Here is a 72089-nt window from a genome sequence, read left to right as displayed (position 1 = left end):
AATATCAAGCATCATCGTCGGCCACCAGTAATAGGGTTTCAGGTTCCTATACATTTTAGTGTTGCCAGGATGAATTGAGTACATGGTTTTGTGAGCTTCTTCCATCTGATGATCTCTTATTCCTCCTGACTTAGGCACCCAAATTCGATCTTGGAATACCTTTAGTCCATGACCGTTTGTATCAAACACCATTGTTTTGCCTAAACGTTCCTCCTTCCGGTCATTATACTCTCCACAATTGTCGAGACAACTTCAATTCTCAGCGCTCTTAGCCTTTTTCTCTCAACATTGACTTTCCGACTGAGAGCATCAGCGACAACATTAGCTTTATCGGGATGGTAAAGTATCTCACAGTCGTAGTCCTTGAGTAACTCCAGCTAGTGTCGTTGCCTCATATTCAATTCTTTCTGATTAAAGAGATATTGGAGACTCTTATGATCAGTGAAAAGTTTGCACTTCGTGCCATAGAGGTAATGCCTCCATATTTTCAGAGCGAAAACCACCGCTGCCAGCTCCAAATCCTGAGTGGGTAGTTCTTTTCATGCTCTTTCAGCTGTCGAGACGCATATGCTATCACCTTTTCTCATTGGGTCAAAACACAACCCAACCCAACACCAGACGCATCACTATAAACAGCGAAGTCTTCAACTCCATCAGGTAAAGATAAAATCGGTGCCTCACATAGCCTCTTCTTTAGCAACTTGAATGCTTATCTATGCTTATCACTCCAAGCATAAGCAGCTCCTTTGTAGGTCAAAGCTGTTAATGGAGTAGAAATCGAAGAAAAGCCTTGGATAAACCTTCAGTAATATCCAAATAATCCTAAAAAGCTTCGGATCTCCATGGGACTTTTTGGTTGTTACCACTTCATTACAACTTCAATCTTTGCTGGATCAACCATTATCCCTTCTTGGTTGACCACGTGACCCAAGAATTCGACTTGTCGAATCCAAAAATCACATTTGGAGAACTTTGCATACAATTTCTCCTTCTTCAAGACTTCCAACACTTCTCGCAAGTGTCGGTCATGCTCCTCTTGGCTTTTTGAGTAAATCAGAATTTCATCTATGAACACTATCATAGATTTATCAAGGAACATATTACAAACCCTGTTCATTAAATCCATGAATGCTGCTGGAGCATTGGTTAGTCCAAACGATATAACAAAGAACTCGTAGTGTCCATATCGTGTTCTGAATGCAGTCTTCTCTATATCCTGCTCTCTTACTTTCAGCTGATGATATCCTGACCTTAGGTCGATCTTTGAAAAATAACTTGAACCTTGTAGTTGATCGAACAGGTCATCAATCGTCGGCAATGGATATCTATTCTTTATTGTTGCCTTGTTCAACTCTCTATAATCGATGCACATTCTCATACTTCCATCTTTCTTCTTCACGAATAACACCGAAGCTCCCCAGGGTGATGAACTAGGTCTAATGAAACCTTTGTCCAATAACTCCTGAAGTTGCATCATTAACTCATTCATCTCCGTCGGTGCTAGTCGGTAAGGTGCCTTTGCTTTTGGTGTCGTTCCTGGTAACAAGTCTATTCTAAACTCCACTAGTCTATCAGGCGTTAATCCGGGAAGATCTTTAGGAAATACTTCTGGATAACCACACACGACAGGAATGCTCTGCATCTCCTTTTTCTCCTTCTTAGCATCGATCACGAATGCCAAATATGATGTACATCCTTTGGCCAAACACTTTCTGGCTTTCATTAGCGAAATGATTCCATAATTTACTCTGATTTTGTCAACATACACCATAAATGACTCTTTTCCTGGTGGGTTTACTTTTACTATCTTCTTCTTGCATAAAATCTCGGCATCGTTGGCGCTAAGCCAATCCATCCCCAACATGATGTCGAAACCGTTAAGTTCGATAGGCAATAATTCCTCGTGAAAGTTATTCCCATTCAAGTCAATTAAGATTTTTTTCATACGATGGCTAACAGGTACAAACTTGCCACTAGCAACTTCGACTAACAAAGCATTATCTAGTCTATCTACAAGCAAAGCTAGTTTTCTACCAAACTCATGCGAAATAAAGGAGTAGTTGGCTCCAGAATCAAACAAAATTTAAGCAGGTAATTCGTTTACGAGAAAGGTACCTAAAGCGACATCATCTTCATCCTTTGCAGCTTCCAGTGTCATCTGAAAGGCTCTCACCTTCGGCTTTGGTCGAATGTTAGACCTAGCTGCCTCCTTCTTCTTCGGACAGTCTTTCAAAATGTGTCCCTCTTCATTACAACCAAAACACATCCTTTTATTGGACGGACACTCATTGGCATAATGCCCAGTTTTTCCACACTTGTATCAAGTTACACCCTCACTACATTTCCCAAAGTGCTTTTTATTGCACTTCTCACATCATTTCGCTTCACCTTTTCCTCCTAACTTCTTCGAATTAGACTTCAAAAATTTACTTTTCTTATTGGAACGTGAATTTCCTTCAAACTTTCTCTTTTCACCAACTTCAACCTTGCTAGCAGTTCTCCGCTTTCTCATATCCTCAACAGACTTGGCAGCCCAAATAGCTGCCTCTAGAGTAGGTGTTTGACGTACTGGCACTACGTAATCCCATGGGAGTCCCTTTGCGTACCTATCAACTTTTGTCAGCTCGTTTGGGACAATGTGCAAAGCAAACCCCATCTTGTCTGTGAAGTTATTAGTGTATTCATCAACTGACATGATGCCTTTCGTCAACGTCAGAAACTTGTTTTCCAACTCTAACAGATTTTGAGCCGAGCAGAACTTGTGCTTGAATTGCACCAAAAATTCTACCCAAGTCAATTGCAGTGGTTCGTTCGGACTTAGCGTCTTCACCAGAGTGTTCTACCAACGAACAGCGCCTCCTCGGAACTGACGCACTGCAAAGGTAGTCTGCAACTTGCTTCTGCAACCACACGTCATGAAGGCTAGCTCCATCTTTGAGATCCAATCCATGACTCCGATCAGATCCTCCTTTCCAATGAAGGTCGATGGTTTGCAATTCAGAAAATCTTTGTACTTGCATCCAATTCCATCATTTCCTCCATCTTGGTTATTTTTCCTAACTATCGGTGGGTTGGCTTGACCAACAGTCCCACTGAAGTTTCCTCCTTCAGAGTGCCCTTCATTTAACTCGGGTTGTTCAACAGACATAAAAGATTTTTCACGATTCTGCTGAAGCAACCTCCTGGTCTCCTCCATATGACGATCCAACATTGTCTGAATCATCATTTGCACTCCGACCATCGTTATTGGCTCGGGTGCTGCTACTGCAACAACCACTTGTTCTATCAGATGTATTTGATTCCTGTTTTCATCAGCATTTCCAACTCCACTCTTCGTTCTCACCATTTTTTTATCTACACACCAAAAAGGTGAATTTAGATCCTCAATCACGATAGATAATCAAATCATTATCACTCCGAAATGATTACATGCTAGTTCTAATACCGTAATTCTACACTTAGAATCCTAAACACATAAGGTTTTCCGATCCGGTCGGCAACAGACCATAGATCAGAACAAATAATATCATATATGGCAACATATAACATTTAGCATATAAAAGCATATCAGCCAACCTTCCTAATATATATTAGTGCTCGTGTCTATAATATAACAGACACTATCTCAAAATCTTCACTTAGCATTATAAGTTTAAGTCTAGAAATCCTACAAATTCCTAGTTCGCTTAAACTAATGCTCTGATACCAACTGTGACATCCCCAAAATCACGGCCAGAAAATACCGGTTTAATCTATGCTTTTAAAACAATTTCAGAGTAATCCTTTTATTAAAAGAGTTGTGGAATTCGTTCCCAAAACGAAATATGATAAAAATAAGATTTACCAAAGCATTCATTAAAGAAATGTATTTTCATTGTATAACAAAACTCGGGATGTCATGTTCCGATAAACAGACCAAAACCATAAACATTACATTATAGACCTTACAACAGTTATATAAAACAACAGGTCCATAATCCAAGAATAACTTGACAAGTCATCCAACTTATGCTTTGGCGCCACTACCTATAATACAGAGAAAACTGAGTGGGTCAGGCTTGGGAGCCTGGTGAGCATATAGAGTTTTCAACCCACGATAAATAATTATATTTAATTCCACCAACCAACAATAACCCAATTACCCATTCCCGTTATTCTCACTTTACTTCCCTAAGACAACTAACATAAGGGACCTAGTCTAAGAATATTTCATCGCGGCGACAACACATGCATTCGGGGGTTTCCCATCAATATATGTCAAATAAGGCAACCATGAGGGGGATGGAGTACATCGAATGAACACCCGAGTTCATTAACACCTACAGGTGGCGAGCCTACTAGCGTTCCACAAGACTGTCTAGAAAAGTCTGTGGTCGTCATCTAAACTCCGCTACATGACTAAATCAAAAACATCGAGACCTCTCATCTTTTTATCACAAGACAACTATCTACCCATGTTCTACCCAACATTTTAGTAGATAAAATATACATTTTATACATAGTTTAAAACCTGTATAGTATGTTCATTCAAAACGCATTCCAGATAAAAGATGAGACACATAAACATAACATGCGTTTCATAGAGAATAAATCATATCTATGAGATTAGAAGATAACATCGATACATTTGAAAGAGATTATGTACCCCCTTCAAATCAACACCAATATATAAACACATAACATGTATTTCATAGTAAATACTTCGTATTTATGTATTAGATTAAAGTAACTACACACTCACTTGATCAGAAGATGATCGGACAGCACTACGGCTTGTAGAAGTAGTATTCTTTGGTGAAACCGGAAGATCTTCACAAAGACCGGGCTTCTCGTGGGCAGAGCTTCGGCTCGGAAATTTTACTTCTCGGGATCTTTGGGGCTTCGGGACTTGATTTGGGTCTCGGGATTGATATCGGGGCTTCGGGATATTTCTTGCACGAAAAACGAGGTAAAACAGGAGAAAGAGAAGAGAAAATGAGCAAAGAAATAAGGCAGCCTCGCACCCCTTTATATAGGGCCAGAACCCTCGCTTTACGCTGGGCGTAATGCTCAGCTATGTTGGGTGTAACCTGGATAAGTCCGGTGACTCCCCCCCCCCCCCCTTCGGATAATATCAGACATTTATATTTAAATTTAATATTTTAATTATTTAATAAACTTCAAAAATTCATATCTTCCTCATACGAACTTCGTTTTCGACGTTCTTTACATCCACGCGTAGGTGAGACTACGCTCTACAACTTTCTTTAGACTCCATCGGCTAATTTTGACTTTATTTTTATTATTTATTTTTAGTAAACCGGGACAGGAAAACTCCGTTATAAATTCATAACTTCTTCATCTGACGTCAGTTTTCGCCTATCTTTTTATTGTTGCACTACTAATGACGAGATTTTCGATTCTCATTTAGATTGCATCGGCTAGAAATCACACCATCTCATATTCGAGTTTCGAGCTGCATACTGCTAAGGTAAAACTTCAGAAAATTATAACTTCCTCATACGAAGTCAGATTTGAACGATCTTTTTATGCACGCTCTCGGTTTAACGAACTCTACAACATTCGTTTAGATCACTAAGGCTAAATATCGCTCTATCTCAAATTCACATTTTACGTCATTCAACGTCGTGCCGGTGCTGTCGCGAAACTTCGACAGGTCATAACTTCTTCGTTATAACTCGGATTTTTGGCATTCTTTATATCTCCGGAATCCTTGTTTCAACCACTACATCTTCATGCAAAGATATCGGGCTTATCTCACACTTTACTTTTGACACTTATTTTATTCTTAATTCATTAAATTATAATAATTAAGAAAACAAACACGTAAATCACATAATTCACATAATACTCAAATATTTCATCATTAATACTTCAAAAAGAGTTATAAGGTTAACCTAGACTATTACATCACTGATAATGCCTAGCCTAGAAATGCGGGCGTTACATAATCCTTTACATGGATGGAAGGAATGGACCAAGATCACATTTTTATGACTTAGAATACTCAAAAACCTCAGAAAGGTCAACACAAGTTGTCTAGAGTAGTCCATACTCATGAAGACCAAAGCTTTAGGACAAAAAGTACATAAAACCCAAAACTAGGTAGATCAAACACATGATTCATCAAGATAGAAACTTTATATCTCTAGTAGCTTGCAAAGTTCATGAAGGTTCTAGATCTAGAAGCTTTACTCCAACAATAGCTTGATCACCAAGTTCCTTCTTCCTTATGTTCCAAACATAACATGTAATAACCCAACAAGATCCATATGAGAGAGCCACCAGGATTCAAACTTTATACTTTTTGGAGCTAGATTAATATGATTAAGGCTTGGATCTACAAGCTCCAAGCCGAATGATGCTTCCTCAAGAAACTCCCTCTTCCACAATAATCACCAAAAACCCACTAAACCACAAAAAAGCTCAAGAATCACTCAAATGGAGGCTAAGGGTCGATTTCTACGGTTTAGAGGGATGGAGGCTGAAGATATTAGGGTTAGGTTATGAGATAAGGAGCTTAAATAGGGTCTACGAACCTAAAATAGGGTTTGGGTCTGATTGGAGTACACTCATCATACATATGGTACACCATCGTACTCCGAAGAGCACCTACGACCATCCTGGTCAGTAGGCCCATCATACTCCAAGGTACGCCCTACGTACTGCTCTCTTCACTAGTACACCCCGCGTACCCGGCTGAACCCTAAAACCACCAAGCTTCCAAAGGCCATAACTTCTTCATTTTAAATTCATTTCTGACGATCCTTATATCCACAAAAAGGTAGCGAGAAGCCATTCACTTCTATCAACTTTCTTTTTCTTGAAACCCACTCGAACTCAGATCTAAAATTCATGAAAGGCCCGAACCATCTCATTTATCGATACCCTAGGGCTCTAAAGCACAAACCGAACTCTTTTATCACACAACCTACCTTACCCACATCCAAAAAGGTCTAAAACTTTCTTCTTTAAATCCTCAAAGCCTTCTCATACCCAAATTACGACCCATAAGCCTTGAATCACAAAAAGATCTGAAACAGGATGTTACAATTTTCCCCACTTAAATTAGATTTCGTCCTCGAAATCGTTCCTTTCGACTTCTTCTGCCACAACAGTCGGTCGTGACTGAAACCCAAAAGAAACCAAGGGGTCATATCGCACCGAAGACTACCCACCGACACTGCTATCAAAACCCATCTAAAGAATGAACCTTAATACTCTGACCTCAGTCATCAAAAAAATAACTTGCCAATCCGCTTGGAAGCTAAAACTCTACACTATTTCTGACCTCTCGACAAACAGAACCATTCCAATACCAAACCTAAGATGATTTGGCTCTGAACCCCAAACTAAACGACCATGCTAAACCGGAACTATCCACTGATATCTGCAAACATAAGCCCCAACTACTTTCCAATGCTTAACACCAACTCCGAATACAAGATCGACTCCCGACCCAAAAGTTGAACCAATAAAGGACGCTCTATCCCATCCGTCAAAACGACTCCAACAGCCATTCAATACAATAGATCTATCTCAACCAATCACATTGAACACATAATCACTAAGTTCACTTCACTCCAAGCGAATACTACAAACCGATCAGTAGCACATCAATTCCGCCCCCACATCGGCCTATGATCTATCAAAAAACCAAGAACGTTGTGGCTCTCCCATAACCCAACACCCATTTCTACGATGGTCCAAATCATCCTAGAGAATGTTGCGAGCCAAGTCGTAGACTTCACACCCTCCCTCAACTGCTTACCAACCTAGTGGATGCTACAGCTACCCTGCAATCTTATAACACTTCCACATTGAATAGTGAATGCTACGACACCCCCACAGTCTTACAACACTCACACACTTGCTATGGGCTCGCCCCACGGTCTTTCCATGATAGTCACGATGTTGCATGCAGTCAGGGGTCAGATAGGCAGTCGAAAAGATGATCCACCCGAGAGCTAACAATCATACAAGAACATCACAAACAGGAATTAGGCCAAGAGTTCTCAGGCTATCAAACTTAGACTACATGAGATCTCAAACCATAATTCCCATGGACCTGATCAACCGGTTAAGGCCCCTTTGGCCTAACTGAAACTTGCTCCACACTCACAACCGCACTTATCTTGGATTCTTTCCGACCGCAAGGAACTGTAGCGTTCCCCCCCCCCCCCCCCCCAAATATATCGATTTAAATTCCGTCATGGGTACGAACCCTAAAATGGCTCACACTTGAAGCTATCCCCCGATTGTCCCAAGTGATTACCCTCACTTGGATTCATCCACTCTCTTACAACCTTGTAACCGCTAGATTAGCGAACCATCCCACAATCTCATTACCAAACCACCACCATACTGAGTTTACTGAACTAATACCCCATGACCAAACATTAATAGGTTCCCACACCCAAACCAGATTAATCACTTTACTACCCTCGACGATGATTGTCGCATCCAAAGCACTTTCCCTCAATACAATTCCACACCCTTGAACAACCCCATCTAACAACAAAGAACTGATACGCCCACAATTGGGATAGGTAGATAGTCGATCCATTGATCCACTTACTACCAAAACAAAACCAAGTATTACAATAATTCTACAATCCAACAATTTAGGGAAACCTACTTGGAACCCTAGATACACCATCACAGAATTTAACGATAGCTTGTCACGGCCACTAAGCTTCAACTTATACAACTCTAAACTTTCGAAGTATTCCAACTTATTAATGAAGAACATAAAATAATCAACGGTTGAGAATGCGTTGATGACAACCCAAAACCCCAATATTTACTGAACAAAACCCATGTGAAACTACACATACCAACTCTGAATTTTATTGAAAGATTAATCGTTGCTCTTCCTGGAGTATAGATAGCAATCTATATGTTGAACTGACAAATCCTTCAACAACCAAAACTTGACCCAAACGACCCAACCGCCACATAACTTGAACATTGGCGAACCTAAAAGAAACATTGACCATAACGAGCTCCCTGACCAACAGTTACCTACCGTGAAGACACTCATTCATTACGAAGCACATACAACATGCATCATCTCGTTCTGCACCTCGCCATGACCACATCTAGACCCAATTCTCATATACGCAGACCGTAGATCCCTATAACCCAATCTTTTGAAGCCGCAAATCGAACAGATCGATGATCCTTTCGACAAAATACCTAGTTCTCCTCCCACTTAGGGTTCGAACTACTGCCAATTGGCATTCCAAACAAACTGAACTTCAAACTAACTCACCAGATATACTATACCTGACTCTTGGAGCGTACCACACAACACATGATGACCTTCCAGATAAAGACCAGTCAACTCCATACATTCCGAATCTTAGATGGAGACATCAGAAACTTCCCAACGTGACTTCCTCCAATCACCAAGAATCTCATACAGCTACACAAGAAAATATTTTGACAATCCTAAAATAGCACCGAATCTTTATCTGGGAATAAATGCACTATCACACACTTCATCTCTGAATCCTCAACCAACACCCCATCGCAAGAATCAACATAGAAACAAGAGACCTCGCTCTCACAGTCGATACACAGCATAGACAACAAGGGTTGTTGTTTCCGATACACTCCTCCTGATCACCTGAAACAGTTGCTAGAATACGCCCTATTATACTCAAATAAGGCATATTCGTGTCCTTAATTGTCATAGTCCCCACTGCAATGACTCTTTTACGACATAAGAAATACCTTAAGGTAGTCATACCACAAGAACCCTTTGGTGCAAATACCACAACTCTCTGGTACCCCACGGGGTCTACCTCCCAATTCTGAAATCATAAGTTACGAAAAAAATGGAATAATATAATTCTTGTCATAGAAAATGACATCATAAACCATCGACAGATCACTCAACTTAGACTGCAAATCCTCAAACAACTCGTCACATCCACTTCCTTTTTTAAGTCATGCGACTCAAACTGGCACCTCACCGATCATATCCTTCGAGACCTAAAATCAACTTTCTCGCAAGGCCTACTCCATTCAAACCCGGCCGACATGGCCCTCAGGCCCAACAATCACCAGGTCCATACACTTAGAATAACCGCAGCCAGAAAACCGATAAAGATGGAAACACACTTTGCAATGAATCATGGCAACCAAACCATGTTGCTGTTGGATTAGATGTCTAAGCCCATAACTATTATTGGTATGTACTTGACCTGAGAGTAGCATGGTCCATTTGGGTTGCATATCATCAAGGCAATTTGTTAGGATGGACTTTTGAGAGAAGATGTTGTATATGAGCTATTAATATATTATAAGTTATAATATATTAATATGAAATCATATGTTTTAATTAGTATTGATCAAGAATTAATTTGGAATTAATTTAGTGATCAAAAGAGACTAATTAAATCTATGGGGACTAATTATGTTAATTAGTTATATTTATATGTGTTGGGCTTATGATCCATGTTGGAGCAAGTTTATGTATGGATACATAAAAAATTGGGCCACATGAACCATTGATCATTAAACCCATGGGTATGGATTTGGGTTATATCCATGACCCTAGAAATCCCACATATAAATACATACTTCATTGCCCAAAATCGCTACTAGTGCATTCTTGGAGTTCATGGTGGCTTTTGGGTACATGGAGATTCTCTCTCAAGTTCATCCTTTGTTCATGATGTGTTGTGATTCCACTTGAGGCTTCCACTCTATTGGGGCTAAGCTCTTAAGGCTAGATAGATCAAGACATCAAGCTCCACAATAAGGTATGTTATCCTAACTAGATTCTTGAGTTATATATGATAATTGTATGCTAGTTATAAGTAATACCTTGGAAAGTTCATATTTGCATGTATAATAGAGAAAACATAGATCCAAGGTATTTAGGGTTGCATGAACACCTTAGGAGTGTTAGAATGCTCAAAACCTAACAGTGGTATCAGAGCCTAGGCTTGTTTTCAATTATACTTGATGCAAAGTGCTGAAAAATGATGAAAAAAATCGATTTTCTGGCTTTCTGGGCAATGGACTCGCCGAGTCCATGAAGAAAATCATTCTACTCGTCGAGTAGGTTCATACACTCGACAAGTAGGAGCCCCAGACAGCATATTTTCGAGGTTTTGGCTGGAATTGGACTATAAACCTTTGATGTGGTAATGATCATTCTAATCCAATTCAAAAGATATTTGTCAAAAGTTTCATGTTTTGTATTAGTTTAATGACTAGGCTAATTACATTAAAATTGTTTGATTTGAATTGTCTTGATCATATGAGTTTAATCAAGATTATGAATATTGTTAGATGTGTTTGTGATAGTTGTTTTTGATCCAAATTGATCTAAAATTTATTCATAAAATTTGTTTTTGTAACTTGTCCTCAAGTTACATGAAAAGTCTCATTAATAAATTTTATTAAAAACATAGGTTTTAAACTTGAAAAGTCTTTTCTCCATAAATTGTTTTATGACCTCCATAACTTGTCCTCAAGTTATGGATTTCTAAGAGTCTCTTCATTAAAAGTTTTAAAACCTATATTAAACTCATATGTTATGAAATTGAATAGTTTTGAAAAGTTTCAAAATTTGTCCTCAAGTTTTGGAATTTGAAAAGTTATTTCCTCATGTATACTTTAATTCCAAATCAAACCCAAGAATTTTAATAGTTTAAAATTCAACACTTATACTATTATAATATTAAAAGTTAATGATTATATATATATATATATATATATATATATATATATATATATATATATATATATATATATATGTATGTATAAGAGTAAACTCAATCTTACCGTTAGTAGGCCTCATTCACGAAGCCAGTCTCTAAGGGGGGGGGGGGTATAAGGTTACTGCCTATAAAATGGCAGTTTAATGAGTGTCCACTCTCACCAACCGCTTCCTTGACTAGTGGAGGGTCGTTAGCCGAACGGGTAGGAAATGACTATAATTCTCCCTTCATTAAAAGTATAATGATAAATACTAAGTAACTAAACACTTATAAATTCCCAATCTTAGTTACTTAGGAAAATGTGAAATGGTGCTAACCCATGAAATTACACTTTGCACCTTGTTAAGTCGTTAGTGGAGCGTGTGTGGTTAACCGGCACACTAACATGGGACTGACAATGTGTGGCAAATGGTGACTTAAGTTTTATCATAGATTGGTGGAGCGTGTGTGGTTAACCGGCACATCAATTGGGTGATAAAATTAAGCGTACCAAGTCAATTTGCATGGTTATTCACACCTTGTTTGTGATCCTTGGCATCCTAGTCACAAACTTGAGAGGGCACAATCAAGATTCAAACATGCCATTGAAAGTTCAATGTATCTCAAAAGGTCTAGGAGTTTCAAATCCAATTAAAACTTAATGAATAATTTCATTTTTTATGGTGGAAATTGGTAAATCGTCATTTACCTACCTTCAAATATTCTATAGCTTGGATTACGACATCCCTCTTCCAAGTTATAAAATAGTTTGTTGGGTCCTATCCTTAATATTTCATATTGGGTGTTATGTTAAGGACTTTAAATCAACTAAACTTGAATTTCTCCCATTATAGATGTCTTATTAAGATATCTATGGACTTCCTAAATCCATAGGAACAAGCTATCCTATTGATTAATCCTTTTGTTGTGCATTAATGGGACTGGAAATCATGCTTCACTTCCTCCACCTCCTCCAATTATTCTCCCTATCCCACAAGTTCAAGGTCCCTCAATCCCTATTTGGCAAGCAAAGTCTATATGTGCTTACATCTTGGAGATTAAGTCACATATTGGCAAGCCGGGAGAGTTGGGTGTCAAAGTCTTAAGGAATTTGACTGTTGAGTTGGTTCTTCAATCACTTTGTAAGTCACATAGTGAGTTCTTTAAGGACTACTATGTAACATACTATGACATGACCCTTAATGATCTTACATATTTGCTCGATGCTACTAAATTAGCAATGATTTGGAGCAATGGTAAAGAAAATTTGAATGGAAGATCTACTTCCCAAACTTCCATGGACATTGACAATGGTAACATTAGAAGTCCAGAAAAGCTTTCTCTTCCCAATGGAAAGGGATCGGCCATGGTCAAGTCATTTAACCTAACGGTAAAAAGAAAGGATAAGTCTGAGATAGTCTCATATACCATTTCCAAAGAGTCCATATGTTTCTTTTTCCAAAAGAAGGGGCGTTGGTTACGAAGCTGCCAGATTTACCTGAAAGATCTGGTAAAGTTAGAAGTTTGACTCTACTTCAGGTAAAAGTATATTATCTAACTCTATTAAGTATCCTTTGGAGATTCTTAATACATAATGTAATCTAATTACATTTTGATGTTTTGTATAATCAAAGAAAAGTAAGGAAGCTTAAAGAAAGGGTAAGCTGATTCTGATCGCGAATAGATGAATTTTGATCGCATGGTTCGATGATCAGAACTTTGAGCTGCTACTTAAGAGTTATGATATATTGCTTATGAATAGATAAAAACATGTTTTCATATGTATTTGCATTGTAAGGATAAGATTTTTCCGCAAGTGCTTTAAAATAAAAGAATTTTTTTTTATTTATTTTAAATATCCTTATAATGGCATTTGTGAAAATTGTTATTTATATGTTTCCATTAATAAGCAATATTGGAAGATGGATTTGATTCTTTCATTTGTGGTAGTGTCATAATTTACCAAATAAGGAAAAAATTCTCATCACCCAAGTTTCATTTGGATAGAAACTTGGAATCATGCAAGTTGTATTGTAGGATGAATGAGAATTTTCATTTTTAGGAAATCAAGACTAAGTCCTTATTTACATGTATGTGTGAGTCAAGTGAAGGATTGGGTACACTTAGTTGTGTGCTAGTCAAGTCCACCACAAAGAATGATAAGACTATTCGTCATGATTTACTAAAGTTTAGTAAATATGGTTATGCTTACAAGTTTAAGTATAATTCTGGATCATTGGAAGAGTTACAATGATAGGCAGAACGAATGAGAAGAATCAAATTTGGTAGAAGGATAAAAGTTTCTCAAATCTGAAAAGATGGGAGAGTACTTTAGTATCATGTTTTATGATTATCTTAGTGATTAGAAAAACCATATCACAATTGATCCTCTAAGGACACCTTAGTGCATTTGTTTGGCTAAGGAGTGATGAGAATTGTTATCGAGAATTAAGAAAAGCAACAATAGATTTGAATGATGAAAGATGATGAACATACGGAGTAAATATTAATCAGATCTCGTTTTCATTAAGACTGATTACAAAGTAAGCTGAAGAGAGATATTGTGTTTCAATATTGTATGTCTACTTCAAGCCTAAGTCCCTATTTATAGGGAGCCTACAAAAAATATACTAAGTCTATACATTGACACTTCGCATATAAAATTGACTTAGTAAAATAACATACAAATGCGAATCATTAAAATAGACACTATTCGACTTTTACAACATACATCTACATTCTCCCCCTTTGTAAACAGTCGATACAATTCAACTTAAAAGCTTTTGAATTGCAGAGTGAATTGTTCTTCGCACTTCTCCATACCAGGAGATCACCTTCTTCAAGTCCTTCTTGTCACCTTCGTTATTTTTCTTGCAATTGTTCATACGTACAATGAAGTGCGTATATTGCGAAGAATTGTATCTTTCAATCTCTGAAGCTTTGAACAGGAATTTCTTCGGTTTTCCTTTAGTGTCTCTTCCTGAAAACACCATGCCAAACGGTTTAAGGCATATCTCACCCACAACATACTTCGACAGAGCAGATTGTGTCAAAGTATCTTCCCATGGAACTTTAACTTCTCTTCCTAGCACATTTGCTAACTCTTCATCAGTAAGTGCCAGACAATCGAAATAGTTGTCTATAAACATCTTCACATGTGCGAATCCAACTTTAAACACATCTGTTTCCGAGACTTTAAGTTTGTTTTCTTCCATGTGCTTCAGAATAAGAGCTACTTGAATGAGATCGTTGTAGTTCATCAACGGAAAATCAGCAACTGTGAAGTCGTATTGTTTGTTGTCAGCCCTGATGACAAAATATCGAAAATTTTGAAGCATGTCTTCAAACAGAACATCCTTCTTTATTGTAAGCACCTTCTTGATCTTCATCAGGGACCAAACTTCATCAGGATTCTTCCCAAGAACAGCATGAAATCTGATTTTCATATGAGTATAATCATTCGGATTATCAAATTTCACACTGATCTTGTATTGAGCCGTAATGAACAACATTTCATTAATTGGGAAGTCCAACTGACAGTGATCTGAGTTCGCAATATCGTAACTTCTTTTAGGCTTCTTCTCGAACTCATACATCTCCTTTCCTACAACTTTAGACTCTATAGTTTCGTAAGAGTAAAGTTTCGCAGGATCTCCTTTGTTCTTGGAGGGAGGATCACTTGCCCTTTGTCTCATGATGCTCTGAACTTGTCTCATCCTTTCCAATTCAGCCTCAGCATCAGCTTTTAACTCCTCCTTTGACTTTTCGTATAAGATGCCTTTTCCTTTTCCTGTTACATCTTTCTGAGGTTGAGAGCTAGAACCTCCTTCGTTTTCTCTAATAATAATTCCCTTGGAAATTGTTTTTGTGGTTATTGTTGTTGAAGAAATCGGTTTTGTAGGAATTGGAAGAGTTGCAACCAGTTGAGTCGAAATGACTTTTCCCACTGTTTTAGCCTCATCTTCTTTGCTTCGACTTTTCTCTCCCCCTTGCACCCCTGTGAAAACAGGTGGAGCACTCTTCGGAAGTAAAGAAGTGAAATTTGAAAGCGGAGCAAGAGCCTTTTGAATAGCTTGTTCTAAAGTATTGATCTTTAGAGACAAGAATTCAGGTGTAAGGATTTGCGAAGATGATGAATGCAAAACTGCTGTTTTAAGCTTAGTGACTAATTTGATCAAGTGATCAAACTTCTCCATTGTAGCAGCTTTCTGATCTTCAACAACAGGAATATTATTGAGTTTGTGGAGTTGAGAAGAAATTTCCACAATTTGCTTTTGAAGATCTTCTTGTCTCGTATGCACATCTTGAAGATCCTTCGGAATTTCAGACTTCAATTCCTGAATTTTGAAGTTGACATCCTCACAAACTTTCTTGACGTCTTGTACAAAAAGAATGTGTCGTTCTTTTGTAGCAGCTTTAAGATCTTTAACTACAAACGTAAAATTATTCCCTTGTGCTTGCACTCGGAGTTCGTTATTTTTGTCAGATTGATCTACTTTCTCCATGATTCTTTTCTCAGCTCCTTTAATCATGACATCCACCTCCATTGCTGAGATCGAAGACATTCTCCCGGAATCGGCTTGCGATTGGATAATAGCCTTCAACTTTTGATTCAGTATTTTAAATTGCTTTCCTGTCATCAGCATATGATCAGGAATGTCTTCTTCGTCTGAATCAAAAGAAATGTCATCTAGAATTCCTCCAAAAGCACCTCCTTCGACTTCAGGATCAGACATTTGTTGCAAAGGTGGAGGATTTTTAGGTGATTGGGATGGAAAAAGTGTGGTAAATGGGTTTTGAAGGGCATGATCAAAGATGGATGAAGTGGTGGATAAATTGGTAATAGGTAAGGATGTTTGGATTGTGGATGCAACACTCGGGATAGGTGCCCCTGTATCAGATACGTTGACAACCATATCCGAAATCGGTACCTCCTCAGTAACTGACTTGGTAAGAACTATTTCGAGTGGTTGGGTTTGTGAAAGAGTAGTGGAAATTTGCGAAGTTTGAGAGATTGGTAAAGAAACATTTACCATAGTTGTGACAGGTGGAGTTTCTGGGACAACTTCTTCATCTGATGATTCATTGTGAATCACCATCTTCCTCCTCTTGCCCAGCATGCGTTGCATGTTTTTCGCAACATCTTCAGCCCATTGGCGTTTCTTTCCAGGAGACACTGGGGCAGGAATACTGTGAATAGTAACTCCTTTACTACTCACTTCTGCTTTGCGAATTTGTTTTAAAACCCCAGACTTGGAAGGTAAAACTTCCTTCTTTGATACTTCATCTTGTACAGTTGGTGAAGATGAACCCTTCGCAGTTTTCTTGCTCACCTTCTTCTTCTTCGACGGAGTAGCAACGTCGGGTAATACACCGGTCTGATCAGCTGTATCGATGTTTCGCAAATATCTCACCAAAACTTTGTGAGTGGGAGAAACTTTGCGAAGCATCGCATCCGGAATACGAGCTACACGCGTAAAAATTGCTTCATCATCTTCAACCACTTTTGGAAATTGGTAAAGCGAAAATTCAGCAACTTCGACATCTGTCATGATTGGAATTGCTACTTTCTCGTATACTTTCTCCAATATCAAACTCCAGTATCTGGCACAAGATATCCCCTTCTCCGAATTTGTGTTTTCCAAGCTTTTCGCAAATTCTTTCCACAACTGAGTGGCGTAATCGACATTAATGTCATAGTATATGCCCATTACCATGGCATACACTTCGACTCTTCCTCTATCCAAGCCGACTGATCTTCCGGTAAGGCATCGTAGAAAAATACCAAAAAGAAAATTCCAGATGCATGGTAATCCCAACTTCCGGAAGTCACTGATCTTCTCCAACTCCGGTTGATGTCCCATCTCATTAAACATGTGAATGATTTGGGAGTTTACAGGTTTAACAAAGGGAGGGTTGTTTGAAATCTGCAAGAACTCTACGAACAAATTCTTTGACAGTTTAACCCTTTTGTTGTTGATGAGATTAAAGGTAATCACATCCGCCGTGTGATTGTATGAAGCCGTGGAAGCAGCACGAGATAACCATACCATCGGAACTGGGAATGATCGGAACATGGCAGTTGATAACGGTGATCGTTTCAAAGCCACGATAAGCATCTTCAGGTCTTCTGGATACGCAGAAACGTTGGGATCAACTTGATAATTGGTGCTTTGAATCTTCATAAGTGATTGAGAAAGGACCTCATCAGTGTTGGAATTTGTGGCTGCCATTGTTAGGGTTTGAAAGAAACTTGAATTTTGTATCAAGATGAAAGCTTTGAAGTTTTGTGAGAATTCTTGTTTGCGTAACCGTACACAGTGTTCTTGATCCCCCTTTTATAGGTTACTCAAAATTGATTTGAAATTAAAGCGGGATACATTTAATGTTATCCGATGTGGCACCTTGAATCTCGGATCATGACTGTAAAAGATTACTATGCAGCAAAAAGTAACTGTCACATCTCCTCGAAAACCGGATAGAATACCAACCATTTTGAGTATAAAGCCTATCAAGTATCCGTTATAGAATCCGAACCGGTAAAACCCTTCGCATGGAAGCAAGGCTCTTTCACTTTTGGGATTTAAAGTGAAGTCATATACCAGACTTGCGAAATCATCAGTCTGAGTTGGTTTTACTCAGAACCTCAAGGATTTCGTGTGTGCATTGTGCCAATGGAATAAGATAAGAATCAAGAAATTTTGGAATGTTGTGATGTCAAAAAGTTAAGTTGACATGAATGCAGAAAAACCCCAGGCAAAGGTTGGTTCGTTAATCATCAAGAGAGATAATCAACAGCTTGTGTAGTTTCCCGTGAATTACAATCGAATACTTGTAAAGAAGTATTAAAGGGCTTCTTTTAAAAGTCATTTTGGTTTAGTTTGAAATTTCATTACATATCAGCCTTAACATAAGGTGAGAAATTGTAAATGAAATTACTTGTTTGACCAGTGTAGTCAGTGACAAGTTGGCTTGTGAAAATATTTATTATGACAAGAATTTGCGAATGAAACTTACACTGAAATCATATTCAAAAGAAAATTTGTTTTGGATCTTGTTGGGTAACAAACATTCTTGGTTGGAAATATTTGATCAAGACCACGCATGCGAATTGAATATGATTTGAAGTTTCGAAATTTTTGATACTGAAACAAAGGTTTCATAAAAATCTGGAACAAATTTCCCCGTCAATTCCTTAAGGTGTATGATTTTTGGGTTTCACTTTCATCACGGACTCATGATGTTAGATCTTTAACACAGAGTTGTGATTTGTCTAGGTTTTGATTGGTTTGATCAAAGACCTCAAGGACAAATCTTTTTCAAAAAAAAATTTGAATTTTAAGAACTGTTTGATTTAAAAAGATTGTTTAAGAATCGAATTGTACCTCTGTTAGTATTTGGACAAAACAGAAAACTCTTAACTCATTTGAGAAGAGTAAGGTAGCTCTTGTTGATTTATGCGAATACAAGCCTTGTTGGGTAGAAATGTTCATGAGATACTTTCATCAAGGCTTTCATTTCTCACACATAGAATCATTCGAGGCTTGAGGTCTACATACAACAGCATGCTTCTAGGGACATTCTAACTAGTTTGTAAAAGAAATTTAATACCTTCCCATAGAAACACAAATGTATAACCTCTTCGCATTGTAGCCCTGTATTAAATTCTCAACACACAGTTTACAAATAAAATCTTTTTGTATTTTTGATTTTTCAAAATTAAAGAACAAAAATAAAATCTTTTTGGATTTTTAATTTTTCAAAAATAAAACAAAAATAAAATCTTTTTGGATTTTCGGTTTTTCAAAAATAAAACAAAAATAAAATCTTTTTGGATTTTCGGTTTTTCAAAAATAAAACAAAAATAAAATCTTTTTGGATTTTCGATTTTTCAGAAATAAAAGAGTATGCGTAAACCTTACCATAGTGATTTTGAGCCAGATGCGAAAAGATGTGGTTGCGAAGCCATGCGAAGCCTCTGAATGAACAGTAACCTCTGAATGATTTTGACTCTTAACTGCTGAACAAAACTTTTATTCTTGTGTTGACGACATAGAATTCGCATTAATCATCCCCAAACCTGCTAAAATTCGAACAAATGATTTTTCATCAAGAGGTTTTGTAAAAATATCAGCAAGTTGTTCAGTTGTTTTGACAAAATAAATTTCAATATTCCCATCTTCCACATGATCTTTAATAAAATGATATCGAAGTGCAATGTGTTTTGTCTTTGAATGTTGCACTGGATTGTGACAAATGTGAATTTCACTTTGTGAATCACAATACAAAGGAATCTTTTTCATGTTTATTGCATAATCACGAAGTTGACTCTGAATCCAAATAATTTGCGAAGTACAAGCAGCCGCAGATATGTATTCTGCCTCAACGGTTGATATAGCCACACAAGTCTGTTTCTTTGATTGCCAGCTCACTAACTTTCCATCCAATAGTTGACATCCACCAGTCGTACTTTTTCTATCCAAAGTACATCCTCCTAGATCGGAATCTGAAAAAGCTTGAATAAAAAATCCTGTTTTCGCAGGATACCAAAGTCCTAAAGAAACAGTTCCCTTTAGATAGCGAAAAATATTTTTCACTGCAGTCAAATGAGGCTCTCTTGGATTAGCTTGATATCTAGCACAACAACAAACCGAAAACATAATATCAGGTCTACTTGCAGTTAAGTACAATAAAGACCCTATCATGCTACGATATTGTGTTAGATCAACAGCAGGAGCATCTAACGAAGGAGTTAGTCTTGTTCCTACTACCATAGGTACTCTGAGCTTTGTGCTATTTAGCATTCCAAACTTTTCAAGCAAGTTCTTCGTATATTTTTCTTGATTGATTAAGATTCCTTCTCTGTTCTGTCTTATATTTAAACCAAGAAAATTATTAATTTTTCCCATCATGCTCATTTCAAACTGACTTTTCATTAAATTTTCAAATTCAATTGACAATGCTGGATCAGTTGAACCAAAGATAATATCATCAACATAAATTTAAACAAGCATTAGATGACACCCAACTTTCTTGCGAAATAATGTGGGGTCAACTGATCCTTATTTAAATTTAGATTGTTTCAAGAAATTTGTAAGTGTTGCGTACCAGGCCCTTGGTGCTTGTTTTAACCCATATACAGCTTTGTCAAGGACATACACATGATTAGGATACTCACTGTTTACAAATCCTGGTGGTTGTTCAACATACACTGTTTCTTCGAGTTTTCCATTTAAGAATGCACATTTAACATCCATTTGATAAACATCAAAGTCTTTATGAGCTGCATAGGCTAAAAATATGCGAACTGCTTCAAGTCTTGCAACAGGTGCAAATGTTTCTTCATAGTCAATGCCTTCTTGTTGCGAATAACCTTTTACCACTAGTCTTGCTTTATTTTGAATAATATTGCCATCTTTGTCGGTTTTGTTTTTAAAAATCCATTTTAATCCAACAATTGAAACATCAGAAGGTTTAGAAACTAATCTCCAAACCTTGTTTCGTTCAAATTCAGCCAATTCAGATTGCATAGCAACAACCCAATCTGAGTGTTCCATAGCATTCTTTATAGTTTTTGGCTCTATTTTCGAAATAAAAACATTAAACATACAAAGTTCTTGGTTTGCATTCAGTACCTCATTTTTCGCACGAATTTGAGCTCTAGTCAACACACCTTCTTGTAGATTTCCAATTACCTGTTCTTTTGGATGATTTCGTGTCCATTTCTCAAGTGGTGGAAAATTTGGATCAAATTCTAATGGTTCATCTTCATACATATCTTCATTTTCAGATCCTGCAATAGAAAAGTTATCATTAACTTCATGAAATTCTTCATTATTATCAAGATTAATTGTCTCTGTTTCATCATGCTCCCCCTCAACATGATCTGCATCTTGATATTCTTGTTGATTTTGCGAATTCTCCCCCTCAACTTGATGTTCTTGTTGATTTTGCGAAGGCTCCCCCTCAACTTGATGTTCTTGTTGATTTTGCGAAGGCTCCCCCTCAACTTGATGTTCTTGTTCCCTATGAACATCTGATGTGCTTTCACAAGTTATCGTTGATTCATCAGTATGTTTTGAGGATTCTGATGTTTGATTATCAGGAGCATTATTTTCTGCATCAATGGCCCTGTCAGGAATTCCAAAAATTAAGTCATAATCAAAATCATTGATTTCAGAATTATCAATTGAAGTATTTGAATCTACAAGTATTGGTTTATTATCAAATTTACTATCAATTTGTTTAAGATAGTAATCATCAAATGTTAAATTGAAAGTTTCTTCAATTTTTCTTGTTTGTTTGTTTAGCACTCTGTATGCAACTGAATTCTGTGAATATCCTAAAAAGATGCCTTCATCGGCTTTAGCTTGAAACTTGGACAAATTATCTTTTAGATTCATGATAAAGCACCTGCAACCAAAAACATGAAAGAATTTTACATTAGGTTTCCGATTATTGATTATTTCATATGGAGTAACATTAAATCTTCGATGAATGTATGATCGATTTTGAGTAAAACATGCTGTGGACACAACTTCTGCCCAAAGATATTGAGGTAGATTCGCATATGTCAACATGGTTCTAGCAGCTTCGCATAGAGATCTATTTCTTCTTTCAACTACACCATTCTGTTGTGGTGTATATGGTGATGAAAAATTATGCGAAATGCCTTTGCTTTTGAGAAAACTGTCAAGAGTTTGATTTTTAAACTCAGAACCATTATCACTTTTAATTTTTCGCACATTCTTCTTCAGACTAACTTCAATCTTTTTGATAAAATCAATCATCGTCTGAGCAACTTCAGATTTCGACCTGAGAAAAAACACCCACGTAAATCTAGAGAAATCATCTACAACAACTAAAATATACCGCTTTTTGTTTATTGTTGCAACAGTTGATGGTCCACATAGATCAATGTGAAGAAGTTCCAATGGATCTACTATTTTTGAATCTATCACAATCGGATGACCCTTTCGATGTTGTTTTCCTTGTTCGCAAGCTGCACACAAATAATCATTGTCAAATTTTAGTACTGGTAACCCTTGAACTAAATCTTCAGTTACAAGTTTATTTATATTTTGAAAGTTCAAGTGTGACAATCTTCTATGCCAAAGCCAGCTAAGATCATTTGATGCTTTTGATAGTAAACACACAGCTGGTTTTCCCACAATCGGTTTGATGTCCAGTGTAAACATATCACCATATCTTTTGGATTTGAGGAGTATTTCATTTGTCTTGAAATTTGAAATGATACTTCCTTCTTCATTGAATACAACTTGATTTCCAGTACCCACAACAAGTTGTGATACACTTATCAAATTATGTTGAAGTCCTTCAACATAGGCCACTCTGTTTACTGTGAAGTTTCCATTTGTGACTTTCCCATATCCTTTCACTTGACACTTGTGATTATTTCCAAATTTGACAACTCCAGCATTTTCCAAGCTTCTGTAATCTCGCAAATTTTCTTTTCTTCAAGTCATGTGACGAGAGCAACCACTATCAATGTACCATTTCATATCATATTGCTCGTCACATATCACCTGCATTTATTGAAAAAATTTAGGAACCCAAGATTTTTTGGGTCCATCATTAGTAGAATGAAACAAATTTTTGGAATTTAAAAACCATATTTTCACTTTGTTTGTAACAGAATCAATTATATCAACATCATCAGTTCTAGATTTTGAAATATAATCATTCAATAATTTTGGATTTCCATTAATTGTAATCTTATCCTTCACAACATTCGCATTTTTGATAATTGGTTTCCATTTTTGAACTGGAACTTGCGAATTATGAGATGATGCACTTTCAATTGGAGAATTATTTGTGAACTTATCAAATGCACTTTTGATTTGTTCCTCTGAAAATTTTCCACTTTGATATTTCTTTCCTTTCCCTTCAAACCAATGATTGATCGTATTAACATCAGATTTTCCTTTTGTATATGAAACTTTGGTTGGTTTTGAGATTGAAGGATTTGGAAAATTTGGTTGTTTTGGTGAAAATTTCATTTTGACTTGAGTTGAGTTCTTCAAACTTGATGAAGTATTCGTAAATTTGCCAACATTTTGAAACTTTTGATTATTTGCAAATTTTTGCGAATTCTCAAATTTTCGATTGTTGTCATATTTGCGAACATATGAAACCTTGTCAACAAAGTTTATTTGTTTATGAAAACTTGAATATGTTTTTGTGTTTTTATCAATTGATGATGTTTTTGACATTTGTTCTTTTTCATCTCTTGATTTTTCATTTGACACAACTTGCCAGAAAATTGCTTTTCTTGCTTTTCTTTTTGAAACATTATTTTCTGTTGAATAGTTTCCAACCATCAATTTGAATTCATGAGAATTTAGTTTCACTTCAACCTTTGGTTTTTCATCTTTTTCAAAAATTTTGTTTGATTTTTCACCTTTAACCATCCATTTTTGTGCTGATTTTTGTGTTTGAAACACATAAGGATTTTTGGTTAAATTGTTTTCTTCTGTGTTTTGATTTGCGAAAAAACCTTCAATCGTGGACTTTTGGTTATCTTTTTCAATCATTTTATTAAACTCAGGAAGAACTTTCTCAGCATTTCCAGTAGTGACAAAAACTTGATTTGGAAAAATGGTTTTATCAGTACATACAAAATTTGGATATACCACAGTGTTGGTTTTCAAATAATGTGCGCCTTTATCATTTAAAATTTTATCAAATTCTTTTGTATTTTCAAACACTTGATCAACTACAATCCTTTGAGGTGTTTCAGTTGAAACTTTCTTTTCTTCTTTATTTACATCTGTGTCATCAGATTTCCAGTTTTCAACTTCCACATTATCAAACATACAATGTTGCGAAGTTGAAGGTTTATCAATTTCATCCTCTACTATTGAATCAACTATTATTTCTTTACCTTTGATCTTAGATGTGATATTAATGATTGACAATTGAGAACAATCAACCTCTTCTTCCTCTTCTATTTCACTGATTTCACTTACATTATCAGAATTTTCATCAATATCAGCATAATTCAACTGAGAGGTAAGAGTTGAATTTTCAGTTTTCTTTATGATTTTCACTTGTTCACTCTTTGTCAAACTTTCATTGACAATGTTAACCAACTCATCAGCATTCAGAAATTCATCAATTTTGACAATACCATATGCATATCTATCATCAGGTATTTTGTCAAATTGAGCAATTGTGCTTTCGCAATCATAAGAAACAACATCAACTTTTTCACGTTCATACTCAAGAAAAGGTAAAAGTTTCCTATGTTGTTCTTTGCTAATATCAGAAGAATGATGTAAAGCTGTTAATTTTGCATACAAACGTTTTGCAGAATTACAATATATGTTTCTCTGTGCTAGTAATAACCTAACATCGTTAGTAAGATTATTCCTATCACAATCTATATTTTTAACTTGCATTTCCAATTTTTCAACTCTGCTCTTCTTTATTTCTAAATCTCTTCGTGTCTCACTAAGTTGCACATTTAATTTCTTAGCTTCATTACTAGCAAACACAATAACAGAATCAAAATAAGCCACAGTATCATCAAATGAAACAATTTCAGCATCATAAGCAGATAAAGGAATATTAAAAGATTCAAGAATTGTACGTGCCTTGGTTGTCATGGGTGACTTGTCAGTAGATTTAGACACAAAACATCTCCCTGAAATGTTCTCTTCGCAATCCTCAAAACTTGCGAACATTGCTCCATGTGTGGGATGCCTTATTTCTTCATCATCAGATCCTGAAGACCAGATCTGATAAGTTCCACTCTCTTCTTCAGCAGTTTCTCCCTTAGCAACCAATGACACTCCTTTGGTCTTAGCACGTAATTCTTCAATCTTCTCAGAGTAGTATGCTTCATCTTTGACTTTTTCATTCTTCTCTTCTTTCTTTCGCAACATGCAGTCAGCTGCGAAATGATTCGCACCATTGCAATAATGACAATAGATTCCTGAATCACCTTTCAACTTTTTCTCTTCATTCGCATTTTTCTGTTTTTCATCCATTTTCTCCATTTTCTTCCTCTCTTCCCCTCCAGTCCTTGTGACAACATTTTTTGTATCATTAATCTTTCCTTTTGGATTAAAAGGCTTTTTGAAAAACTTTTTAACTCTGTTGTTTGAATAGAATGCTACAGCTTCATCATCGGAGTTCATCAAAAATCCTTCATCATCTGATCCATCTTTTTCATCATTTTCTGATACCTTTGAAACTAGAGCCAAAGGACCACCAATAGTTAGTTTTGATTCTTCATACATTTCTGAGACCTCATATTCATGTGTTTTCAGTTGATTGTAGAGATCATTCAATTTAGTTGTATCAAAACTTTGTTGATTCTTAATCATCATGCTCACACTTCGCCATTCCTTGCGAAGACCCATAATGAAAGTTAAATTGAATTCCATGATAGATCTAGTAATACCATACCTATTGCAGCGAAACATAAGCTCATTCAGACGATCATAGTAACTTTCGAGAGTTTCTGCATCCTTTTGTCTGAATTCCTTCAGTTCAATCAGACATTGCTTCACAGAATTGATCTTAGTCTTTTCGCTACCTTGATACTTTTCTTTTAGAGTATTCCAGATGTCTTTGGCTATTTTACAACTACGAATGTAATTGTAAACCACATGAGGTAGAGCGCCTCTTAGTTCCCTCATGCACCTCTTTTCATTATCCTTCAGTCGTTTTCTTTAATCTTCAACATCAGGAGATCCAGTGGATGAACCAATTTGTTGAACATTAGCAGGAGCTTGTACTGTTCCATCGATACAATTCCAAAGGTCTTCATCAATTCCATTTAAGTAATCTTCCATTCTATCAGCCCACTGATCATAGTATTCTGGAATTAACATCGAAATTTTGGTTGAAGAACCAAGCAAGTGAGAGAAAGAAGTCATTGTATTCATGTTGAAGTTCGCCATTGATGAACTCAGAAAAATATCTGAAAACTTGAGAACTTGATGAATTTCAGAATTCAATCAAACGAATTGATCAAAAATCACTAATCGATTACTCGACTTAACAATTCAAATACAGAATCGATTCAAATCTGAAGATCAAAAGTGATTTTCAAAACCAAAATTGCGCGGAAAATTTTGAGTAAATTTTGTAACTCAAAAAGCAAATGATTCTTATACGAAAATCAGATCTAAGCAGTTTGAATCCTGCTCTGATACCAATTGATGAGAATTGTTATCGAGAATTAAGAAAAGAAACAATAGATTTGAATGATGAAAGATGATGAACATACGAAGTAAATATTAATCAGATCTCGTTTTCATTAAGACTGATTACAAAGTAAGCTGAAGAGAGATATTGTGCTTCAATATTGTATGTCTACTTCAAGCCTAAGTCCCTATTTATAGGGAGCATACAAAAAATATACTAAGTCTATACATTGACACTTCGCATGCTACACTTCGCATATAAAATTGACTTAGTAAAATAACATACAAATGCAAATCATTACAATAGACACTATTCGACTTTTACAACATACATCTACAAGGAGAGGAATCGTGAATTGTTGAAATGGTTAAATCAAAAGATAAATCATACTTCATTCCAAAATCAAGTCTTAGAGTCATACTCTAAGATTTTTACTTGAGTGATATAATTTTAAGAAAGGTTTCTAACACTTATCAAATGTAGAGTAACATGTTTCTTACTCCTGTACATTTTGGATTGGTAGGTTGTGATGTTTTGGATAAGACAAAGACCAACTAAGATCAATTGTGTGAATTGTTAATCTTGATAAGAATTCTCACCAACTCTTGAATATTTGTCTGTCAAGGAATGGTTCTTGACAAAGAGAATCTTATATGTCAAAAGGACAGTGGGAGTCATAAAAGAACTTGAGATAGTTTCAAGAACTAATCAAGAGTATTGTTAATCACTAGCCCATGACTTGGGGTTTGTAACCTATCATGCTGACACATTCTTATTTCTTTTATCATTCCAGTTAAATTTGTCCATGCATGTGAGTTCTAAGAGTTCTCAGTTGTTTGCATAACAACCTGGAAGCAATGGTAGGCCCTTGTGCTTCCAGATGACAAGAAATTAAGATTGAACAAGTTCAGTCCATATGAGTTTAGATTTGTCACTAATCTTGTCTTGTGATTAAGGTTATGACAAATTCACATGGATAGGAACACTTACACCATAAAATCTAAGTGTCATAAGGTTTCTCTTTGATTCATGAAAATGATGGTAAGGAAACTCTTTCACTAAGTAGATTTTGAGTAGATAGCAATTGTGAGAATGACAAAAGGTCTAAACAATATGATTACGGCATCCCTCTTCATAATTGCTTAGACACACATGTGAGCTATATAAGGAAAGGTGTATTTTTTTTGATAAAGTCTTATCAAAGCATCTCGTATCAGAAATCTGAACTTTGGTAAGAAAGTCAATAAAGTATTGATTTCTAGAAGTCCAGTTGATTTATAGGTACATGTCAAAGCTAGTGGGAGCATAAGTGCTATGCTTGTAAGATAATAATCATTATGCTAGTGGGAGCATGATTATTATGTTAAGAATTGCAAGTTAGCGATTTTAATTATAGAAAACAAAAGGTTCAATTCTCATTGAAAAGTTGTTTTACTATAATTAAGGGAGAGGATTTTATACTTCATTCCAATTCTACAATTTTAGATTGAGATTTTAATCAACTTTAGTCAAGGATATATATGAATGTTATGTTGGAATGGTTCAACATAAGGAAATTCTATATATGTTGTGTTCTCAGAATTCGTTTATGACTACGGCATCCCTCTTCATAGTTCGAATTTTGAGAACATGGCAAATTAAAATTTTATTGCATGAATGTTATCCCATATGCTTCGAGTATAGGATCGATTACATATGTTATAATATTTATCCATTCTAAATCTTCCAAATGCCTGGGACATTGAGAGGGGAAAAGGTCTAGTATTGGATATGACTAAAATGATTAAGCAATTGTCGAGGACAATCTAAGGTTTACCAAAGATTGATTGCCAAGAGACAATTGGAAGTATAGAGCTAGGACCATATTGACATATTCTGAAAAGCGGCCACTCTTGTTCAGAAGTGATAGTCAAAATGGGAATATGGAAATGTTTCCATAGGTGGAAGTTATTCTTTGAATCTGTGTAAGATTAGAGTACTTAATGCAAAGAAGGATGTTCAAAGGAATGTACTTCGATTTTAAGACTTCGTTTCCATGGAATTGCTCTCCATTGGAATAATTTGTAAATGTATGTTGCCAAGTCTTTGTGACTTTTGTGCATAATCATAGCAAAGGGATCATGGCATATATGTTTAGAATCTAACAGATTATAGTAAATGGCAAGAGTTTGGCATTCTTACATTTACTGTAAGGATTTGGGATTGTGAAATAGAATCATTGGAATTATGTTCAATTGATCTATTTCACAAAGTAAAGATCATAGACAAACATAGTATGTATACTTGGCGTATGGCATGACTATTGTTTGGACAAACATAGTGGGCATGCTTGGAGCATGGCATGACTATTGTTTTCAATTCAAGTATAAAGTTGATAAATCGAAACATAAATAATGAGTAATCCATATGGTGCTTAGATAAAAGGTGTTTTATTTACACTCAAAGTGTTGGGGCCATATAAGATTAGTATTATTCTTGTGTTTCACTTTGAATGTTTTGACTTCCAGAATAATTGGGTCATTCTTCCCGAATGACCGAGTTATTCAAACCATCCACAGTCAGTCATATATTGGAAGTAGGTATGAATCAAGACTATCATGAATTTGGCTTGTACGATTTGTCTAAGGTGCATTAGACATAGCAATAGTTGCTGCAACATTCATGAGTGCTCCTAGAATAAGATTCAAGTATTGGATTAAACCCACACTCATTTGAATCACTTCATGGATTTTATCACGAATGAATCATGAGACGATAATATCTTATATTCTTCAAACCTAGAGATATGAGTTGTTACTATGAGTTGATTATACATTGAATGCACGAAAACACATTCGGTAACTCGATGTTATAAAATGTGCCTTTGTGCATGATTCAACAAGTAGTAGAACAAGCCATATAAGTCGAAGTTTATCCATTCCTTTTACCTTCGGGATAAAAGCGATATATGTGGGACCCTCGATGATTTAATGATGACACATGTGAGTGCTTGGCCAAGCCAGGACTGATTTGATTTGTTTAATCAGTCAGTCATTATAAATCGGAAATCAGGAAACAACAAATGGACAGAGAGAATGATTATAATCCATGTCTCAGTCCGTATGATATCTAGAATGGAGGAATATATGATCACTTATCTAATGGACGTGTCATTTGATTTGTTCAGAGTTCGACAACGGCTTTAAGAGCTACGATTGCTAGTCAGTTTATGAAGTCATACTTGCAATAATAGTTTTAGACTTATCCAAGTGGGAGACTATTGGATTAGATGTCTAAGCCCATAACTATTATTGGTATGTACTTGACCTGAGAGTAGCATGGTCCATTTGGGTTGCATATCATCAGGGCAATTTGTTAGGATGGACTTTTGAGAGAAGATGTTGTATATGATTTAGTAATATATTATAAGTTATAATATATTAATATGAAATCATATGTTTTAATTAGTATTGATCAAGAATTAATTTGGAATTAATTTAGTGATCAAAGGAGACTAATTAAATCTATGGGGACTAATTATGTTAATTCGTTATATGTATATGTGTTGGGCTTATGATCCATGTTGGACCAAGTTTAGGTATGGATACATAAAGAGTTGGGCCACATGAACCATGGATCATTAAACCCATGGGTATGGATTTGGGTTATATCCATGACCTTAGAAATCCCACATATAAATACATACTTCATTGCCCAAAATCTCTACTAGTGCATTCTTGGAGTTCATGGTGGCTTTTGGGTACATAGAGATTCTCTCTCAAGTTCATCATTTGTTCATGATGTTTTGTGATTCCACATGAGGCTTCCACACTATTGGGGCTAAGCTCTTAAGGCTAGATACATCAAGACTTCAAGCTTGACAATAAGGTATGTTATCCTAACTAGACTCTTGTGTTATATATGATAATTGTATGCTAGTTATAGGTAATACCTTGGAAAGTTCATATTTGCATGTATAATAGAGAAAACATAGATACAAGGTATTTAGGGTTGCATGAACACCTTAGGAGTGTTAGAATGCTCAAAACCCAACAGTTATCTACCGTTAACCTTCTAAAATTATCTAATCCCTGTAACATGCAACCTAAAGTATTCGATTAATAGTTAGTCGATATTAATGGAAGTCTCTAAAAGCACAAAGCAAGCAGCATTCGGGCGTCAAGCAACCTCTACCAGCACATAACCTAAACAGGCTATCCAAACCAACACACGAAACCACACTAGCATACAACCCCAACTGCTCTAACCAGATCACAAAATGCATCATCGAACTCAGGCAATCCTACCTCACAACTCCTGGAGATCACTAATCATAAGCAAATAATTTAAATAATGAACTATTCTAATTGAAATGTTTTTTATTTTTTAAATTTAAACAAATAATTTAAATAAATAAACAATAAAAACTAATGAGCTTTAATTTGGAAATTTTAAAATTAAAAGATATGTTCATTAATGAAATTGATATATATTTATTATTACATTTATTGTAATTATTACATTAAAATATTAGGTTGAATTTAATAAAATAGAAAAGCTCATAAAAAACATGTGGAAAAAAATTAATTCAAAATAACCACAAAATGACATTTAACAAATTGAATGAAAGTGTGATATATGCCAAAAAAAAAAACTTCATTTATTAGAGTAGATACACTGTTGTTTTGTGGTATTTTGGTTGGTACTAAGAAAACGATGAAAGTTTTAGTTGACACAATATGATAAAAGAACATTATGCATTAAAGTAGAAAAGAAATGCAAAAGTAGAAAATATTTTTTAGTAGAAAAAGTTTAAGTACGTTGATATTTATTGGTATCTTTTTTATCTCTAGAAACCAAAATTCTAAATAACTTGAGGCGTGAGCTTGACGACAAGGCTAAAGTTAAGCCTTGGCGAGCCATGACGCTTTTCAAGGTGTGACTATTTTATATAAATTTAAAAAGATAAATCATGTAATTATTGAATTTTATCAATATTTCAAGTATTTAGAAATGTTATATTAATATTTAATATAAAAAGTTAATGAAAACTCTATTATTTTTGGGCCGATTAGAAAAAAACAAAAAAAAACAAAAAAAAAAAAAAAAACAAAAAACCTTGCGCCTTGAAAAAAACTCGCGCCTTAACGCGATAAGATGTGCTTTGACACGTTATTTGAGCGCCACACTTAACAAACCCGTGTTTGATATTCCGATTTAAGACACAAAATCAGAACAATTGAAGAAGATGAAGTTAAAGAACGTTCTGTGTTTTCTTATATGTTTCAATAGCCGTTTTCACAGGTTTATCCAATCAACGGATAAGTCACAGCAGTTTCCATCTTTTAAGAATTACAAATCAGACCTTGTAATGTCTTTTCAAGAATGACAAGTTAGACCTTGTAATAATATTTAGTAAATACAAGTGTGCACTCCCGCACCTCCTAACTTGTATTATAACGAAAACATTATTCTTGAAACACTTGTTAAGTCCATTACACTAAAATATATTTGGTGATAAAATCACCAACAATCCTCCCCTATTTTAGTGTGACCTTGAATTAACAAACTCAAAAACAAAAGAAACGAAACTAATGCATAAATGAAAATATCGATACGATTGAATTTTCATGTTAGTATATTACATATTTCAAACATTCGAGAAATCAAGGTATCTTAAAGATTGAACCCATCAACTCTTTTGAATATCTGAAAATAATATACACATTAGTTTTACAATCATCTCAACAAAATAACTTGACACTAATTATAAAGTCGTGTGTCCCAATCCATTCTTGATCGTATAAAAGCCAAGTCCCAAGCTCTTTGAAGTGCGGCTACACTTCACGATCATATAGGTGATTCTTTTATTCATGTACCTGTATACATTTTATCAAAAAAATCATTAAGAAATCAAATTCATCCTGGTCTCTACAGGTTCAAACACATGTACCTTAGGATAGTTATAATGTGTGTTACAATTCATATAAATAAGCTTTCCTCATTGAATTCAACCTATAACATTGTATTAGAGGGGAATTGGGTGTCTCATTCATAAGTTTTTACAAGGATTTTAAGCACATCCCTGTAACAGACTTGTGCACTAAGTCTCGTGCCAAACTCTTAGTGAGATGGTCCGCCAAATTTTGTTGTGATTTTACAAACTCAATAGAAATCACACCATCCGTGATTAGATTTCTAATCATCCCATGTCTAACATCAATGTGTCTCGATTTACCATTATACACTTGACTATAAGCTTTACTCAAAGTAGAAACACGATGACAGCGGATAGATAATGGTGAAATCGGTTTCCTCCACAATGGAATCTTATAAATCAAATTCTTTAACCATTCTGCTTCCTTACTTGCAGCAGCCAATGCAATAAACTCAGAATCCATTGTTGAACTTATTATACAAGATTGCTTCTTAGATGCCCATGAGATAGCACCTCCACCAAGCAAGAATACCCAACCAGTTGTAGAAGAATGATCTTCTCTATTGGATATCCAACTCGCATCGGAATATCCTTCCAAGACCGAAGGAAATCCTGAATAACACAAACAATAATACTTGGTTCCTTTCAAATACATGAAAACACAATGAACCGCTTGCCAATGTTGAGTACTAGGATTATGAGTAAATCTACTCAATCTTCCCACTGCGAAAGCTATATCAGGACGAGTGCTAGTAATAGCATACATCAAAGAACCAATAGCTTGCGAGTAATCAAGTTGATAAACTAATCTGCCTCTATTAGGCATCAACTTCATGCTTGAATCCATAAGGGTGCTAACGGGTGTACAATCACTGTAATTGAACCGTTTGAGAATTTTCTCAATGTAATATGACTGTGTAATAGCAAGTCCCTTGTTCACCCGTTTAATCCTTATTCCAAGGATTACATCCGCCTCCCCTATATCCTTCATGGAAAACTTTGAAGACGATAAATTCTTTGTTGCATTAATTTGATTTTGATCAGTGCCAAAAATCAACATATCATCTACATACAAGCAAATGATCACACCAGATCCAGATGAATCAAAACGGCTGTAAACACATTTGTCAGATTAGTTTAAAGAAAAACCGTTAGACAAAATAACTTCATCAGAATTCAAATGTCATTGTTTTGGAGCTTGTTTAAGTCCATACAATGATTTTACAAGTCTACACACTTTTTGCTGATTTCCAGGCAGAACAAAACCTTCTAGTTGTTTCATATAAACTTCCTCGTCAAGATCACCATTCAAAAAAACTGTTTTTACATCCGTTTGATGAATCACTAGATTATGAATAGCTGCCAAAGCAAGCAACAATCTAATGGTAGAAATCCATGCTATCGGTGCATACATATCAAAATAATCGATACCGACTTTTTATCTAAAATCTTGTATGACCAGACGAGCCTTGAATTTATCAATGGTTCCATCTACCTTCATTTTCTTCTTGAAAATCCATTTACATCCCAATGGCTTAGAACCAGGAGGTAAATCAGATAACACCCAAACATTATTCTCCATAATGGATGACATTTCTTCATCAACCGTTTCTTTCCAAAACGCAACATCTCGAGACTCCATAGATTCCTTAAAAGTCTTTGGATTAGTCTCAGGATGACAGGAATACAAGTATTGTTTCCTCATTTTATCCCGTGAACTTTCAACTAAAAATAATTGAAAGTCATCGCCAAAATTTTTCGCCACTCGACCTCGTTTGCTTTTACGAAGTTGCTGTGTTTTTGAAATTGAATCAACTTCCTTACCATCTGATTTAGGCACCTCACTTGTGCTTGGAATCAGATCCTTTGGTCTTTGAATTGAAGAATACCGCAACTCATCAAAAATCGCATCTCGCAACTCTATAATGGTATGAAAGGAATATGCTTCATTAGGTTCTATAACATAAAACCTATAAGCTTTGGAATGTTTTGCATATCCAATAAATATGCAGTCAATTCCTCTTTCACCCAAAATTTTGTTTTTAGGTTCGGGTAATTTCATAACTGCTCAACATCCCCAAATTCGAAAATATTTCAAATTTGGTGCTTTCTTGTGCCAAAGTTCATAAGGAGTAACTTTGTTCCGTTTATTAGGAACCCGGTTTAGCACCTAATTGGCTGTGAGCATAGCTTCACCCCAAAAGCCTTCACTTAAACCCGAAAAAGAAAGCATCGAATTTACCATTTCTTTTAAAACTAGATTTTTTCGTTCAGCAACACCATTTTGTTGTGGATTGTAAGGAGCTGTGATTTCGTGAATGATTCCAACCGATTGAAAGTATTCAGAATCCATGTACTCTCCTCCCCTATCCGTCCTAAGACATTTTATCGAAATACCCAACTGTAATTCGACTTCGGTTTTATATACTTTAAACTTTTCCAAAGCTTCATTTTTGGAATGTAACAAGTACACATAACAAAACCGACTTGAATCATCAATAAAAGTAACAATGTACTCTTTCTTTCCCAAGGAAGGTGTAGCATGGAAATCACATAGATCACTATGAATCAATTCCAACACTTCTGATTTTCTATTAACATTTGGAACGGTTGTTTCGTGATTTTAGTTAACATACATGTTTTGCATTTTTCAGAATTAATGTCAAAAGCTGGAATCAATCCGGATTTTGACATTTCAACCATTCTTTTAATATGAACATGTCCTAATCTATTATGCCATAACATAGAATTATCAAGATTAGATGCAAAAGTCATATAAGTAGATTTGACATGTGATGCAAAACAACTTATAACATTTAACTTAAAAGCACGTTCACAATAATAACCAAATCCCACAAATATTCCACATTTAGACAACACATACTTGTTCGACTCAATTACTTGTTTATAACCCATACAATTCAACAAACCATTAAGGTTCTTTCGAACCTTTGGAACATACAATACATCAAACAAACTAATTGTTTTTCCAGAAGTAAACGTAATACTAACAACACCAGTTTCTAAAATTGGCTTTGATCCTTCATCCGCCATGTGTAAGACAGAACCTTTATTTACTATGTTCAACTTCATGAACCATCGCTCATCATTACACACGTGATGTGTAGAACAGGTATCAAACCACCATGAATATGTATTAGCCCCCTGTACAAAAGAAACTTCAAGAGTTAGTAGCATAACATTGAATACTGAACTTACAAGATCAATAGTTAATTGACCTTTGGTTGCAGATTGATCATGAGACCCACTACCATCACTAGCACCCTCTTTTCCACTACCACTAGCACCTTTATTTCCAAGTTTCACCCAACAGTTACGTTTCATATGCCCTTTCGAATGGCATCTCCAACACACAAGTTCCTTGGAATCCTTGTATTTTTTGTTGGACTTTTTGTTGTTACCCTCATACTTATGTTTTTTTACCCTTGCCCTTATGATTAGAATTGTCTTCTTTATCACATTCAACCATATGAACTTGGGGCTGTCCAAAATCAAATTTTCCCTTTCCAGTTCCTTTGTCATTCTCTTGATCATGAAGTCCTTCTTCGATTTTCAAATGGCTCTCAAGTTGAATCAAACTTATTTCTTCATTTCTATGTTTCAAATGGTGTTTGAAATCTTTCCATGAGGGTGGAAGTTTATCAATCACACTTGAAACAACAAAGGATTCATCCATGGACATATTGTGTTGTTTGAATTGACCATAAATTCATAGGATTTCATTATATTGTTCCATTACAGATCGAGAATCAATCATTTTATAATTGTTGAAATCAGAAACAATGAACTTTTTACTTGAAACATCTGCAATATATTTTACTTCAAGTGTGTTCCATAATTCACTTGTTGTTTCAATGTTTTGATGAGTGTCAAAGAGGGAATCACATATACCATTCCGAATGTGACCAAGGCAGATGTAGTTGTCATTCTCCCATTTTCTTCTCCTTCTGATCTGTTCCAGACTTGCATCTTCAAACTCTTCTGGCTTTGGAGTAGAAAGAACATATACAACTTTCAAAGTGGTCAACCAGAAGTGCATCTTCTTTTGCCAACGTATGAAATCTCGGCCCTGAAATTTCTCCAATTTTCCAAACGAAATATTCATGTCTTTCAGTGAATTGCCAGCCATCTTTTCCAGAAAACGAAAATATCAAACAAGATTGTTGGGGAAATTCGAAATAGGGTTATGGAAATCTGGATCACAAACAGGAATCGTGTTAACACTTTCCTTGTTGATATTTCGACCCTATATGCCTTGGATATCACGAAATCCAAACCTGGGATAATTCCTGATGCAACAATTCCGATTTAAGGCACAAAATAAGAATAATTGAAGAAGATGAAGTGAAAAAACGTTCTGTGTTTTCTTATGTGTTTCAGTAGCCATTTTCACAGGTTTATCCAATCAACGGATAAGTCACAGCAGTTTCCATCTTTTAAGAATTACAAATCAGACCTTGTAATGTCTTTTCAAGAATGACAAATTAAACCTTGTAATAATATTTAGTAAAAACAAGTGTGCACTCCCGCACCTCCTAACTTGTATTATAACGAAAACATTATTCTTGAAACACTTGTTAAGTCCATTACACTAAAATATATTTGGTGTAACATTAAATTAACAAACTTAAAAACAAAAGAAACGAAACTAATGCATAAATGAAAATATCGATACGGTTCAATTTTCATGTTAGTATATTAAACATTTCAAACATTCGAGAAATCAAGGTATCTTAAAGATTGAACCCATTAACTCTTTTGAATATCTGAAAATAATATACACATTAGTTTTACAATCATCTCAACAAAATAACTTGACACTAATTATAAAGTCGTGTGTCCCAATAAAAAATCAAATGAAACATAAAATTCTTTTAACTCAAAGATTTGGGTTTAAGACAACAATGAAGACCTAGAAATATCGATGTCGGAAAAATTCAAAATCTCTCACCGGAAAAACGTTTTCGTCTGTTGTCCATCTGCATCTCCCCCACCGGTCTCTGTGGCCGCTCGTCGGACCACTGCTTCTCTGTCGTTGGACTGCGTATTTTCCGCCTCGCTCTTTTTTGCTCCTCCGTTCGCCGTCCCTCTCAAATAATATGTATCTTCTTCGGCACTTCGCGTTCCACTGGTACTAATTTTCTTCTCGTTTTTTTATTTACTTGCTTTCTCTTTCTTTTAGTGTTTCTCTTTGTATATGTTAAAGGTGGAGTGTAGCTTTGTTATAGACTGACAACTGAGAATTATTTTAATAAATAATGATCATAACATATATAAAGTTTTTAACCATAATAGTGTTATGAGAAAAAATATTTCCCATATTAGTGTTCCCTCAAAAGTATTTAGTTATTTACCAAAATGGTATTATTTAATTTTAATACTAATATTATTGTTTTTAAAAAAAGAAAAACACGCTTTTGGTTTTCCCTAGAACGTTGGAACGAACAGAAACAAAAAAAAACGTAAACGCAAACTAGGGCTTACTTCATCGTTCTGTCGTCGTCCACCATCTCCGGCAGCCTGCACCTCCTCCATCTGTCGCCGGCTGGTTGCGCCTCCTCCATCGTCGCCGGTGACTGCAAGGTATGTGAAGTTATCGATTTTGATTCTGATTCTTAAGTTTCTATTTGCTTCTGGATTCCAATTGTTAAGTTTTTGTTTGCTTTTTGCTTCTCTATTCTTATTTATCTCAATTTTACTTCTAGTTAGGACGAATTGTTGATCAATTCCTATTTTGATTATTTGCTTTTGTAAATGGAATTGATTATTGTTTTGATCAATTTCTATTTCGATTTTGCCTCCTCCATCTTCACAACATGTTTTTTTTTAAATCTTTGATGGAATTGATTGCATTATGTTTCTCTTTTTTTTGTTATCACAAATTCATATGATCATTTTGATGGGATTTAAGCACCACATCATTCCTATGGTGTACATGGAAACCCTAATAGCTTTGGATCTAGTTTGTCTAATGAACATGCAATTGAATCATCCAAAGCCATAACCCTAGATCTATTTTAATATGAACTGAAATAAGAGTTTAGAAATTACCTTTGATTGTTATGTAGCAATAACAATCTATTCCTTGGCTTCAGAAAGCTTAGTGTCTCAAGTGTTGCACCTCTAATGTAGTCACAAACACCATAAGGAATTAGGATGAAGAAGAAAGAGAATGAGAACTCCAAAAATGTCCAGAAACCCTCTTGAAAAGATCAGCCACGTTTTTGGGTCTCAAGGGTTCTTTAAATAGGTAGGCAATTAGGGTTATCTAACAAGGAAACCCTAATTTGAGTGCTTAAGCCCTAAGCAGCCCATGGACCCCTTCTGGAACATGCCTTGGACGAAAATCATATGGGCTTCCCAAAGATTTCGTCCAACCTATATTCTAAGGTGATCCATAGCCCAATTGCATTTATCTTACAATTACAATTCCAGTCCCCTTAAGTTTAATTAATGTCTTTTAGTCACAAAACTAATTATCAATTAATTCTTGACTAATATTAATTAAACAATATGATTTCTCCTTTAATATATTACTCTTGTAATATATTATTAAATCATAATTAAATCTTTCTCTCCTTAATTCATCCTACAAGTTGTTTTGGTGAGGGCAACCCAAAATGACCATGCACCATCGGGTCAAGTACATACCAGAATAGTTATGGACTTAGACACTAATCCAACAGTCTCCCACTTGGATAAGTCTAATAACTATTCTGCGTATGACTTAAGATCCTGATCCGCAATCGTAGCTTTCAAAAGCCGCTGTTAACTCTGATCTTATCAGATACGCATCCTTTAGATAAGGGATCATATATTCCTCCATTCTAGATATCATATAGACGTGAGACATGGATTGAAATCATTCTCTCAGTCTATGTGTTGTTTCCCGATTTCCAATTTATGATGACTGACAACAGACTATAGTTGAACACATCAACTTAGTCCTGGCTTGGCCAAGCGCTCAGGGTGTCATCACTAAATCATCGAGGGGCCCATAGATATCGCTTTTATCCCTTTTGGGTAAAAGGAACGGATAAACTTCGATTCAATGTTCGCTTGCACTTACTCACCGAATCACACATAATAATACGTTTTATAACACCAAGTTACTAGTGCGTTTACATATTATCGATGTGTAACCGACTCGCAAGACACAACTTACACATCTCGGTTTCAAGAATATAAGATATTGTCGTCTCACCAATCACCTGTGATAAAATCCATGAAGCGATCCAAGTGAGCGTGGGTTTAATCCAATGCTCAAATCATATTCATAAGCACTCATGAACGTTGTAGCAAACATTTGCTATGTCTAAAACACTTTAGGCAATCTACAAACCAATTCATGACAATCTTCTTTCATACCTACTCCCAAAGTATGAGCAACTGTGGAACATTCGAATAATCTTATTATTCAGGAAGTCAAAACATGCAAAGTGAAACACAAGAATAATACTAATCCTATATGGCCCCAAACTTTTGACTATAAATAAAACAACTTTTATTTAATCACCATATTGATTACTCATTATTTGTTTTTTCGGGTAATCAATTTCTTACTTGAATTATAACAACAATTGTCCCATGCTCTTAGCATGCACACTATGTTTACTTATGGTCCTTACTTTGTGAAATAGTATAATTGAATAACATTTTCAATGACACTCATTTTACAATTCCTAATCCATTAGTGTAAGAATACAAAATTATCGCCACTACTAGAATATGTTAGATTCTAACATTTTATGCAACAGTCCTTTCGTAATGTCACGACACAAAGGTCACCAAGACTCGGCCAATGAAATTACACAATACTCTATTGGAGATTGTTACAAGACAATTCCATAGTTATAAAGTCTCATATTCAAAGTACATTCCTTTGAACATCCTTTTTGCATAAAAGTTTCTAATCTAGACATTTATTCTCGATATCCAACTCCCAATATGGAAACATTTCCATATTTTCCATATGAAAACTCATTGTAAATTGTATCTTATCTATTCATAATGATGTAAATATGGTCCATCCATGACTATACTTCCAACTGTCCTCAAGCGACCAATCCTTGGCGAATCTTAGATTGTCCTTCGCAGTTGTTTAATTATTTTAGTCAAAACCTGTTCTATTTCCTTTTTCCCTCTAAATGCCCTATGCATTTGGAAAATTTTTAGAACGGTCGAATATTACAGCATATGCAATCGATCCTATACCCGAAGCGTATGGGACACGATTCATAATGAAAAACGTGATACTTTACAAATTCCTTGCTATAATATTGTCATAATATTTCTATTTGCCGTGTTCTCAAAATTCGAACTATGAAGAGGGATGCCGTAATCATAATCGAACTTTGAGAATGCAAATAATAAATATATCCTTGACTAAATTCAATTAAAATTTCTCGATCTAAGCTTTTAGATTGGAAATGAAGTATAACATTCTCTTCCTTAATTATAGCAAAAACAACTTTTCAACCCCTGCAACTTTGCAAAGTGAAACTTTTGTTTTTCTATAATTAATATTGCCAACTTGCAATACTTAAATAATAATCATGCTCCCACTAACATAATGATTATATCAATTCCAGCATAACATTTATGCTCCCATTATCTTTGACACGTATTTAGAAACCAGCTAAACTTCTAGAAAACAATACTTATTGACTTCCAAAGTTTATCGTTTCTAATACGATATGCTTCGATAAGCCTTTATCTAAGCTTCTCAAAATCATACACCTTTCCTTAGACAGCTCACATGTGTTTCTAAACTAATTCAGAACTTATTTTACTAAGTCCCAAATGTTCAGACTAATTGCCAAATCTCACAATTCGAACTATGAAGAGGGATGTCGTAATCATAATCGAATTTGAAAATGCAATTTACATAATCGCTATCTCCTTAAAATCTCTCTTAGAGAAAGCGTTTCCTCACAATCATTTTCATGAAGGAGAGAAACCTTATGACACTTAGATTTTATGGTGTATGTATTCCTATCCATGTGAATTTGCCATAACCACAATCGAAAGATAATGTTTGTGACAAATTCAAACTCTTATGGACAGGACTTGTTCATTCTTAATTTCTTGCCACCAAGGGTCCCACCATTGCTTCCAAGTTATCTAGCAGCTCACCTATTCCAGTCAATGTACTTTCATTGAATGAGGTGATTTCCTTATGCATTCTATTGAGAACTCGTAGAACTCATATGCATAATCACTCAACTCGATTGGCACAGAAATAAAACTTTGTCAACACGATAGGTTACAATCCGCAAGTCGTGTGCTAGTGTTTAATAATAGGTTTACTCTTGATTAGTTCTCGAAAATTTTCAAGATCATTTAGACTCCCATTGACCTCTTGACATATTAGATTCTCTTATCAAGAAACATTTCTTGATAAAAAAATATCCAAGAGTTAGTGCATGTCTGTATGAAGACAAAACTACGCGCAATTTGGTATTGGTTGGTCTTTGTCTTATTCAAGACATCACAGCTTACCAAAATGTGCAAGTGTAAGAACATTCCTACTTACGATTATGTCACTCAAGTCACAATCTTGGAGTATGACTCTAAGACTTGATTTTGGAACGAAGTATGACTCATCCTTTTGAATTAACCATTTCAACAATTTCCGATTCCTCTTCTTAGCCATACTAGCGCACTACGATGTCCTTAGAAGATCAATTATGATATGGTTCTTAATCATTAAGACGGTCATAAAACTGATACAAAAGTACTCTCCCTTCTTCTTAGATTGGAGAAACTTTTATCTTTCTGCCTAATTGATTCTTCTTATTCGTCCTGCCATTCATTGAAACTTTTCAATGATTCAGAATTCCACTTAATCTTGTAAGCATAACCATATTTACTAGACTTTTAGTAAATTATGACGAATAGTCTTGTTGTTAATTGTGGTGGAATTGACTAGTGCACAACATTGTGTTCTATTCCTTTAGTCCTTCCTTTGACTCACATACTTGTGTGGTCAAGGAATTAGTCTTAATTTCCTAAGTACTAAGATTTCCATACATCACATGATTCCAATCATATGATTCCAAGTTTCTGTCCAATTGAAACTTGGGAGATGGGAATCTTTCCTTACTTAGAAAATCTTGACACTATCATAAATAACATAACTAAGAATCACATCTATTTATAGAAATACACAAACATCAAATTTTCACAACGATTTCATTGCAAGGATATATATATAAATAAGACAAATCAAAATTTTATTTTATTCATAAAAGCAATGGAAAAACATGTCCTTACAATGCAAAATCAACTGAAAAACTATGTAATCAAATATTCCTAACAACTCTATCATAACTTTCTAAGCTCAAAATCTGATCTTCGAATCCATGCGATCATGATCCATTTCTTCGTGATTAGACTCATTTTGCTTTTCCATCAAGCTTCCTCTCTTTTCTCTGATCCTGCAAAACATTCAAATGCAATCTTATCACATTATGTATTAAGAATCAATGAATAGGAACTTAATGGAGTTAGATAGTGGATTTTACCTGAAATAGAGCCATACGTTTTGACTCTCCCATCTCTTAGATCTCTCAGGTAGACATGGAAGCTTCGTCTCCAATGCCCCTTCTATTGGCAATAAAAGCAAATTGACTCTTTTGGAACAACACATGAAACTACTTCAGACTTCGTCTTTCTGTTATGATCAAACTTTTCGACCATGGCATGCCTTTCGTTGCCATTTCCTATATCCATAGAGGTATGGAAGGTCGATCCACCAATCAACTTTGCTTTTCCAGTGCGCCAAATCATCGCTGATTCAGCAACAATAAGCAAATAAGTGAGATCGATGAGGGTCACGTCGTGGTCTATCATATAGTACTCTCTTACGAACTCACTATATGAGTCAGGAAGTGACTGAAGAACCCAGTCAACAGCCAGCTCCTCACAGACAACAACTCCCAACATTCTTAACCTATCAATGTGCGACTTCATCTCTAAGACGTGTGCACACACTGACTTTTCTTCTTGATGTTTACTTGCCAAAAGGGCTTGAGTGAGTTTAAACTTTTCAAGCCTTTCAACTTGTGGGTTAAGGAGAACAATAGGAGGAGGTAGAGGAAGTGAAGCATGATCTCGTGTTCCTCGATCGAATCGTGGAATATCATCTTCATGTGGAAATCTTGTTCCACGGGATTTAGGAAGACCATAGTTGTCATACTTTGACATCTACAAAACGGGAGAAAAAAAAATCAAGTTAGTTGATTGATTGAGTCCTTAATAAATCACCCAAATGAGATATTAAGGCTAGGACCCAACACAATATTCCACAATTTGGAAGAGGGATGTCGTAACCCAAATTGCAGAACATTTGAAGGTAAGTGAATGACGATTCACTAATTTTTCCACCATGAAAAACGAAAACGAGATTAGGTTTTAAATGTATTGAAAAATTCCTAGATCCTTTGAGATTCATTGAACTTTTCAATGGCATGTTTAAATCTCGATATGCCCCTCGATTTGTGACTGGGATGCCGAGGATCACAAAACAGGGTATGAATAACCATGAAAACTTACATGGTGCCCCAAATGTTACAGTCACCTATTCAATGTGCCGGTTAACCACACACGCTCCACTGAACTATGACAAACATTGAGTCACCCTTTGCTACCTTTGCTTAGAACCATTTAGTGTGTCGGTTAACCACACACGCTCCATTAATGTCTTCGCAAGGGTACAAAGTGTAATTTCATGGAATTGCATCAAATTCACTTTTTCCTAAAATAACTAAGATTGGGAATTTTGTAAAAAACATTTAGTTACTTTATACTTCATTATACTTTTAATGGAAAGGGTTTGCCCTATCCTACTCGTTCGGCTAACGAACCTCCACCAATCAAGGAAGCAGTGGATGAGAGTGGACACCCATTAAACGACCATTTTATAGGCCATGACCTTATACCCCCCCCCCTTATAGATCGGCTTCGTGAATGAGGCCTACTAACAGTAAGACTAGCAGCTTAAGTTATACATATATAATATTAGACATTTAATGTTATATATAGTATAAGGTTGTATTTTACACTTTTAAAATACTAGGTGGTCTAATTTAATAAATTACACTTTTAATTTAATTAAATGTAAACCATATCACTATGGACTTATTAACTTTCTTTTAATTATACACTTAATTAACTTAATAAATCCATAAGGGTGCAATTTGAACTTTTTCAAAAATTAGGGTTTTAGAATTTAACATTTTTTGAAATTAAACTTTTAATTAAAAAATTTAGGGTTTAGGTCATTTTTGGTCACTTAACTTTTGGTTTTGTGCTCATTTGGTCACTTAACTCTTTTTAAGTTTTAAAAGGTCATCAAACTTTTGGCTTTGTGCTCATTTAGTCACTTAACTTTTGGTTTGGTCATATTTAGTCACCTAACTTTTAAAATTGTGCTCATTTAGTCACTAAACTTTTAAATTTTTTTAAAAGTTTAGTGACTAAATGAGCACAATTTTAAAAGTTAGGTGACTAAATGAGCACAAATCTAAAAGTTAAGTGACTAAATGTGACCAAACCAAAAGTTAAGTGACTAAATGAGCACAAAGTCAAAAGTTTGATGACCTTTTAAAACTTAAAAATAGTTAAGTGACCAAATGATCACAAAACCAAAAGTTAAGTGACCAAAAATGACCTAAACCCAAAAATTTAAATCCCAAAACTTGAGGGCAAGTTTTGAAACTTTTCAAAACTATATAAAGAACATTCTAGATCACAAATTCAAATAAGGCAATTAACAATTAATTGATGATTATCTAATTTTGACCTAGTCCAATTATATGCAAGATAATACACCAAATAATTCAAATAATCAAATTTTATCATATAAGGAAGTAATTATTCAATTAATATGAAATTATCATTTATGTTGGCAAGGATAATCACCCAATATCATAAAAATCCGATTTCTATCAATAAAAAACGTTTTGGTAATTATCCCATAGCAAAAAGGCAAGAAAATCACGAAATTTGCTCCATCTGCGACTCTGACTCATCGAGTCTAGCTTGGACTCGGCGAGTTTAGCCATGGACTCGGCGAGTCCAGCCCCCAAAAAACAAAAAAAAAATCGATTTTAAGCATGAATTATCAACTCTGGCATCAAATACATCAAACAAACAGCCCTAGGCTCTGATACCACTGATGGTATTTAAGCACTACATCATTCCTATGGTGTACGTGCAAACCCTAATAGCTTTGGATCTAGTTTGTCTAATGAACATGCAATTGAATCATCCAAAGCCATAACAATCTATTCCTTGGCTTTAGAAAGCTTAGTGCCCTAAGTGTTGCACCTCTAATGGAGTCACAAACACCACAAGCAATAAGGATGAAGAAGAAAGAGAATGAGAACTCCAAAAACGTCAAAAAAAACCCTCTTGAAAAGATCAGCCATGTTTTTTGGTCTCAAGAGTTCTTTAAATAGGTAGGCAATTAGGGTTATCTAACAAGGAAACCCTAATTCGACTGCTTAAGCCCTAAACAACCATGGATCCCTTCTGGAACATGCCTTGGACGAAAATCATATGGGCTTCCCATAGATTTCGTCCAACCTATATTCCAAGGTGATCCATAGCCCAATTGCAATTATCTTACAATTACAATTCCAGTCCCCTTAAGTTTAATTAATGTCTTTTAGTTACAAAACTAATTATCAATTAATTCTTGACTAATATTAATTAAACAATATGATTTCTCCTTTAATATATTATTCTTATAATATATTATTAAATCATAATTAAACCTTTCTCTCCTTAATTCATCCTACAAGTTGCTTTGGTGAAATCAACCCAAAAGGACCATGCACCATCGGGTCAAGTACATACCAGAATAGTTATGGACTTAGACACTAATCCAACACATTTTTTGATAAATTTTTGCTTGTTTTTGTTTGTTTGTAGATGAATTCTATTATAGATATGATTGACGATGAGAATTTTCTATAATTTCTCAAGCTGCTGTTGTGACTAATTTGATGAATATAGACAATGATGTTGAGTTAAGTGAAATATTGGAAGATGGAATTGGAGATGAAGATTATGATGAAGCATCTTTTGACAATAATGTTGAATTACCTTCAACTTTTACTAATATGGAAGGAACAAATTTGACTATTGATGAAAATTGGATTATGACACAATCAACGAGTAAGAATGATTTTACGCGAGAGTTGGGAAAAGATTCTTTCAAGGATAAAGAGGAACTTGTCAGAGCAATCAAGATCCATAGTATTAGGACACATAGACAATTTGAGGTCATTGAGTCACGCCCAACTATTTGGACTCTAAGATGCAAGTTGTACTGACAATCTGGTTGCAAATGGAAACTTCATGCAAGTAAACATAAACGTAGTGGTTATTTTGAAAACACAACATATACCGGTCCGCACACTTGTTTACACTATAAGATTTCTCAAGGCCATCTGAACCTAGATGTAAGCTTGATTGCTATGGAAACTAGACACCTTATAAAAGAGCAACCTTCTATCAGTATTCCGGCTTTAAGAGCTGAAATAGTTGAAAAATTGGGCAATACTCCTTCATATAAGAAGGTTTGGGTTGGAAATCAAAAAGCAATTGAACATGTGTTTGGAAACTGGGAAGAGTCTTATGTTGCTTTACCAAAATATCTAGGCGCACTTCAAAAGTTCAATCCATGAACTATAGTTGAATGGTGTGTTTGAAGATCGAACGATGTGGATGAAGTTGAATTTAGGCGTGTTCTTTGGGCTTTTGCTCCCTCTATCATAGGTATTGTTATATTTCTTAACTATTCTTTTAAGACATTTCAATAACTTGCTTCATTAACTTACATTATTATTATTTTTTAAAATTTAAAGGTATTGTTTACGACATTTCATCAACAACTTTTATGACAAGTTTTGTAGTTCATAATTGAAAGCTTTAGCTTATCGTGTCGGGAGTCAGAATCAAATTCGAAAGTTCAACTCCATCTTGGAAGAAATTGGGAAGTTAAATCCACGTGCTCGACAGTCGTTGGAGAGTCATCCACTTAATAGGTGGACACTTGCACATGATGGTGGAATGAGATATGGGTTGCTCACAACAAATTTGTCAGAGATTTTCAACAATGTACTTAAAGGTGCTCGTTTCTCACCAATCACAACTTGTGTGCAACTTACATTCTATAGAATGGTGCATTATTTTGAGGTGAGACGTCCTTTAGGATCTAGTTATCAAGCTCATGGAGATACACATACTCCACATGTTGTTGTAAAACAAGTAGCTTAGATGGCAAAAGCAAGTGCACATTCCAAGATCTTTTAACCGAGAAAAAGGTATATTTGAGTTGATAACTCAAAGAGGTCGGAATGTGCAAGTAATTAATTTGGAACAAAAAAAATTGCACATGTGGTAAATAGGAGGCATTTAAATATCATTGTTCTCATGTCTTGAGTGCATGTGTCAAACTCTCTTTGAATAGTTGGCAATATGTTGATAGATGTTACTCGATTGAATATTATTATGCTACTTGGGCATCTGAGTTCTCCCCGCTTCCTCATGAAGCGTATTGGCCACAATCACCATTTAGCGAAGTACTTCCAAATTTATAACTATTACGAAATAAAAAAGGTCGTGCTCGTTCAACAAGACTAAAAAATGGCATGGATATTATTCTATTAAAGAAGGAAGAAATGCCAATCTTTGTAGAATTTGTAGGCAACCAGGACATAAACGAAAAAAATGTCCGTCTATGCCAAGGTAATATATATATATATATATATATATATATATATATATATATATATATATATATATATATATATATATATATATATATATATATATATGGTATTTGTTGTGGTTATTCTCATTTTTTTTTCTTTTTTTACAGGTACTGATTTTTTACCGGTTCGAGGTCAAGCTAATTGTGATGTTCTTTTTCTAATTAACAATGTTGGAGTTTTTTTTTTTTTTTTTTTTTATTTTGGTAAGAAACAATGTTGATGTGTCTTTTTTTTCATTTTAAAAACATGGTATGTGAATGTTGGAATTTTTGCGCCATAAAATTTGATTATAATGGTGGTTTTTGATGATTTTTTAATGTTGATGCAAAAATTTGATGGTAAAAATGTTGAATAAGAAAAATGGATATTAAAAAAAAAAAAGAAAAGAAAAAAAGATAAAAAAAAAAACATTTGTTTTAAAAAACAGTAAAAAGGGTAAAAAAAACTAAAATGAAAGTTGTCATTTATATATATATATATATATATATATATATATATATATATATATATATATATATATATATATATATATATATATATATATATAGATAACAATAAAAATGTGGAATAAAAGAGAAAAAAATAAAAATAAAATATTTAAAATAAAAAAAAAACTAAAAAGGAAACTAAAAAGTAGAGAAAAATGAGAAAAACACTAAAATGGTAAATATTTTTTCAATAACCCAATTATGGTAAAAAAAACTCAACATTATATATATATATATATATATATATATATATATATATATATATATATATATAATATTGCCAGTTTGCCACTCGATTTCTGTGAAGAATGATGGGTTAATGACCTAGAAAGGTAACCAACTTTAGGGTTTGTCAATTGAACTTGTTTGACCTGTTCAAATTTAGGTAATATGACTGACTATCTTAGGTTTAAGTTGATTTGGCACATTATGTGGCATATTCACCCTCAATACAAAGAGGGAATCAATTTTCAGATCCACACGTATCGGCATTCCGTTGAAGGATCCCGTCGGTGCTCGTTCAAATACACCGACGTTTGGGATTGGTGCTGGCAATTGTTTGTATGAGAGATTGGTTGTAACAAGTTTCGATTTGAGAAGGTACTTCTCCTAACAAATCATTGTTGCTCATGTTTGTTAAGCTTACACATTTCCAATTGTTATTGGTATGCTTTCATTCAGATAGCTTGTAGATACATCAAGAGCTCGAAGACTAGTTAAGTCACCAAAACTTGTAGGTATTTCTCCACTAATTGATTGTTGCTGAGATTGAGATCGAGCAAATTGCTTAAAATAATGCATTTCAGTAGGAATTTCTCTAGTTGAAGAAGATGAAGCTCAAATTGGGGTGTGTTTCAGGTAATGCATACCATGTGTTTGATGAAGTGTGTGAAAGAGATATTTCAGGTAATTCTTTCCCAAATCGTCGCATGTCTTTTATTTCCGACTATCCCAGTTTGTGAATTTGAAATGACAGTTGGTGAAACTAAAAGAAGCACAACAGAAATCTCTCATTAAATTTGATTGTTTGATTACGACAGAAAAAGCTTAGCACCATCATTGATGATAAGTACTTTGAGAAGCATCTAGAGTTGAAGAAGAAGCTTGATGAAATCAGAAATGATTACTGAGGCTATTGATTTGGATATTCTTAAATACACAAATCTGAATTTGATGGATGTCATGTTGAATACAACCGTTATTTTTTGTTCTTTTATTGCGTAATGTAGTTAACAAGAAGTAATGTAGTTAGTAGTTTGTAGGGATTTTACTTTGACATTTTGAACTAGATGAACCACTGTAATGTATTTTTTATAACTTAATGGAAGCTTGGTTTGGTATCTTACTTACTTTTATCTATATAATAAAAATGAAACAGTTACACATGTTATGACCAAAACAATTTTGAAATGTATACACCTATTGATGACCAAATTGCCCTTTGCAAGGTTCTTTATTACAAGGGATAGTTATATTACAAAATAGAAAAAATTACCCCTTGTTATTAAATGACTTTAAGGTTTGTTCCTAAATCTATTCAAAAGACATAAATGATAAATCTTAGAAACTTAGTTAGTGCAGCCTCTGTAATCGACAATTCCTGGCGGGACACACTTTTTTTCTTTCCAAATACCAAGAGTTTGTAATCGCCAATTCAAGATTCAAGAATGGAAATTGTGTTATGTTCTATATAATTGAATGAACAATGGGATTGGAGGGAAGCCTAATATAGGCCTGATAACGTAAGGTGAAATTGAAAGGGGAGGGTCATTCAATTTTTTCATTTGTTACATTAAAAAAATGTGTGAGTCATGACTTTACAAATTCTGGTTCGATGCTCCCAATTGATTCTAGAAAGTGTATCGTAATCAATGAAATCACGATCCATAGAGTTGAAGAAAGAAACGAAGGGGAAGATCGTTTGAAGGTCTTCAACTGTGCTACCTGGGAGAACGAAGCAACGAGGAACGAATGAAGGAATTGGGGGGATTACTTGTTTATCAGCCCTAAATCAAGTTATGTACCACAAAATGTATGTATAATGCCACGTAATATCATTTAATGCCACATAATATAAACTAATGCCACGTAATGTGCCAAATCAGCTTAAACCTAAGATTGTCGGTCATATTACCTAAATTTGAACATGTCAAACAAGTTCAATTGGCAAATGTATACGAAAAAAACATTGTTACCTTAATGTGGACAAACCCTAAAATTGGTTAGCTTTCTATGTCATTAACCCAAGAAAGAGACTTTTCACAACCTTATATTAGTATTATTTATTGTTTTTAAAACTTGCGGTAATTTAGTATGCAAATACAATACGTAAAGTGTGAAGACTATAACGATTATGCTTGTATATTTGTTAAAACCATAATATATTGTTTATTTAGGTTTTAATATAATAAAAAAAATCAATAACTTATATTCTTATAAAAACATAATTGTATGATATAATATATTTGTTAGTTATTATTTTATTTTGGTATTTTGTTTTTTTATTTATTAATTATTAGTTAATATTTTCTGTAGTTCATATCAACATGAAAAAACAATCAACTATTGACGCGTTATTTAAAAGAAAACGTGTCAATTCTACTCAAGATTCTGAAAAACCATTAGAGATTTTTTAGATGAAAATACCCCAACGTCTAGTATTCATGTTGCGGTAAACCCAACATCTAGTATTTCTGTTGCAGAAAACCCAACATCTAGTATTCCTGTTGCGAAGAACCCGTCCAAAAAAGCTCAGCTTGAAGCGAATGAAATTGATCTTAATACAGTGGAACGAGATCCCGGTTTGCGTATGCAAATTTATGATTTTCCAATTAATCAACAAGATAGCATCTGTCGAGCATATTTAAATTTTGGTCCCTTTCAACCGAAACTTTCAGTATATCCAAAATCTGGACCATAAACCCATAACGCAGCTTTCAAGTTTCTTGGTTTACGTTATTTCCTTGGCTTGAATACTCAAAGAGTCGAGATACTGCATTTTGTTTCCCATGTTTTCTATTTAACAAACCTTATGGAATGGGAAAGTACGGCCAACAGGCATTTACTATAGATGGTTTTCAGAATTGGAAGAAAATGGGTGGGAAAAAATGTGTCTTTTTGAATCATATGGGGATTGAGTGTACATCTTTTCACAAAATTACACAAAAAGCATATGATGATTTGTTAAATGACGCACAAGATATACGAAATGTGTTTGAGAAGTTTACAGAGGAAGATTGTAAGAATAATAGATTCATGGCTACAATTTTTTCAGTTCGTTGGTGTGCCTTTCAAGCAGTTCCATTTAGAGGTCATGATGAAAGCTCAAATTCCATCAACAAAGGAAATTTTCGTAAAATGTTAAAAGCAATTGGCTTTTATAACAATGAGATGAAAGAACTATTTCGAACTGCTCCTAAATATGCATTATATACATCACCGTCAATTCAAAAAGAGATTCTAAACCTTATCTCAACTAGGGTGAAACGGATGATTTGTAAGGAGATTGATGGTGGAAAATTTTGTTTACTTGTTGATGAAGCACATGATGAGTCTAACAAAGAACAAATGTCAATTGTTTTGAGATTTGTAAATAAAGATGGTGTTATTGTGGAGCGTTTTTTTGGACTAGTTCATGTACCAGACACTACATCACAAAGTATTAAGAATGGAATCTATTATGTATTGTCACATAACAATCTTGATTTTAGATCAATTTGTGGCCAATGGTATGACGGTGCAAGCAATATGCGAGGTTGGTTCAAGGATTTACAAACATTAATTTCAAAAGATAGTCAATATGCCTATTATATTCATTGTTTTGCTTATCGATTACAGTTAGCATTAATGGCTGCTTCACAAGGAGTTGTTGCAGTGCAAAAGTTTTTTACTAAGTTATCTTTTGTTATTAATGTTGTCGGTGCTTCCTCCAGGCGTACTGACCAACTAAGAGATGCACAAGCCGAACAAATTGCATATATATGATTTCTATTGATGAGTTAGAGACATGTAGAGGTGTCAATCAGATTGGTACATTACAACGAGTTGGAGATACCAGATGGAGTTCTCACCTCAATCAGTTTCGAGTTTAATCAAGATGTTTAGTCCTACATGCAAGGTTTTACTTAAAATTATTGAGGAGGGCATTGATTCGATCAAAGGGGATGCAGATTCAACATATGAGATTATTACTACATTTGAGTTCATTTTTGTTTTGCATCTTGTTAAGGAAATAATGGAGATAACTGATTACTTTGTCAAGCTTTACAAAGACAATCTCAAGATGTTTGCAATGTATTGAAGCTAGTTGCATCCACCAAAGAACTTTTACAAAAAATGAAAGATGAAAGATGGAATAGTTTGCTCTCTCTTGTTAAGTCATTTTGTCAGGATCGCGAGATTGATATCCTTGATTTATCTTCTGCCTACTTTAGGAGAGGGGCTCGAGCTCGTAAGGAGCATAGCAATCATACACTTGAACATCATTACCGAGTGGATATCTTTTACGAAGCCATTAATTGTCAATTAATGGAATTAAATCACCAGTTTAATGATAGCTCAATGGAGTTGCTTCAACTTTCTGCAACTTTAAATCCTAAAAGTGTTAATGAGCCTTTTCGAAGTCGTGATGTATGTTGGTTAGTAGAGAAGTTTTATCCGGAAGATTTCAGTGAACAAGAGAAATTACTTTTGAAGTTGCAACTTCAACACTATGAGATTGATGTCATTAAACACGCAAATTATAAACTATTGACATCTATTTCAGAGTTGTGTCAATGGTTGATAAAGACCGGAAGAGTGGCTAATTTTCATCTTATTTATCGAGTAGCTAGTCTCATACTTACTCTTCCGGTTTCCACTGCTACAACAGAAAGATCATTTCCAGCGATAAACCTTACTAAAACAAGGTTACGTAATAAGATGGAAGATGGGTTTTTGAACGACTCACTGGTTCTGTAACGATTAGTCTAGAAACAATTGTGCAAGATTTCAAAATTGCAAAAGATCGACGAATTCCACTTTGAAGTGGGATGTAACAATATTTGTTATTAGTTTTCTTGTTTCTGATTTTGATATATCATAATTTTGAACCAATTTTTTTGTCTATATGGTTTTGTTTTGAAGTTTTAATTTCAGTCCCCTAGCTATAGTGCTTGTGTTCCGTTCCTATGAAAACCTGTTATAATCGGTAAAAAAAAATAAAACCAAACATTTTTTAGAAAATATGAAGGCAAAAACAGACATAAAATCCAACCTTTGGCAAAACTGATATAAACCTAAACCTAAAATTAAGGGTTTTATGTCATTAACCCAATTTGATCAACAAAACTAAAATGTAAGTTAAACTACAAAAAGATAATCAAAATAAAATAGTTTTTATATATTTGGCCTTTAATTGAAGAAGCTATAGACCACATTCACAAATTCATGTATATAATTATTATACGTATTTACAAACTCGCATCCATAAATATCAATAAAGATTAGCCAACAATAACAATATCGAATTTGAATGATTTTAGTCTAAATCAATAACTTAAATAGTTACCGTTTAATCCTTTATAAATAATCCAGATTAGACCTTTCCAATTCAGTGGAAAAGCTTCAAGCAAAGCCCAGATGAAGAACACCTCTTCCCTGTAATCACATCAGAAAAAGTATCCACAAGCTGCCCTGCAAGTGAAGATGGATCCTCCATTAAAGTATCCACAAACACTTTGACGATTCTAACCTCCTGTTTACTCGCTCTTAAACTATACCACGTAAGAAATTTCTTCCTAAATCCCGTATCTATATGCCCTTCACATTCCAACCATCTTATCACCTTCACATAATACCCAAAATCCCGATCATCTCCTTCTTCCCCATTTATCTTCTTCGAAGAACTACCATCTTGCTGCTGTTTTTCTTCCTCAGATTCATCGTCAAGATTATTAACCTTCTCTGATGCTTTTAGGGTTTCTTTCTTGGACGGCGTAATGGGTAATTTAGCGGAAGTAGTAGGGACAAAAGGGTCAATATCTTTACAGTTCTTGATGATGTTTATATCAGTATCAATCACGACCTCTTTCTCTTTCTGCTTTTCGCTCTTTTTATAAGCAACAATGGTGTTGTTTTCATCTTCAACAGATGAAGGATTCGAAAGGCTGCTGGAATTCGTTGGTGGACTTTGATTTGTGTGAGTTTTTTCATCTTCGGCTGTTTGAAATTCGATTTCAGAGGTGCCCAATTCACGTGTGCTTTCGAAATGAACGACTTTTAGAATGTATTGAGTGGATGGAGTTAGATTTGAGAGAAGGAATTTGGTGGTAGTTTGTGTAAATAATGTGCATGTGGGTTTTAAAGGGTATTCTGAATCTAGGGTTTTTCGGTGCCACATTATGTATCGATGTGTTTTGAAATTAATGATGAAAGATTGATCTTGAGAACCTAAAATTATGGAAACTGATGTTGGGGAGATGTTTTCGAATCTTATAATTGGTGTCAAGATGCTGGAATCTGTATAGTAATCATCATAAGTTTTGAGATTTTTGTTTGTTAGGTTTGAAATAGCAATGTATTTTCATTGGTTTATTTATTATATCATCTTACTTTTGTTTCTTGTTCTTAAAGCATTGTAAATGGATTTTTAAAAGCTCAACATGCAACAAGAAAGAAATTAAAACACATTTAAAGAAAAGACATACCATTAAATGTCGCGCCGGATAAAAGCGAATCCACAGATTCGACCGCAAAAGCACATAACTTTTGAATCTCTTGTCCCAAGGAAAGTCTGTTGACTATTCCTCTGGCCCGTTTGACTGGCAAACCAGTCAACGGGCCCACATCTGCTTCTAGCTTCTCCATTATTTCATTTACAATTTCATTAAGTTTTTTGTAACGGTGGGTCCCGGCCAAGAGTTTTTGGCTTAAGGAAACGCGGTAACACAAGATGTCAACCCGCCTAGTGTCCCTTGCTATCATCATTTGTTTTCTCCAACATCTATATGTACACAAAAAAAATACAAATATAACCCAAATCATGATACAAACTAAAAATCTATCCAATTATAGCAATGTACTTTCACCTTATGTATAATTTCGTAACTACATTTAAAAATTTGTTCTAAAACAATTAAAATTTCCAAAAAAGGCACAAGAAAACAAGGAAAGAAACTTACCCAAGTAAATCATTAACTTTACCACAAGAAACACAAGAGAAATTCCCATCAAGTCCTCGATTGACCCCATCTTTTGGAATCCCAGATTTGTCATGTCTCAAAGCACATTCAAGATGACACGACATTCCACAAGAACTTCCGAGAAACGGAGGATCCGAGCTACAAATCAACCATAAACTCGGATCCTTATTATCATCAAATTCACGACAAATACAACAAGAACACCTCTTACAAAACCCCCCATTTTGACCTAACTTAGCCCTACAAGCCGAATTCTTGCAAAACTCCACATTATCATCAACCAAATCCAAATCAACCACATCAATTAAAGAATTATGATTGTTGGTTGAAATCAAACGATTCGGGTGTTCGGATTTCCTATGTCTTTTTGTAGCCCTTTGATGACTTCCACCATTTTCAGATGATTCAAGATTCATTGTGGTTTCATGTTCTTCATCGTTTGATCTCTTTTCAGATACTATTTTTAGAAGGTGTTCGATGATTTTCAACTTTGTGAGACCTGTGTACTTTCGTTCTTTTCCCATTTCTGCACATAGGATTTGGAGAATTTCTTGACGGCTCCAAGATTGTAGGAGCTCGGGTGCTCCGTGGGACCATTCGGATACTTCATATACAATTTCTCTTTTTTCTTCCATGCTTAATTTATTGCACTTTGATGGATCAAGAACAAACCCTGAAAAGAAATCAAAGAATCAAGATTCAACAACATTTGTAAAGTTGATTAAAAATGAAGGGTTTTTATTAAAAAAAGACTGGCATGTGAAATTATTTTGAGTGCTTTATGTCATAGTCTGAGGAAACCACAATGATAAACTTTTTTTAGGTAAGAATTACATTTAAAATGATGATATATCAATTATTATGTCAATGCCAGTTGTGATATTCATTGCATGTATATAATATAATATATTAATACGTATTAATACATATAATAAAGAAGGTTGCATCAAAACATAAAGAAAACTGGTTGACTTAAAACTGATAAAGACAGCCTAACCATGCTTTGTACTATCGGAAAGGAACAGTGTTGTGTATAATCGTAATTTTATTTTAAAAAATTGTTTTTTATTTTTGTTTTTTGACTTTGAATACCCATAAAAAAATGGAAAATTAAGTGGGTGTTTGGAAAATTTACTTTTTATTACTTTTAGCGTTCCACCTGTATAAAATGTTGTCAAAGAGAACACTAGATCGATTAATCAAAACTCTTGACACGATTATGGATGTTTGATACAATGAGGAAATTTTGTAAAAAACTACAAAGTTATATAGAGCCATGTAACTGGTCAATAAGTCAACACAGATCATGTTCTATAAATCGTCAATCTAACATTAAAATAAATGAATGGATGTGGGTTTTGAAAATCGAATCCAATAGTTGATTAAAGATAGGAATATGCTAGTAATTTTATATTCATCACAAGAATCAATTTATTACAGCTTCCCCAAATCTGATGATTTTGACTTTAAAATCGTTCAGAAAATCATAATCCTAATCACTTCTATAAAAAACACTCATCCAATCACCTTGTAGATTTAATCACCCAAGATCAAGAATACAATCATAGCCACTCATCCCTGAGAATTAAACACGAATCTAACATATACATATATTATATTATATATAAACACACTCATAAACACATATATACATATCTATCGATCATTAATTGATGAAAATTTTGTAGAAAAGAATGAGTTGCGACACCTTGTTACCTCGACTTTCATTGATAAAATTGAATCTGTTGATTGAAAGTAAATTATTCCGTACAACAATGGAAGAAAGTGAGAAGGACAGAGAGATCAGAGAGGGGTCAAATTAATCAGAAGAGGACCAAAAATTTCTGTGAAATATTAGCTGGCAGATGATGTGATTCACGAGGACATAGAAAACAAACATGCAGTATTACTAAATCAAACGTAGATCCGATTAAAACGGTGAAATTTCTTCACCAAATCGTCTACAAAAAAAAACCAATTTTTTCCATGGGTGGATGATACACATAACAAGTAATTGTTCAAAAACAATCAAACCCCAGAAAAATTAGTTAAAGAATCGAAAACCCCACAAAGGAAAAGATGAAATAAAGTTCGAAAAACGGAATGATTGATTGAGATATTGATTGATTACCTTCAAAAGAGCAAGAATCCATGATGGGGGTAGTGATGTTCATCAAAAACAGGAACCCATCACCACATTACTAAAACAAATCGAGCAGTTTTTATGAGGTTTGCAGCAGTAACAGAATACGTACGCAGATAAAGCTGGGGAAAGAGAGATTAGGAGAGAGAAATATGAAGAAGAAAGAGAGGGCGTAAATGGAAATTGTGCTTGCAAGTAGGAAGGAATCCACAAAATGGGTCCTCAAGCCTCAAGGTATGCTATTTAGTATATAGAATAGGACCCGATGCGAGTGTTTGTTGGGTTGGGGGTTAAAAGCGGCTGCATGTCATCGCCTACATAATGCTTTGTTTTAATCGAGTCCATTTATTCGTTGAATTTTACTTTATTTACAACCAAATTTAAGTCACAAGTGGGAAAAACGAATAATGTTTTAATAATATTTTTATTAAAACAAACTCACTAGAACTAGTGAGAGTCAAAATACAATCTAAATTACATAGAAGAGATCGGCGAATTTTTCCATATCTCCCATACAAAATTTCCTTTTCCATGCTTAAATTTAATCCAATTATAGACCATGGATCTCACACTTTCAAACACCAATTCCGGAGGTATAAACTTTGAGTTGAAAACTCTATCATTCCTTGCTTTCCACATTCCCCATAATATTCCGAATATGATTGAATTTATTGCTCTCTTCTTTGTTTGGGATTTCCCACACATGGCTACAAAATTTAGAATCTCCTTGACATTAGACAGTTGAGGGGTGTGATTTCACACCAATTCCATATCCGGTTCCAAATTGCAATTGCAAAAGGACAAGTGACCAACATATGATCCACTGTTTTACTACCTGAAATACATACACTACATGTTTCGCCTCGAATCTTAACTCCCTGCCTTATAAGAGCACACGCTGAAGGGATTCGATCAATCCTTGCTGTGACATCCCCAAAATCTCAGCCAGAAAAGACCGATTTTCATTTATGCTTTTAAAATATTTTCAGAGTAAATCATTTTGATTTGAAAGAGTTGCGGAATTTGTTCCCAAAAACAAAACATGATAAAACAATGTTTACCAAAGCATTTCATAAAAGAAATGTATTTTTCATTATATAATCAAAACTCGGGGTGTCATGTTCCGATACAGACCACTAAGCATAAACGATAACATTACAAGTCATTCATCAAATATATACATATACAGACTTGTAAACAAAACAACTTGATGGTTCATCCATCTTATGCCTTCGCGCCACTTCCTGTAATACAAATTAAAACTGAGTGGGTCAGGCTTGGGAGCCTGGTGAGCATATAGGGTTTTCAACCCACAATAAATAATCATATTTAATTTCCACCAACCAACATTAACCCAATTACTCATTCCCGTTATTCTCACTTTATGTCCCTAAAACAACTAACATAAGAGACCTAGTCTAAGAATATTTCATCGAGGCGACAACACATGCTTCGGGGGTTCCTCAGCAATATAAGTCAAATAAGGCAACCATGAGGGGGATGGAGTACAGCGAATGAACACCCAAGTTCATTAACACCTACAGGTGGCGAACCTGCTAATGTGTCCACAAGACTATCTAGAAAAGTCCGTGGTCGTCATCTAAACTCCGCTAGATGACTAAATCAAACAACAACGAGGCCTCTCATCTGTTTTATTACACACCAACTATCTACCCATGTTCTACCCAACATATTAGTAGATAAAATATACATTTTTATACCTAGTTTTGAAAACCTGTATAGAATGCTTTAATCAATACATATTCCACATAACAGATGAGGCACACACACATAACACGTATTTCATAGAGAATAAATCATATCTATGAGATAGAAGAAAGTGAATACATATTCACACATATAAACAACAATATACTTAATACACTCAAACCATACTTGTATTATTATCGTGTTTATGTAAGGTAGTATACACTCACTTGATCAGAAGATGATCGGACAGCACTACGACTTGCAGAAGTAGTAAATCTCAGCAGGCCTGGAAGATCTTCACAAAAATCGAACTTCTCGCGGACAGAGCTTCGGCTCGGGAACCGCACTTCTCGGGATCTTCGGGATCTCGGGACTTGCCTCGGGGCTCGAGAATAATACCGAGGCTTCGGGATATTTCTGGCATGCAAATCGATGCAAAACGGGAGAGAGAAGAGAGAAAATAACAAAAGAACTCGGCTGCCCTCGCATCCTATTTATAGGAGGCTGGAGCCTCGGAGTACGCGGGGTGTACGCCAGTACGCGGGGCGTACTGGTCCGAATTCGTCACTGCGTTCGTCATCCGAAGCCACTTGCTGCGAGTGTCGACATGTTCGGTGTACGCGGGGCGTACTTCGGATCGGATCGCCGACTCCCCTTCGGATAATGCCGGATTTTCGAATTAAAATTAAATACAAATTATTTAATAAACTTCGGAAATTCATATCTTCTTCATACGAACTCCGTTTTCGACGTTCTTTATATCCACGCGAAGGTGAGACTACGCTCTACAACTTTCGTTTAGACTCTGTCGGCTAATTTTAACTTTATTTTTATTATTTATTTTTAATAGACCGGGACAGAAAAACTTCGTTATAAATTCATAACTTCTTCGTTTGACGTCCGTTCTCGCCTAACTTTTTATCGCTTCGATACCAACAACGAGACCTTCGATCCTCGTTTAGATTGCTTTGGCTCAAAACCGCTCGATCTCAAATCGAGTATTCGGGCTGCACACCGCTAAGCCGAAACTTCGATAAATCATAACTTCCTCATACGAAGTCAGATTTGGGCGTTCTTTATATATTCGGAAACCTCGTTTCAACTACTACAACATTATCCAAAGATATCAAGTTTATTTTACACTTTAATTTTGACGCTTATTTTTATTCTTAATTAATCAAACCACATAATTAAGCAATTAAGCACAAAACACATAATACTCAAATAATACACTTCTATTATTTCAAAATGGGTTACAAAGGTTAACCTATACTATTACATTGCTAAAAATGGCAAGCCCGGAAACACAGGCGTTACACTTGCTCGCCATACAAAACAGTTCACCTTGTTGGGAATCCATTTGCTCCACGTGAAAGCTCCATCCGGAACCGAGTGACCTGCCCGATCTATCCTTCCTCGTAACCCTGCAGCGTGAAATTTCCCATCTATAGCAAAATCAGATTCCCATCTCGACTCCTCTTGGTTTCGACGAATAATATCTGAATCTGCAATGTTTATTATTCTAAGGGAGTTTTTTGCATTTGTCAATATTTTTCCATACCCCACCTAGATTTCTGGAAGACAACCGTGTTGGAGGGAAGGATCCTAGGTTATGAATACCATTTATAACCTTCGCCCATATCGAGTTTTTCTCATGAAAAAATTTCCATTTCCATTGCGCAAGCAATGCTAAGTTCATTGCCTTTATGGATCCCAGACCTAGACCACCAGCCTCCTTAGGAGCAAGAATTTTGTCCCAAGTCACCCATCGGATTTTGTGTTCATTATTTGTGCCTCCCCAGATGAAATTTCTTCTGATTTTCTCCAATGTCTCAATAACCCCCAATGGAGCGGCAAGTAGTGACAAATAGAATGTGGGGAGGTTCCCAAGAACTAACTTTGCAAGAGTCACCCTCCCACCAAAACTCAAGGTCTTTGATTTCCAACAATAAAGTTTGTTTCTGAAATTTTCAATTATCGGGTTCCAGGAGCTTTTTCTATTCATGTTTTCCCCCACCGGTATCCCAAGGAATGTGAATGGCAATGTGCTCAGTTCACACCCTAGCGGTAGTGCCCAATTTTCAACCTCCTGCGAATTAACACCTATGCCAAAGACTTTGGATTTTCTAAAATTGACACTTAAACTGGAAGATACATAGAAACATTTGAGTAACCTAGCGAGGTTTTTTATGTTTTGGTGGGACCATTCCCCAATGAAGATGGCATCATCAGCGTAAAATAGATGCGATAGTTGGATGTTAGATCTCGGAATGGAAATACCTTGAAATATACCTTTTGTATTTGCCTCCTTTAACGCAATATTTAAACCTTCCATGGCTAATATGAATAGATAAGGCGATAAAGGGTCTCCTTGTCTAACTCCTTTTTCCAATTGGAATTCATCAGTTGGACAGTCATTCACCAAAATCGAAGCTCTAGCTGACTCCAAGCATCCCTTCATCCAAAACCTCCATTTTATACCGAAGTTCATTTGTCGCATCATAGAATCTAAAAAGTTTCCAGTTTACCGAGTCAAATGCTTTATTGAAATCAGCCTTGAAAAGTAAGATCTTCTTGCTGGCCTTCTTTCCCCACTAACATAACTCGTTAACGATAAGTGGACCTTCTAAAATGTTGCGACCTTCAACGAAGGTAGTTTGTACTTCATCGATACATTCTCCAATCACCACACGAATTCTTGAAGCAAGGAGCTTTGCAATAATTTTATACAAAGATCCGATAAGGCTGATGGGCCTGTAATCGCCTAGGACTAGCGGATCCTTAGTCTTGGCCGCTAATGTTATAAATGACGAGTTACATCCACGGGAGAGCCTGCCCCACTGCTCAAAGTGTTTAACATAGGCCATAATATCCTCCTTTAAAACTTCCCAATATTTTTTTAAAAACTTGAAGGTGAAGCCATCTGGTCCTGGAGCCTTATCGTTTCCGCAATCCCACACGGCCCTCTTTACTTCTTCTATCGAAATAGCACCTTCAAGGAATTCACTGCTAGCCTGGGAGAGTTTTTTGAATTTTTCACTTCGGAATTCCGGTCTTTGCTTCCATTTCGCTTTGAATTTTGAAGAGAAGTAACTAAAGACTTCCTTCTTAATCTCTCCTGGCTGATTTGACCAAATACCATCTATCAGAAGTCCGTTAATATGATTTTTCTGGTTTCTATTATTAACAAACCCGTGAAAGAACCGGGTGTTTTCATCCCCGTCAACTAGCCATTTGATTCTTAATTTTTGTCTTAGATCCAAGGTCGCCATTTTTTCCAATTCAGTGAGTTTGCTAGAAAGTTTCGCCCATTCGTTGACTTCTTCCCCCTGTAAACAGTTTCTTTCAGCCTTTTTATCTAATTCCAGCATCCTTTCTTTGGCCTTCTCAATCTCCATGTCCTCTTTTGAAAATGCCATCGCACGCCAACTTCTAATTCTACCTTTAATAAATTTTAGTTTGCTAAGAAAAAAAAATGTCTGGTGATCCATACCCTTTGAATTCAGAAATCGCCTGCAACACAACATCATTAAATCCAGGTCGAAGGATCCAAGAATTAAATAGCTTGAATGGGATAGGTCCAAAATCCAAAGAACATAATTCCAAGAGGATCGGACAATGATCGGAAAGTTCCCTTGGAAGAGCGGTACATGCAGCTTGTGGGAATTGTTTAGTAAAATCTGGGCAGACAAGGATCCTATCTAATTTACTTAATTTTTCTCCATAGTTTTGGAAGTATGTGTATTTGAATCCACCCATTTTTAAATCATGAAGCCCCCCCTCTTGAATAAAATTATTAAAGTCTTGTGCAGAGGTTATACATAATCTCGAATTTATTCTCTCCTCTTGTCTTCTTACTGCATTGAAATCCCCTATAAAAATCCATGTCGTATCCCTTGACCTTCTAAATTGTAACAAATCCTCCCATAAACTATGATAACTTTTTCAGACAATAAGATTTAATGGGAATGGGAACTTTTAAGTTGGGGTTTTCTATAAAACTATTTTAAGCCAATTTAAAAATTACAAAATATTGAAAGGGCAAATACACCAAATATCCAATTATAATTTTCAAAATTATCCTTATGTTTCATCCAAATGAATATTATGGTTATGATATTATCTGGCAAGGTTGAAAGAGAAACACATGATTTATTAAATATCTTTACGCTTAAGTAGACATGTTATTGAAGCGGATTTTGATGAAATTTAAATCAAACCCCGCAAGTAGGGGTGTAAGTGAGTCGAGCTACTCAGGATCGACTTGTTAAAAGCTCGACTCGAGATCGAATTAAACGAGCATGAGCCGAGCTCGAGCCTAAATACGAGGCTCGTTTATTAAACGAGCTCGAGCCGAGCTTCAATTCATGGGTTCGCGAGCCTAAACGAGCTTAAACGAGTCTATACATACATATATATATATATATATATATATATATATATATATATATATATATATATATATATATATAGACATACATACATACACGCACACACACACACATATATATATATATATACATACATAGAGGCTCGTTTAGGCTCGATTAGGCTCGCGAGCCCACTAAATTGTTAACGACCCGAGCTCGAGCTTCATTTTAAGGCTCGAATCGAGCTTGAGCTTCCTCAAAATTAAACAAGCCGGGCTCGAGCTTAGTCAGGCTCGGGCTCAGCTCGGCTTGTTTACACCCATACCTGCAAGTATTATAAGAGTTTGAATAATAGTTTTTTTGTTTACAACCACCGATATTCATTAACCCATTTATTAAAAAGGTTTGGTATGAACATCGTTACGTTTATAACTCATCCTATATAAATACTGGAAATGCAATCTTTAATTTTCCCGATTGTTGCTTTTTAATTCCAATTCCAAAGCCCAAAGGTTAAATCTTTAAAGGAATGACGAACTACCAAAGAGGTAGGCCCCACCCAGGCAATGGACAAACCGGACCATCGTCCAGTGCTAATGTCTCTAACGGGCCCAAAATTCAAAGAGTATATGATATGTGCATACAGAGATAAAATAACTTGTTTAAAAATGATAGAAAAAGTATTTTACTTTAAATTGGTTGTTTTTGTAATGTTGTGGTCATATATGTATTTTTTAAATAGCAATAGTGCATTTTATAACTGTGTGTTTATTTTTTATTTAATTTTTATTATATTCAAGACTTTGAGGGGTCCATTTTTTTTATATATTTAGACCGGCCCTACAAGGAGGCAATGACTCAAGGAGTCATTCTTGTTCCAGTTATCCAAACAAACAGACTTATTTTCCATTTATTAGGTTATACAGATTAGCTTCACTTGATCCCTAACACCACCAAGCCCCACCTTCACTTTGGAGGCATATTGTGCTCGACCACCCCATAGAACCCCCAAGCTTTACACACACATAATATATATATATATATATATATATATATATATATATATATATATATATATATAGAGAGAGAGAGAGAGAGAGAGAGAGAGAGAGAAAGCTAGGTTCAAATGTGGATTGATATCTATTGTGCGGACGTGTGGATAGTGGTATTCTGTGAGAATAACAAAGAAAATATGTTGCTTGATAATATGAAGACGTTCAATCTTACATAACTATTTTCATTATCACACATTCTTACTAATTATATCGTCTATAAGGTTATTATATACTTTTTATTATTATTCTCATTCTGTCATAATGTTTTATTGAGTCGTATATTGTGAGAATGAAAATGAGTGAAAAATGATGTGTGAGAACAAAAATGAATAACAATTTGTGAGAATGCATGAAAATGACAATAGTTTTGTAAGGTTGAACGTATTCGCATTACTAAACAACTTATTCTCTTAGTAATTCTCATAGAATAGCAATGTCCACACGTCCGCACAATAATTGTCCATCCACATTATAACCTAGCCCTATATATATATATATATATATATATATATATATATATATATATATATATATATATAGAGAGAGAGAGAGAGAGAGAGAAAGAAAGAAAGAAAGAAAGAAAGAGAAAGAGGATGGGGCCCGACCATTAGAATTCCTACAGACGAGACTCCTGCCACACCTCGATGTGCTTGAGCTATCCTTGACCACCAAAGTGGCCACATCACTCCATCGAGTATACTCAATGCTATGGTAGGCATTTTTTATATGAAAACCTTGTAGGTTACATAATGGGTTTTGATATGATTTTGAAACTTGTTAGAGGGTTTGGATTAAGGTTGGTTCGCTCCAAACCTGCTCCACTAGATGGTGTAACATCTCGTTTTTCTTGAATAGATCAGCTAAAACTTAACAAAATCAAAATGGGTTTTTTGGAGAAAACCTTTTGCCACGATGTGGCGTATGGATCCCCATGACGTGGCAAGGTTAATATGGAACACATATATTTGTTGGGATCCACAGCGTGGCAACTGCTACAGTCCAAACCCGAGATTTATGTTACTTAACCTAGACTATAAATACACTTGTAAAACTCACACAACCAACACAATCTTTTGATACCTTATAGACCTAGAGCTAGGTAAACACTTGTGATCGTATTTCTATCATCATCTATGTAATTTGTATTCAAATCAATAAGATCATACAAGGCAGGTGATCATTATCACCTCCCAGGGTTTTATGTCGGATATCCTAGCAAGGATCAATGAATTTCCTTGTAAACCACTCGTGTTACTTTTATCTCAATTCAGTACTTACATTATTCACAACACCATAACCTCTCATAAACATTGGTTGATATCCACTTAGTCGATTTTTGACCAAAACAATTTGGCGCCCACCGTGGGGCCGTGGTGTTCATAATTCTTTAAAAATCATGTATACACAATCAACCTCATATTTTTCCTTTATTCCTCTCATTTATTCTAAAAATATTCCACCACCTCCATGTGGAACTTTTGGGCAGAAGAGGACTTCTAATATCTCTAAAAAGAACACCTCTCCGATCATCAGCCATGGGAAACTAGGATCCACAGGATTCTAGGATCCTCCCATTCTGATTTCTAACAATGAACTCTTCTCCATGATGAAGGCATTGATATAGTAGGTGGCTCAGCAACAGGAGGAAAAAAGAAAGCTACGTAAGGAAGTGGAAAGGATAAGGTCAGAGATCCATAAACCCCAGGAGGTGACACCATCAATATTGGAGCCCATGATCCTAAACTTCGATAACACATGATCCTTAGGGAAACGCCCAGAGACTATAGTCCCAGGATCCTTTTTTGTTTCAACTTGGGGAATAAGTCTGGTCATGGATAAAGAGCTTCAACGACTTAGAAAGGTGATCTCGAGTGTGCCAAGAATAGTCTAACCTATACCGGAAGTGTCCCCCACTAGTCATAGGATCTCAAGATTTATCCCCTCGATAGCCAACACTGAAGTTCCAAAGAGCTTTCAAACTTCCACCATGAAGCCTTACCGTGGAACCACAGATCCTGAAGAACACATAGTGCAATATAAAGATAATGGAGATCATTCCTATTCCACCAAACTTAAAGGAAATTTGTTTATGCAAAGGCTTCAGATTGAAACTTACAGGATCAGCCATAAAATGGCTTCTTAATCTTCCTCCTTACTCTATTACCCTATTTACACATTTAGTTAATATTTTTGACAATCAATTTTCTTGTAGCAGAACATTCGAAGAGATCACTAGTGATCTTATCGGGTAGTCCAGGATCGTAAGGAATCCCTAAGGGACTTTGTGAACAGGTTTGGCAGGGAAGATTTGAGTATCCCCAACATCGACATGGTAGCTGTCGTAGAAGTCTTCAAAACGGGTCTAAAGGACTCTCCTTTCTATGATGATCTTGTAATGACTCCATGAAAAAAGATAGATGAGGTCAGAAGCAGAGCACTAAGGTTAATCCAGTTGGAAGAGGACAAGGAGATCCAGAAGAGGAGCAACCCTCCAAACTCATATTATAACCCCAATAGGAAGATCGACTCCTCGGTCCAAAGATCCTACAAGTCAAAACCATATTCAAAACCTAATCATCGTAGGGTTGATGTCCTTGAAGATGAAGGAGACGAAGATGAATTTCCTAAGATCATGGACTATTGTTTTTTTTGTGGATGCTTCAGGTCTAATCTATGTTATGCAGGATTTTGGTGATTAAGCAAGATGGCCAAGGAAAGGAGAAAAGTCCACCGACCGGAAGGATAAGTCCAAATGGTGTACATACCACGAAGAATTTTGTCCATGTTATAGAAGATTATATAGCCCTCAGGAAGGAGATCAACCACCTCCTAAGCAAAGGATACATCAGAGAGATCCTAGGGAGAAGAAAAGAAATATCCATAAACAAGGATCAAGATCCTAGAAAAACCAGGATCCCCTCCTGCGGATGCCAAGGTAATCAATGTTATCTTTAAGTGTTCTGACATATGTGGAATGTAACAGCCCGGAATTTCAAATATTGATATAATTATGATTTGGGGGTGTTTTAAGAGGGGACTCGGCGAGTTGGAGCCTAGACTCGCCGAGTAGGATCGCAGACTTGGTCGCGGGATCGCGACTGGACTCGACGAGTCCAGATATGGACTCGGCGAGTCGACGCTGTTCAGCGGAAACCCTAACCGTTCAGGTTTGGGACGTATAAGAGGCACTTATTGGCCGTCATTGTTCATTTTGGCCTTCTGAGAAGAACCCTAAATTGATTGGGTGCATCTGGAGCAAAGTTTAAGGGCCATTGTTGATCTTGGAAGGGTTGTGGTGCAAGGAAGAGAAGGGCTTGGCTAAAGGAACAACAAGGGAGTCACGTTCTGAGGATTTGGGGACACAGAGGACACATTATTCAGGTAAGAACTCGAATTATCCTCTGCTATGTTGATGTGTTATGGAATTAGGGTTTATGGAACTCCTTTGTGATTAGATTAAGTGTTACCCTTGTTACCCAAACGACTATAACCCTGTATTAGGACCTTAGAGGTCCAGAAGGTCCCATGCTTGTGTATTTCGGGGCAATACTTATCTCAGGAAGCAGTTTGATCGACTGCATGGCATGGACTCGACGAGTCTGATGAACAGACTCGGCGAGTAGTTTGAAGAATAACTGGGACTCGTCGAGTTGTTCTTCAGACTCGGCGAGTTGAGTCGGGGTGGCCCCGCGATTCTTCCAGGAGGAACTCGTCGAGTAAAAAGGGGATACTCGACGTGTAGAAAGGGTGTCTTAAGGAATCGGTGAGTTAAGGGCGAGTGGACTCAGAGTCGTTGAACTCGGCGAGTCTTGGGGTGACTCGGCGAGTTAGGTCGCGGGTTGAGTGAAGTTCTGAGCCTGGGGACTCGGCGAGTCTTAGGGTTGACTCGGCGAGTAGGGTCAGTCAGGGGTTGACTTTGACCTTGTCTTTGACCAAGGATTTACTAGTGGTTCCAGGGGTATTTTGGTAATTGTTGTTATTGTTTGAGTTCAGTGCATTGGTGACTATCCAGAGGTGGAGATCGTATCAGTGATCGGAGCAGCTTGAGCTATCTGTTCAGTCGGCAGTTTCGAGGTGAGTTATCCTCACTATATCGCTAGGGTTTATGGCACCAATGCCAACCCTTTTATCGGATGGAAATCCGGGTAGTTGTCAGTTGTTATATGTTATGGGCCGGAAGACAATATATGTTACGGGCCGGAAGGCATTACTATGTGGACCGGAAGGTCATGGCCTGGAAAGGCGTATGTATGCATTTAGTATGTTGACTGACTCATAGAGTAATGTTATGATAGTGACCGGCTAGACCAGTATCTTGTTAGAGTAATGCTATGATATGTGATCTGTGATCGATTGTTGTCTATGAACTGTTATATGATTGTTTGTTATGTTATATGTGCATTTTATGCTTATGGGCCGGAAGGCGATTATGTTGTGTGATGGACCGGAAGGTCGGCGTGGGTAGGACCGGAAGGTTTACCCAGCAGGGACGGAAGTCCCCTGAGACACATGGACCGGAAGGTCAGGGCCTGGAAAGGCGTATATGTGGTTGGTATTCTGGGGGTATCTCACTAAGCTTTCGGGCTTACAGTTGTGGTTTTATGTTTCAGGTTCTCAAGAGTCTGTGGCAAGGCAAAGGCGTGATCGTACCGTTCCTCGCGTTGGTGTTTTATGAATTGAACCTGGGAAATTACTCTGTTTAATAATGTATTGAAAACCTTTTTGCAACAATGTTAATAAAATGGGTGATTTTGAAAAGTTTTAGTTGTTTTGAAATTTTGGATGTTACAAGTTGGTATCAGAGCCTTGGTTTGAGTGAATTGGGGAAACATTCGTGTGACTCCAGTCTCAAATCGAGGAGGATTTTAAAAAGAAAAATTGAATTGAGAAATTAAAATGGTTTTCAAAGTTAGTAAAAGGAGGACCCGGAGGTACGATCAGCCGGAGCCAGTAAGTAACCCCAAGATACCATACATGATATTTGTTTATTTGAGCTTGATAGAACAGCATGCTAGAGTTAGGCTAGGGATCTTCAGGAATTCATTATAATGTTGCCTGGTATGTGATGCCTGTAGCCTAGGGTCCCTTATGGGATGTTCTCAGCGTTCCTCTAGTGGTGAGGGTTGATAGTTGTTATGCATGTTCCCTAGGGTATTGTGGTAGTACTTCATACAAATATGGGTAGGTGTGGAAGGTAGTATGGGCCCGTACTACTGAAAGCACAGGACCCATACGCGTATCAGGGAAACCATGGACTCTAGGGTAGGGTTGCGAGAGTTGGATCCCAGGATTTTGGGAAGTGTCTGAGATTGGTAGGGTGTCTTCATTATGGAGATCTCGAGGCATGATGATATTGGATCCGGATCAGGATCAGGAGCTGGAGAGCGAGTTCCGGGTGGATCGGTGCCGTCGGAGGTTATCGATCGGACGAGTACGAGCGAGCGGGATGCGAGGATTCGCGAGGTCCTGCGTGATGAGGTTGCTGCATTGTTACGGGCTGAGTTGCCAGAATGGTTTGGGTCGATCAGGACCGCCATGATTGAGTAGTTGATGAGCGATATGCGGCTCTCGCAGAGACGGCTGCCGCGGCAGTTACAGCGGCTGTAGCAACGGCAGAGAGAGGAGCTAGTCGGGGTTTTCAGTATCGGGACTTCTACTATGCGAAGCCCCCACATTCGATGGAGTTCAGGACCCGATTGCTGCTATGAGATGGTTATCAGACATGGGGGGGGTGTTTCTCCACGAGTTTATGCCCTGCTGATCAGAGGGTGAGGTGTGCTCTGAACCTGTTGAGACTAGGAGCGAAGGATTGATGGAGATTGACTACGAGGTCATTTTCCGATGCACAGAGGGCTGCGGTTTTATGGGATGAATTCAGAGAGATGTTCAGTACTCGCTATGTTCCGCGGGAGGAAAAGGAGAGATTGGCTCGGAAGTTCCTTGAGCTGAAGCAGGATTCTGAGTCGGTGACTGAGATCACCAGGATGTTTATTGAGAGGGCGATGTTTTACCTGAGTTCGCTTCGGAGCAGGCTCAGATGTCCCGATATCTGAGTATGCTCAAGGGGGATATCAGACAGTTCGTGTCTGCGCAGAGGTGCGAGACCTTGTTGGTGTTACAGGAGGCCGCCATGCGGCGTGAATTAGAGGTTGAGTTACAGTTGCGTGAGCTGAGGCAGGCCCCGATGCAGTCGCAGTCGGCGCCGAAACGGTCCAGGACCGTAGATGTTAGAATGGGGGGATCGGAGCGGCCACACTTGTGGGAAGTGTGGGAGGGATGGCACCGGAGCTTGTTGGTCCGGGGGTGCATGCCGCAAGTGCGGAAAGGAGGGGCACGGTGCACGGGATTGTCGGCAGTCAGTGCCAATTCGGGATTTGAGGATTTGTTATCAGTGTCGGCAGGTTGAGCATTTGAGGGTCAACTGTCCACAGCTTTCTGCAGGACCGGTGCAGGCTCTAGCACCGGCCACCTTGAGGAGTTCAGGAGGAGGACAGGATGGAGTGGAGCCCCAAGGGCTCAGGGTCG

General features: G+C 35.9%; 4 protein-coding genes and 1 long non-coding RNA gene across 6 annotated transcripts; 2 read left to right on the top strand and 3 right to left on the bottom strand.

Annotated features, from left to right (window-relative positions):
- Positions 1 to 34249: 34249 nt before the first annotated feature.
- Positions 34250 to 36508, bottom strand: LOC145064155 (uncharacterized). Its single transcript, XM_079011662.1, has 5 exons — positions 36256 to 36508; positions 36031 to 36119; positions 35696 to 35976; positions 35448 to 35539; positions 34250 to 34875 (listed from the first exon to the last, which is right to left on the bottom strand). The coding sequence occupies exons 1-5, from the start codon at positions 36506 to 36508 to the stop codon at positions 34250 to 34252; spliced, it is 1341 nt and encodes a 446-aa protein (XP_078867788.1).
- Positions 36509 to 43044: 6536 nt separating this feature from the next.
- LOC145062761 (uncharacterized) lies at positions 43045 to 44885 on the bottom strand. Its single transcript, XR_013687706.1, has 2 exons — positions 43359 to 44885; positions 43045 to 43271 (listed from the first exon to the last, which is right to left on the bottom strand). It is a non-coding gene; the product is annotated as an uncharacterized LOC145062761 (long non-coding RNA).
- Positions 44886 to 52141: 7256 nt separating this feature from the next.
- LOC145064154 (uncharacterized) lies at positions 52142 to 53089 on the top strand. The gene has a single exon (XM_079011661.1). The coding sequence runs from the start codon at positions 52142 to 52144 to the stop codon at positions 53087 to 53089; it is 948 nt and encodes a 315-aa protein (XP_078867787.1).
- Positions 53090 to 53440: 351 nt separating this feature from the next.
- On the top strand, positions 53441 to 54064 carry LOC145064153 (uncharacterized). The gene has a single exon (XM_079011660.1). It carries the CDS (start codon positions 53441 to 53443, stop codon positions 54062 to 54064), a length of 624 nt encoding a protein of 207 aa, XP_078867786.1.
- Positions 54065 to 54521: 457 nt separating this feature from the next.
- Positions 54522 to 58691, bottom strand: VEL1 (vernalization5/VIN3-like protein). Of its 2 annotated transcripts, none has more exons than XM_079012299.1 (4): positions 58418 to 58691; positions 56266 to 56959; positions 55792 to 56087; positions 54522 to 55303 (listed from the first exon to the last, which is right to left on the bottom strand). In XM_079012299.1, the coding sequence occupies exons 1-4, from the start codon at positions 58458 to 58460 to the stop codon at positions 54696 to 54698; spliced, it is 1641 nt and encodes a 546-aa protein (XP_078868425.1). In that variant the 5' UTR covers positions 58461 to 58691; the 3' UTR covers positions 54522 to 54695. The 2 variants fall into 2 exon arrangements, with proteins under 2 accessions (XP_078868425.1, XP_078868424.1); XM_079012298.1 differs by having other exon boundaries at positions 54522 to 55603; positions 58418 to 58686.
- Positions 58692 to 72089: the final 13398 nt, after the last annotated feature.

This window comes from Lactuca serriola, chromosome 7, assembly GCF_051521515.1.
Source record: "Lactuca serriola cultivar US96UC23 chromosome 7, Lser_US96UC23_V15, whole genome shotgun sequence".
Lineage (NCBI taxonomy): Eukaryota > Viridiplantae > Streptophyta > Magnoliopsida > Asterales > Asteraceae > Lactuca > Lactuca serriola.
This window is presented reverse-complemented; position numbering and strand designations above follow the sequence as displayed.

What these genes read in the sequence shown, in the direction of transcription:
- LOC145064154 (XM_079011661.1), top strand. Translation starts at nt 52,142, where the DNA reads ATGGGAAAGTACGGCCAACAGGCATTTACTATAGATGGTTTTCAGAAT.
- LOC145064153 (XM_079011660.1), top strand. Translation starts at nt 53,441, where the DNA reads ATGAAAGATGAAAGATGGAATAGTTTGCTCTCTCTTGTTAAGTCATTT.
- LOC145064155 (XM_079011662.1), bottom strand. Translation starts at nt 36,508, where the DNA reads ATGGATGAATCCTTTGTTGTTTCAAGTGTGATTGATAAACTTCCACCC. An exon ending in TTCTAATCATAAGGGCAAGG is followed by an intron (nt 36,120 to 36,255) that starts GTAAAAAAACAT and finishes TTGGAAATAAAG; the next exon opens with GTGCTAGTGGTAGTGGAAAA. An exon ending in GTCAATTAACTATTGATCTT is followed by an intron (nt 35,977 to 36,030) that starts GTAAGTTCAGTA and finishes TCTTTTGTACAG; the next exon opens with GGGGCTAATACATATTCATG.
- VEL1 (XM_079012298.1), bottom strand. Translation starts at nt 58,460, where the DNA reads ATGAACATCACTACCCCCATCATGGATTCTTGCTCTTTTGAAG. An exon ending in GGATTCTTGCTCTTTTGAAG is followed by an intron (nt 56,960 to 58,417) that starts GTAATCAATCAA and finishes ATTTCTTTTCAG; the next exon opens with GGTTTGTTCTTGATCCATCA. An exon ending in AAAGTTAATGATTTACTTGG is followed by an intron (nt 56,088 to 56,265) that starts GTAAGTTTCTTT and finishes GTGTACATATAG; the next exon opens with ATGTTGGAGAAAACAAATGA.